At 47.1% G+C, this 67,684-nt stretch overlaps 9 protein-coding genes across 11 annotated transcripts in view; 4 read left to right on the top strand and 5 right to left on the bottom strand.

Annotated features, from left to right (window-relative positions):
* Nucleotides 1–7,482: 7,482 nt before the first annotated feature.
* On the top strand, nt 7,483–13,873 carry zswim2 (zinc finger, SWIM-type containing 2). Its single transcript, XM_064970350.1, has 9 exons — nt 7,483–8,515; nt 8,635–8,711; nt 8,793–8,833; nt 8,975–9,209; nt 9,447–9,704; nt 9,828–9,912; nt 10,012–10,103; nt 10,531–10,699; nt 12,606–13,873. Exons 1-9 carry the CDS (start codon nt 8,366–8,368, stop codon nt 13,362–13,364), a joined length of 1,866 nt encoding a protein of 621 aa, XP_064826422.1. The 5' UTR covers nt 7,483–8,365; the 3' UTR covers nt 13,365–13,873.
* LOC135542961 (uncharacterized) lies at nt 13,823–15,940 on the bottom strand. The gene is made up of 4 exons (XM_064970087.1): nt 15,604–15,940; nt 15,235–15,247; nt 14,932–15,016; nt 13,823–14,814 (listed from the first exon to the last, which is right to left on the bottom strand). Exons 1-4 carry the CDS (start codon nt 15,938–15,940, stop codon nt 14,089–14,091), a joined length of 1,161 nt encoding a protein of 386 aa, XP_064826159.1. The 3' UTR covers nt 13,823–14,088.
* A 632-nt stretch (nt 15,941–16,572) lies between these two features.
* On the top strand, nt 16,573–28,849 carry dytn (dystrotelin). Its single transcript, XM_064970352.1, has 15 exons — nt 16,573–16,750; nt 20,934–20,971; nt 21,217–21,291; nt 21,412–21,613; nt 21,698–21,783; nt 21,845–21,936; nt 22,366–22,437; nt 23,744–23,907; nt 26,323–26,430; nt 26,539–26,679; nt 26,787–26,943; nt 27,101–27,153; nt 27,229–27,370; nt 27,815–28,286; nt 28,574–28,849. The coding sequence occupies exons 2-15, from the start codon at nt 20,953–20,955 to the stop codon at nt 28,744–28,746; spliced, it is 1,956 nt and encodes a 651-aa protein (XP_064826424.1). The 5' UTR covers nt 16,573–16,750; nt 20,934–20,952; the 3' UTR covers nt 28,747–28,849.
* A 433-nt stretch (nt 28,850–29,282) lies between these two features.
* On the bottom strand, nt 29,283–34,225 carry zdbf2 (zinc finger, DBF-type containing 2). Of its 3 annotated transcripts, none has more exons than XM_064970346.1 (7): nt 33,866–34,225; nt 33,103–33,202; nt 32,941–32,991; nt 32,520–32,571; nt 32,210–32,437; nt 30,855–32,102; nt 29,283–30,739 (listed from the first exon to the last, which is right to left on the bottom strand). In XM_064970346.1, exons 3-7 carry the CDS (start codon nt 32,975–32,977, stop codon nt 29,410–29,412), a joined length of 2,895 nt encoding a protein of 964 aa, XP_064826418.1. In that variant the 5' UTR covers nt 32,978–32,991; nt 33,103–33,202; nt 33,866–34,225; the 3' UTR covers nt 29,283–29,409. The 3 variants fall into 3 exon arrangements, with proteins under 3 accessions (XP_064826418.1, XP_064826417.1, XP_064826419.1); XM_064970345.1 differs by having other exon boundaries at nt 33,103–33,205; XM_064970347.1 differs by lacking the exons at nt 32,941–32,991; nt 33,103–33,202.
* A 133-nt stretch (nt 34,226–34,358) lies between these two features.
* Nucleotides 34,359–48,861, top strand: ndufs1 (NADH:ubiquinone oxidoreductase core subunit S1). Its single transcript, XM_064970348.1, is given in 19 exon segments — nt 34,359–34,459; nt 38,696–38,772; nt 38,896–38,987; nt 39,112–39,378; nt 39,456–39,586; nt 41,019–41,204; nt 41,319–41,453; nt 41,577–41,691; nt 43,351–43,496; nt 44,896–45,024; nt 45,854–45,983; nt 46,295–46,455; nt 46,698–46,852; nt 47,008–47,183; nt 47,919–48,002; nt 48,004–48,054; nt 48,295–48,367; nt 48,497–48,540; nt 48,650–48,861. Coding segments are annotated over 18 exon segments (2,196 nt in total). The 5' UTR covers nt 34,359–34,459; nt 38,696–38,699; the 3' UTR covers nt 48,698–48,861.
* Nucleotides 34,871–37,510, bottom strand: eef1b2 (eukaryotic translation elongation factor 1 beta 2). The gene is made up of 6 exons (XM_064970351.1): nt 37,360–37,510; nt 36,642–36,764; nt 36,227–36,344; nt 35,892–35,958; nt 35,488–35,613; nt 34,871–35,117 (listed from the first exon to the last, which is right to left on the bottom strand). Exons 1-6 carry the CDS (start codon nt 37,437–37,439, stop codon nt 34,963–34,965), a joined length of 669 nt encoding a protein of 222 aa, XP_064826423.1. The 5' UTR covers nt 37,440–37,510; the 3' UTR covers nt 34,871–34,962.
* Nucleotides 48,862–53,792: 4,931 nt separating the features above from the next.
* On the bottom strand, nt 53,793–55,546 carry LOC135543006 (ADP-ribosylation factor-like protein 6-interacting protein 6). The gene is made up of 4 exons (XM_064970115.1): nt 55,113–55,546; nt 54,913–54,966; nt 54,609–54,741; nt 53,793–54,041 (listed from the first exon to the last, which is right to left on the bottom strand). Exons 1-4 carry the CDS (start codon nt 55,267–55,269, stop codon nt 53,948–53,950), a joined length of 438 nt encoding a protein of 145 aa, XP_064826187.1. The 5' UTR covers nt 55,270–55,546; the 3' UTR covers nt 53,793–53,947.
* Nucleotides 55,547–56,652: 1,106 nt separating this feature from the next.
* LOC135543005 (ropporin-1-like) lies at nt 56,653–60,366 on the bottom strand. Its single transcript, XM_064970114.1, has 6 exons — nt 60,265–60,366; nt 58,102–58,255; nt 57,680–57,797; nt 57,346–57,507; nt 57,016–57,197; nt 56,653–56,735 (listed from the first exon to the last, which is right to left on the bottom strand). Exons 2-6 carry the CDS (start codon nt 58,215–58,217, stop codon nt 56,669–56,671), a joined length of 645 nt encoding a protein of 214 aa, XP_064826186.1. The 5' UTR covers nt 58,218–58,255; nt 60,265–60,366; the 3' UTR covers nt 56,653–56,668.
* A 4,421-nt stretch (nt 60,367–64,787) lies between these two features.
* The window catches only part of LOC135542962 (kalirin-like), a 17,673-nt gene continuing 14,776 nt past the window's right edge, over nt 64,788–67,684 (top strand). Inside the window, exon 1 of the mRNA XM_064970088.1 lies at nt 64,788–65,413. Coding sequence (XP_064826160.1) covers nt 65,347–65,413 — 67 coding nt within the window. The 5' untranslated portion in view covers nt 64,788–65,346. The remainder of the gene's footprint in view (nt 65,414–67,684) is intronic.

The raw sequence follows: 67,684 nt of genomic DNA on the forward strand, positions 1-67,684 counted from the left end.
AGGAGAGCGGTGAGAGAAGAAGAACCTCCCCAGTGGGTGGCCACGGAGGAGAGAGGTGAGAGAAGAAGAACCTCCCCAGTGGCCATGGAGGAGAGCGGTGAGAGAAGAACCTCCCCAGTGGCCACGGAGGAGAGCGGTGAGAGAAGAAGAACCTCCCCAGTGGCCACGGAGGAGAGCGGTGAGAGAAGAAGAACCTCCCCAGTGACCACGGAGGAGAGCGGTGAGAGAAGAAGAACCTCCCCAGTGGCCACGGAGGAGAGCGGTGAGAGAAGAAGAACCTCCCCAGTGGCCACGGAGGAGAGCGGTGTGAGAAGAAGAACCTCCCCAGTGGGTGGCTACGGAAGGGAGCGGTGTGAGAAGAAGAACCTCCCCAGTGGACATGGAGGAGAGCGGTGTGAGAAGAAGAACCTCCCCAGTGGCCACGGAGGAGAGCGGTGTGAGAAGAAGAACCTCCCCAGTGGCCACGGAGGAGAGCGGTGAGAGAAGAAGAACCTCCCCAGTGGCCATGGAGGAGAGCGGTGTGAGAAGAAGAACCTCCCCAGTGGCCACGGAGGGAGCGGTGTGAGAAGAAGAACCTCCCCAGTGGCCACAGAGGAGAGCGGTGAGAGAAGAAGAACCTCCCAGTGGCCACGGAGGAGAGCGGTGAGAGAAGAAGAACCTCCCCAGTGAACATGGAGGAGAGCGGTGTGAGAAGAAGAACCTCCCCAGTGGGTGGCTACGGAAGGGAGCGGTGTGAGAAGAAGAACCTCCCCAGTGGCCATGGAGGAGAGCGGTGTGAGAAGAAGAACCTCCCCAGTGGACATGGATGAGAGCGGTGAGAGAAGAAGAACCTCCCCAGTGGCCCGGAGAGTGAGTGGGTGGAACCTCCCCCAGTGGCCGGAGGGGAGCGGTGTGAGAAGAAGAACCTCCCCAGTGGCCACGGAGGAGAGCGGTGAGAGAAGAAGAACCTCCCCAGTGGGTGGCTACGGAAGGGAGCGGTGTGAGAAGAAGAACCTCCCCAGTGGCTACGGAAGGGAGCGGTGTGAGAAGAAGAACCTCCCCAGTGGCCACGGAGGAGAGCGGTGTGAGAAGAAGAACCTCCCCAGTGGCCATGGAGGAGAGCGGTGAGAGAAGAAGAACCTCCCCAGTGGGTGGCTACGGAAGGGAGCGGTGTGAGAAGAAGAACCTCCCCAGTGGCCACGGAGGAGAGCGGTGAGAGAAGAAGAACCTCCCCAGTGGCCACGGAGGAGAGCGGTGAGAGAAGAAGAACCTCCCCAGTGGCCACGGAGGAGAGCGGTGTGAGAAGAAGAACCTCCCCAGTGGGTGGCTACGGAAGGGAGCGGTGAGAGAAGAAGAACCTCCCCAGTGGCCACGGAGGAGAGCGGTGAGAGAAGAAGAACCTCCCCAGTGGCCACGGAGGAGAGCGGTGAGAGAAGAAGAACCTCCCCAGTGGGTGGCTACGGAAGGGAGCGGTGTGAGAAGAAGAACCTCCCCAGTGGCCACGGAGGAGAGCGGTGAGAGAAGAAGAACCTCCCCAGTGGACATGGAGGAGAGCGGTGTGAGAAGAAGAACCTCCCCAGTGGCCACGGAGGAGAGCGGTGAGAAGAAGAACCTCCCCAGTGGACATGGAGGAGAGCGGTGTGAGAAGAAGAACCTCCCCAGTGGCCACGGAGGAGAGCGGTGAGAGAAGAAGAACCTCCCCAGTGGCCACGGAGGAGAGCGGTGAGAGAAGAAGAACCTCCCCAGTGGTGGCTACGGAGGGAGCGGTGAGAAGAAGAACCTCCCCAGTGGCCACGGAGGAGAGCGGGTGAGAAGGAGGAGCGGTGTGAGAAGAAGAACCTCCCCAGTGGCTACGGAAGGGAGCGGTGTGAGAAGAAGAACCTCCCCAGTGGCTACGGAAGGGAGCGGTGTGAGAAGAAGAACCTCCCCAGTGGCTACGGAAGGGAGCGGTGTGAGAAGAAGAACCTCCCCAGTGGCCACGGAGGAGAGCGGTGAGAGAAGAAGAACCTCCCCAGTGGCCACGGAGGAGAGCGGTGAGAGAAGAAGAACCTCCCCAGTGGGTGGCTACGGAAGGGAGCGGTGTGAGAAGAAGAACCTCCCCAGTGGCTACGGAAGGGAGCGGTGTGAGAAGAAGAACCTCCCCAGTGGCCACGGAGGAGAGCGGTGAGAGAAGAAGAACCTCCCCAGTGGCCACGGAGGAGAGCGGTGAGAGAAAAGAACCTCCCCAGTGGGTGGCTACGGAAGGGAGCGGTGAGAGAAGAAGAACCTCCCCAGTGGGTGGCTACGGAAGGGAGCGGTGTGAGAAGAAGAACCTCCCCAGTGGCCACGGAGGAGAGCGGTGAGAGAAGAAAATCCTTCCCAGCCTCCTTTGGATGTTTGGATAAAGACAGGAAGGAAAAGGAGTAGCTGGAAAAACTCAGCGAGGCTCCTCACCAAACAGCTCTGTGATGAAGGAGACCCTGGTCTGGATGCCAACGTCACCGAAAAGCCATCACAGGGTCATGTACTGTAGTACTCTAAAATCCACAGAAAGGATGGGCGGATACACCAACACACACACAGAGACACAGAGACACACACACACACACACATGCAGACACAACACAACAGACACACACACACACAGAGACACAGACACACACGTGACCACACACACACCCACGTGCACCCCCCACACACACACACGGGCCCATACACACATACACACACAGACACAACACAACAGACCACACACACACACACTATCCAGAAGATGAAGAGGAGATAGATGGACGGATTTAGCCAGGAAATGTGAAACGACTACTTCCTCTCAGTTATGAGCAAGAACAGAGCCTGTAGCTGCAGAACTGTAAACGCAAATGAACTGACTGTCCCAGTGGGTCGGAGAGGAAGGACCCTCGCTGGCTTCCTGTCACAGACCTCAGTCACAGGGGTCACAGGAGGAGCACAGCACCCCCCCATGTCCACCTGTTGTTACAGCAACACATTGGCATTGGTCTTATTTCTGAATATACTTCACAAATGTACTTGACAAAAACATTAAGATATCACGTGTGGATTTTTTCTAATTGAGACATCCATCCACAGTCTAAAAACATCAAGATATCATTTGTGTTTTCTGTTCTAAGAGAGACATCCATCCACAGTCTACAAAGCTGACGTCCATGATAAAATATGCTCCTCATGCAAGTTTATTCTGGTTACATTTTACAAACATCAGAGCCTGCTGGTACAAGAACACGAAGCTTGGAGTCCAAGGCTCATTAATCCTCCAGTGACCATTAGTCCCCCAGTGACCATTAGTTCCCCGGTGACCATTAGTCCCCAAGTGACCATTAGTTCCCCTGTCACCATTAGTCCCCCAGTGACCATTAGTTCCCCAGTGACCACGAGTCTCCAGTGACAATTAGTTCCCCAGTGACCATTAGTCCCCCAGTGACCACGAGTCTCCAGTGACCATTAGTTCCCCAGTGACCACGAGTCTCCAGTGACCATTAGTTCCCCAGTGACCACGAGGCTCCAGTGACCATTAATTATCCAGTGACCATGAGTCTCCAGTGACCATTAGTTCCCCAGTCGTAGGGCTACAGTGGAGATTAAGGTTACAGGAGGTTGGGGTTAGGTTAGGGTTACAGTAGAGGTTAAGGTTAGGTTAGGGTTACAGTAGAAGTTAAGGTTAGGTTAGGGTTACAGTAGAGGTTAAGGTTAGGTTAGGGTTACAGTGGAGGTTAGGGTTAGGTTAGGGTTACAGTGGAGGTTAGGGTTAGGTTAGGGTTACAGTAGAGGTTAGGGTTAGGTTAGGGCTATAGTGGAGATTAAGGTTACAGGAGGTTAGGGTTAGGTTAGGGTTAGGGTTAGGAATCCTGTAGAGGTTGGGGTTAGGTTAGGGTTACAGTGGAGGTTACGGTTAGGTTAGGGTTACAGTGGAGGTTAGGGTTAGGTTAGGGTTACAGTGGAGGTTAGGGTTAGGTTAGGGCTATAGGGGAGGTTAAGGTTAGGTTAGGGTTACAGTAGACGGTAGGGTTAGGTTAGGGTTAGGGTTACAGTAGAGGTTGGGGTTAGGTTAGGGTTAGGGTTACAGTAGAGGTTGGGGTTAGGTTAGGGTTAGGGTTACAGTAGAGGTTGGGGTTAGGTTAGGGTTAGGGTTACAGTAGAGGTTGGGGTTAGGTTAGGGTTAGGGTTACAGTAGACGGTAGGGTTAGGTTAGGGTTAGGGTTACAGTAGAGGTTAAGGTTAGGTTAGGGTTACAGTGGAGATTAAGGTTACAGGAGGTTAGGGTTAGGTTAGGGTTAGGGTTAGGGTTACAGTAGAGGTTGGGGTTAGGTTAGGGTTAGGGTTACAGTAGAGGTTGGGGTTAGGTTAGGGTTACAGTAGAGGTTGGGGTTAGGTTAGGGTTACAGTGGAGGTTAGGGTTAGGTTAGGGTTACAGTAGAGGTTAGAGTTAGGTTAGGGCTATAGTGGAGATTAAGGTTACAGGAGGTTAGGGTTAGGTTAGGGTTTGGGTTAGGGTTACAGTAGAGGTTGGGGTTAGGGTTACAGTGGAGGTTACGGTTAGGTTAGGGTTACAGTGGAGGTTAGGGTTAGGTTAGGGTTACAGTTGGTTAGGTTAGGGTTACAGTAGAGGTTGGGGTTAGGTTAGGGTTAGGGTTACAGTAGAGGTTTAGGTTAGGGTTAGGGTTACAGTAGACGGTAGGGTTAGGTTAGGGTTAGGGTTACAGTAGAGGTTAAGGTTAGGTTAGGTTACAGGGTTAGGTTACAGTAGAGGTTAGGTTAGGGTTAGGGTTAGGGTTACAGTAGAGGTTGGGGTTAGGTTAGGGTTAGGGTTACAGTAGAGGTTGGGGTTAGGGTTAGGGTTACAGTAGAGGTTGGGGTTAGGTTAGGGTTAGGTTAGGTTAGGTTAGGGTTACAGTAGAGGTTAAGGTTAGGTTAGGGTTACAGTGGAGATTAAGGTTACAGGAGGTTAGGTTTAGGTTAGGGTTAGGGTTAGGGTTACAGTAGAGGTTGGGGTTAGGTTAGGGTTAGGGTTACAGTAGAGGTTAGGTTAGGGTTACAGTAGAGGTTGGGGTTAGGTTAGGGTTACAGTGGAGGTTAGGGTTAGGTTAGGATTACAGTAGAGGTTGGGGTTAGGTTAGGGTTACAGTAGAGGTTGGGGTTAGGTTAGGGTTACAGTGGAGGTTAGGGTTAGGTTAGGGTTACAGTGGAGGTTAGGGTTAGGGTTAGGGTAGGGCTTTAGTGGAGGTTAGGGTTAGGTTAGGGCTATAGTGGAGGTTAGGGTTAGGTTAGGGCTATAGTGGAGGTTAAGGTTAGGTTAGGGCTATAGTGGAGGTTAGGGTTAGGTTAGGGCTATAGTGGAGGTTAAGGTTAGGTTAGGGCTATAGTGGAGGTTAGGGTTAGGTTAGGGCTATAGTGGAGTTTAAGGTTAGGTTAGGACTGCTGGTTTACATGGCCTGTGGAACCATGTAACATTCAATCCTGTTTGCTGGACACAGTCCAGGGTCTCTGGACAGATCTCTGGCTGACACTGCACTCCAGATGTACACACTGCTGTCTTCACCTAATCCCTCAGCACTGATCACACACACAAATACACACACACACACACACATACACACACACACACACACACACACACACACACACACACACACACACACACAAATAAAGTTCATGACACTGTTGTGTCAGGTTGGGTATCAAATGCTGGCCATAAAAAAAATGCGTCATGATTTTACATCATTGTGAACCTCTAGTGGTAGGCCGTGTGTGTGTGTGTGTGCGTGTTTGAACCTGATGTTGTATTCCTAATGAGATGAGTTAGTTCTCAGGTCATTATATTTCCCTCCTCGCTCTGGCCTTTCCTGTGACCCCCAGTCTCCAGCTCTGAGTGGAGGGCGTAGCAGCACTGCCATTGTGGTGAAAAAATAAACATTAGTGTCAGTGTGTGACCAACCCTCTCGTGTTTAACATATACATTGTCTCGAAGGCGTCTAGTAGACCACTTAAGATAATATATATTTCCTTTCTTTAGACAAAATGTATTTCCTTAACAGTGGGACGGCTCCTACACCATTGGATGGGGCAGGGACAGGGGCGAAACACCATGGGGTTCAGGTCAAAAGTCCCCAGATATCCTTATATGGCACATTCCTCACATGTCCTGCCTCTGTGGGATCCAATCCTGGCTTTCTCAACTATATCTCCCTCTGTCCATCTCCTCCTCACAGCAATAAAACATTTACATTACATTTATGCAATTCAGCTGGTTTTGATGGTCCTGAATGACAGCAATATATAGGCCTGTCGACTTTAAAGGGGAATATAAACACTTTAGGAAGTTTACAGTTACAGTTAGCTGGCGTTCAAAATCCTAGTGTTTCCATTCCCCTTTAAGATTACATTTCAACTTCACATTAGTGCAGAAAAGGAAGAAAGGTCACCCCAGACCACAGTATTGAGACAGTCCTCTATATAGTACCACAGTCAGACCACAGTATTGAGACAGTCCTCTATATAGTACCACAGTCAGACCACAGTATTGAGACAGTCCTCTATATAGTACCACAGTCAGACCACAGTATTGAGACAGTCCTCTATATAGTACCACAGTCAGACCACAGTATTGAGACAGTCCTCTATATAGTACCACAGTCAGACCACAGTATTGAGACAGTCCTCTATATAGTACCACAGTCAGACCACAGTATTGAGACAGTCCTCTATATAGTACCACAGTCAGACCACAGTATTGAGACAGTCCTCTATATAGTACCACAGTCAGACCACAGTATTGAGACAGTCCTCTATATAGTACCACAGTCAGACCACAGTATTGAGACAGTCCTCTATATAGTACCACAGTCAGACCACAGTATTGAGACAGTCCTCTATATATTACCACAGTCAGACCACAGTATTGAGACAGTCCTCTATATAGTACCACAGTCAGACACTGCATAGGGGCTTTTCAAAACACACAGGAAACAGGGAGAACAAGCAGAAAACACAAAAGTGATTTTAATTCCCCTCTTGCTTTTGTTGGATAGTAATATTAGTGTTCTCTGAAGTTCTCTTTTAATTCTCCTTTTGTCAAATTGAAAATAGGTCCCTCATCTAAAAATGAAAGTCTCAACAGACTGCGGGTCATAGCCGGCTCCGAGTGAAACCCAGAGAGCTCCACATTTTTTAAGACCGGTGGGAGACAAGAGGGCGACCCTGCAACATGTGCTCACTGAACTTTAGCTCCTTCTCTTCCTGTAGGATGCCCCTCACTCTGACTGAGAGAGCCACACACAATACAATGAGGGGCTGGGGAACAACAGATGCATCAGCCTTAGTGTTGGCCCAAACTCCAGAGAGGAGAGGCGTGCATGCAGCCCACTTTGGGAAGGTACAGATACATGAATCAATACCAATACTTTCTCTCTGTGTGTGTGTGTGTGTGTGTGTGTGTGTGTGTGTGTGTGTGTGTGTGTGTGTGTGTGTGTGTGTGTGTGTGTGTGTGTGTGTGCGTGCGTGCGTGCGTGCGTGCGTGCGCGCGCGTGTGCGTGCGTGTGAAAGAAAATAGAGATATGTGTCATAGTAAACAATACATAGGGGGAAACTGTTGGGAATCCATTCTGCAAACAGTCTTCAATGGAAAAGGTGTTGTGACATCAGTGGTAGATTTTACAGGACTGTAAATAATATAGCCTAACACCAGTTGGGTCTTTGGGTGACACCTGTAATTTGCTATCAGATGGTGTTGTGATTGTGTTGTCCCAGAACTCTCAAGCACATGCTGTGCATGAACACAGACTCATTCACAACACTGAAATATGATTTCCTGGGCTAAAATCTGGTTCCTAACCATCTACAGGTAAGACAACCGTCATAACATGCTAATGGTATTGTGCTTATTACCAATTGTACAGGGGCTGCAGGTAGCCTAGTGGTTAGAGCATTGGGCAAGTAAGTGAAAGGTTGCTGGATCGAATTCCCTGAGCTGACAAGGTAAAATAAATATGTCGTTCTGCCCCTGAACAAGACAGTTCACCCACTGTAGGCCGTCATTGTAAATAAGAATGTGTTATTAACTGTCTTGCCTAGTTAAATAACGTTGTTTTTTTTAAATAGCATGTAATATCGCATGAATTCACAAGGGGGCACACATGTACCAAGGCATCTTTCTGGATTACCATGACTACGGAAAACAGGTGTCTATTAGTTGTTGCTGCTTACGTCAGTTTCAGAGCGTTTAACAATAAGCTAGCTAGCTGCATAGTTAGCTACTAAAGTTTAAACCTTTGCTGATATAGCAGGGCACGCACATCGACTTAGTATGAATACATGGCTCTAGTCTCCTCTCCTCCTCAGTCCTCTTCCCTAGAAATTCTGTGAGAGTTGTGCTATGTTCAGGAAAACTGTCTGGAAGAATACCGTGAGTGATGTCGTTAGCTGGCACCAGGACGAGGCCCTGAACACGACCATGTTCATCCTGAAAGAGTATGGTCCGACCGGATTCCTACTCAAAGAGGAGGGGGAACCCAAAAACTTCAAAGTAGGCCTGCATGTGCAACATCCTAACTTGACATCATCAACATTATAGTCCTATTTACATTTTGACACCAAATACTTTCTTAATTCTTAATCAGGTAGCCTATTTTTCATATTCCACAGGTGTTCTTGGGAGACCCTCATACATGTACCTGTTCAACATTCCACAAAGAGAGAGACCTCTGCAAACACATCTGCTGGTAATAATGAAGAAAACATACCGATCACACATAAAAGATAGTACATGCTCATTCTGTGAAATAATTATACTCTCATTGTAGGGTTTTATTGCGGAAATTCCGACTGCCTAGAGAACATGAATGTAAGTTTCACTTAGGCATAACATAGGCTACAATGCATATGCCAAATTGCAATTCAAACCCTAGGCACTCTGTAGAAATGATTAGATTTTTAACAGCATATCCTTAAACTCTACTGTGCCCTCTGGTATGTACACTTGCAGATTGCTTCCAGCAGGTCCTGGTTGAAAGGCAGATCCTGGAGCTGCTACAGGGTTTACACAGGAGCAGAACCCCCCGGCCTGTACACCCACCCTGCTCTGAGGCTGACCCTAACCCCAGACCAGACCCAGCTGAGGGGGAAGGGGGGGTCAGACAGAAGGAGATCGAAGCCGAGGATGTGTGTCCCATCTGTCAAGAGGAGTTGAAGGGGAAACGTCTGCCTGTGTCTTACTGCAGGTCAGATCATCACGTGGATTGTCATGTCAATACACTTACTGGGCCAACCTTGGTATACCTATTAAATGCTTACTAGATCTTAATGATATGATGGAGAACACAAAGGAAAGTGATTTGAGGATAGGGGAAATGTGCCTGAACTGACCTACTTTTTTACTGCAACAACAGGGGAACATGTGAGTGGGAGGGAAAATGCCTTCTGCCACCAACTGTCATCCCCTATGTCCTCTCACTCAGGTTTGGCTGTGGCAACAACGTCCATATCTCCTGTATGAAGGTGTGGGCAGACCACCAGGCACGTCCGGAGGGGGAGGGGGAAGCCATGGTGAAGTGCCCGCTGTGCCGGGAGGACTTTGGGCCGGTCAAGCTGCTCCTGGAGCAGGTGAGGAATGTGGCTAAGCTCCACACAGCTGCTGAGAGAGAGAGGCCCGACAGACACCTCGGGGTGCTCTGCAACAACTGCAGGGTCTGCCCCATCACTGGCAAGTGCTTCAAGTAAGTCTTGTTGTCATAATGCCCAGTTCCAATAGACCTTGAGCTCGAATTGACGTACTTTCCCCCCATCCACTTACCTATACTGTTGTGGATCAACTATTCATGTCTATGACTTCCCTTTAGGTGCACAGTCTGCCGGTACTATCACCTTTGCGAGGACTGTATAAGAAGGTGCTGTCACCCTCAGCATCCGTTTGCCATACGTATGGTAAGCAGTCTTCAGTTAGACTCTGTGAGCATTTCTGCATATATTTGTGTCAGAAAGTAGACCTGATAAACTTATGACATCAGCTATTATGTCCATCAGAAAAGGACTGCGAAGTGGCTGTCCTTGGGTCAGCGTGTGTTCAACACACTGGGTGAACCACGTGAGATGACCACTCAGTCAGTGGGTGACAGGTGAGCACTGGAATCTCTGTGAGAACCCTGTATAAATAGATTATTATGCTCAGTGCCTGAACACCCTGAATGACATTTAGACCGTGCAAAATGTTGTCACACATACAGGCTGTTACACTTTACAACCTGCTGCAATAAGCATTGTGATTCATATTTAAGTGCAGTTAATTACATTTTTCTTTTTAATAGATGTTTTCTTGTCACATACACCAGATAGGAACAGTGAAAAGTGTTGTTTTACAGGGTCAGCCATAGTCGTACAGCACCCCTGGAGTAAATTAGGGTTAAGAGCCTTGCTCAAGGGCAGAGATTTTTTCACTGGTATTCGAACCAGCGACCTTTCGGTTACAAGCCCAACGTTCTAACCACTAAGCTTCCTGCCGTTAAAATATAGCCCATGAGTCTCTGGTTTCCTTTCCCCCTTCAGCATGATTCCTGTTGAGAGTGACCCACTGCCAGAGCACCTGGTCAGAAGCCTCCTTTCGGTCAGGGTGAGGAGAGGCTGCCCCCTGCTGGACCCTGGGCAGCAGTGTAGGATCTGCCTGAAGAGCTTCCAGCAAGGGCAGCAGGCCAGACACTTGCCCTGCCATCACAGGGTAAAGACTTAACTCAAATTATCCTGTCACCGCCAAGTAAAGAGTTAGGTAAACGGACCCTGACATGTTCTGCCACCACAAGGTTAAGAGTTAGATAAACTGCCCTGACCTGGGCCTCCCGAGTGGCGCGGTGGTCTTAAGGCACTGCATCACCCTTCTTTGGACACTGTGTTAACTAACCTCCAGACGAGCTTCAATGCCATACAACTCTCCTTCCTTGGCCTCCAACTGCTCTTAAATGCAAGTAAAACTAAATGCATGCTCTTCAACCGATGCTGCCCACACCTGCCCAACCGTCCAGCATCACCACTCTGGAAGGTTCTGACTTAGAATATGTGGACAACTACAAAAACCTAGGTGTCTGGTTAGACTGTAAACTCTCTTTCCAGACTCACATTAAGCATCTCCAATCCAAAATTAAATCTAGAATCGGCTTCCTATTTCGCAACAAAGCATCCTTCACTCATGCTGCCAAACATACCCTCGTAAAACTGACTATCCTACCGATCCTTGACTTTGGTGATGTCATTTACAAAATAGCCTCCAACACTCTACTCAGCAAATTGGATGCAGTCTATCACAGCGCCATCCGTTTTGTCACCAAAGCCCCATATACTACCCACCACTGCGACCAGTATGCTCTCGTTGGCTGGCCCTCGCTTCATATTCGTTGACAAAACCCACTGGCTCCAGGTCATCTACAAGTCTTTGCTAGGTAAAGCCCCGCCTTATCTCAGCTCACTGGTCACCATAGCAGCACCCACTCGTAGCATGCGCTCCAGCAAGTATATCTCACTGGTCACCCCCAAAGCCAATTCCTCCTTTGGCCGCCTTTCCTTCTATTTCTCTGCTGCCAATGACTGGAACGAACTGCAAAAATCACTGAAGCTAGAGACTCATATCTCCCTCACTGACTTTAAGCACCAGCTGTCAGAGCAGCTCACAGATCACTGCACCTGTACATAGCCCATCTGTAAATAGCACATCCAACTACCTCATCCCCATACTGTTATTTTTTTTTCTTTTATTTATTGCCTTACCTCCCTTATCCTACCTCATATGCACACACTGTATATAGACCTTATATATTGTATTATTGACTGCATGTTTGTTTATTCCATGTGTAACTCTGTGTTGTTGTTTGTGTTGCACTGCTTTGCTTTATCTTGGCCAGGTCACAATTGTAAATGACAACTTGTTCTCCACTAGTCTACCTGGTTAAATAAAGGTGAAATAATAAAACATTTAAAAATAGCTGTTCCACTAGAGATTCTGGGTTCGAGTCCAGGCTCTGTCGCAGCCGGCCGCGACCGGGAGACCCATGGGGCGGCGCACAATTGGCCCAGGCTCGTCCGGGTTAGGGGAGGGTTTGGCCGGCAAGGTTGTCCTTGTCCCATCTCGCACTAGCGACTCCTGTGGTGGGCCGGGCGCAGTGCACGCTGACTGACGGTGTTTCCTCTGACACATTGGTGCGATTGGCTTCCGGGTTAAGTGGGCATTGTGTCAAGAAGCAGTGTGGCTTGGTTGGGTTGTGTTTCAGAGGACGCACGACTCTCGACCTTCGCCTCTCCCGAGTTCGTGCGGGAGTTACAGCGATGAGACAAGACTGTAACTACCAATTGGATTCCACGAAATTGGGGAGAAAAAAAAGGGGGTAAAAGAAAAAAATATATATATTTTTTAAACTGCCTCTCCTGCTCTGCCACCACAAGGTAAACAGAGTAAGTCTAAAGTGGGTGATGCCCTGTCTTTAACCCTAAGGCCCCCAAAACCAAAATAGTAAAATTCCTGTTGACACTTTTTAATTCTGGACTAGTTCGAGTACGTTCTGAATGGATGTACTGTGTCCTGATATGGACGGCGAGAGCAGTAACTGAATTTGATCCACCTTTGTCCCCTACTACAGTTCCACACAGACTGTGTCGACCCGTTGCTTCGGAGATCCAACTCCTGCCCTCTGGACGGATACGTCATCTACAACCCCCTAACATGGAGCAGCGGAGGGGGGAAGGGTACACCCAAGCTGGCCTCCTCCCTTGACCATCCAAAGCTCTCAGAGCAGCACAGACTGGAGCTGTTTATCCCAGGAGTAGCTCTGCTGGACAGAGCAGCCAGAGTGGTTCCCTCCCTGAGTATGTTCAGCTCCGAGGGCTCAGCCGATGCCCTAGTACCTCTCCCTCAGGACACTATGGTCGTCGGCTTACAAGGTCTACGCATCAATACAGTGAACATTGAGAGCATGGAGGGTGGAAAAAGCAGGACAGAGAAAGATGGAAGTCCAATCAAATCAGTCATTCTCAACAAGAGCCTTTCCTCACAGCATCTAAGGACAGACGTGTCTAGAGTGAGGTTGGGACGCACCAAGTCAAGCTCCTCAACCAAGAGTTTGGCCCAAAACAATGCTACCTCAACTAACAGGCTGGGTGGGGTCTCTGGAGGGACGGGAAGGGCCCAGCCGAGTCTGTTTGTGGGTGTAAACAGGTCAGACAGGGACATTGCTGCTGCTGCTCAGACCAGAGCTGTCATCACCCTGTGGAGAGCCAGGCCCCAGTGGAAGAGGAGACCCAGGGTACCCAGACCCAGTACACGAGACAGCCAGCAAGCCACAGGCCTGAGGATGACAGGGGTACTGATCAATGCTCCACACCAGGGAGAAAAGGAGTGAGAGTTGGATTTTAGAACATATTTTGTTGTGAACAGACTACTGCTTTTGACTACATAGGTATTGAGAGTATGGTACAGTCGTACTATAGTAGTTTTTTATACAGTGCATTCAGAAAGTATTCAGACCCCTTGATTTTTTTCAACATTTTGTTATGTTACAGCCTTATTCTAAAATTTCTCAGTTGTACTAGTTAGTTAGTTTATTTCTACATGAAGGAAATGGATGACAGTTTTGTTTTATATTTGCTTGTGTGCTCAGCTCTTGGTTAGATATCTAGTGTTCACTTCACCTAAGTCTGTTTGGCTTTCATTTCCCTGTGTTTTTACAAGTGCTATTTTCATTGACACAGTTTTTCAATCTCCATTTTATTCGCTTAACAGAGCTTGTTTTAAACAAATGTCAAAATGAAATACAAATTGAGCTTTTACCTGGACATATAAAAGTACCACAGACATACTGACACATAATAAAAAGAAACGTTTTAAATTTTTTTTTTTTTTTTTATTATCAATCTATTTACATTTTCAGCTTGCCGTTTTTCATTTAAGACATATTGAAGCAGTGGCCCAGGTGATATCAAAATGACTAAAGGAACCACGCCCCTATGTCTTTATTTTAATCCCCCGTCCCCCTGGAGGCCTTTTGCCTTCTGGTAGGCCGTCATTGTAAATAAGAATTTGTTCTTAACTGACTTACCTAGTTAGATAAAGGTTAAACAAAACCATCAGTCCAGACTAAACGCGCTGTTGCGCAGTAATATTCCTCTTCTCATCCTGTGTGGTGACATCCTGACTCTTTGAGTTGTAACGGTTGACACATGACCATTGAGAACAGTAACTGTCACTGGTGGCAGTTCGACCAGCGCGTCCTCAATGTCCTTCAGAGACTCTCTGCCCTCCCACCTTCCTCGCAGAACATTTCTGATGACATGGTCCTCTACAGTGAACACCCGGCTGACCAGATCATCAGATTGTATGGAGAGCTTCCCTCTAGTTGTCCTTCCCATCAGGGATAGTATGTACGACATAGGGCAATGCTTACAAGTCACCATCTTTTCAGTGGTGTCCACGCTCTCCAGTTGGTGCGCTTCTGGGCAAGTGTACTCTTGGGACAACCAGCATCCAATGATTTTCCCCTCAAACTTCTCAGGCTGCACCATGTTGTGTGGCAGATCACATTTCCTACCACTGGCCACGTTGACGAGAGTAGATTCTGGTGTTGTGTTCAGCACGGTTTTACCCCCATACTTAGCAACAGAAACATTGGTGACCCGGTACCATTTCCCCTCTTCGACCGTGTTTTCACGACCCCACACGGTCAGGTTTGTGAGTGTTGTTGAATCATCTACAATATGACCGACTAGGTATTCCACCATGGGCATGCTTTTGTTAAATCTCATTTTACAATGGCCCTCTTTCAGTTTCTGAATCACCTCCACTGTAACGTTCACCTACAATGCAAGAAAAACACCAAAAGGAGAAATACATTACAGGGCACTGAACTAGACAAGGTTAGAGTTTAAACATACAGTACTTCATTGATAGTGAATTATTATTATTATAGCTACCTTCTGTTTTACAGCATTTTCTGTGTTTTCTTTGTCCTCTTGAAGGTCAGCTAGAGCCACATCCTTGACCCTCCCATCAAGGTCGCTGTTGAATTTGAAGGGTAAATCTTCAAGGATGGAAAATGTGGATGTGTATGTAAACATTATCTGTATATTGTTGTTTCTGCTTATGGATGGCTGGAGCACCACTTTCACCAACTTCACTGGAGTTCTGCAAAAACATGCTTTATAAAAGATTAATAACAGATATTCCTAATCACATAGCACTCAAAGCCTTTGCAGAGCCCTTCATACCCAACTTACCTGCGACTCTCTGCTGTGGCAAAGCGGTCTCCGCAGCTGTGGCTGAAAAACGATCAGATTCCTGCTCCCATCTTCTTGCTGTAAAACGGCATTGAAATATCCTGTCTTCTTCCCTTTCTTCACTGCTGAGACATTGTGGATGTAACGCAGGCCTTGATTACTTCCTGCAAATTCCCCATTATGGAGCCTATTGGAGGGACAAAATGCAGCATTTGAAAGGAAATAAATCTAGGCTATAGACATGCATAACCTAGATATTCAGAATCAGGGATACTCCGTTTGAGATTAGGAATTTTAATAGGCGCCATGTTGGCACAATAAGCTTCACAACAGTCAGCAACATTCTAGACTAGATGGGCAGGGCTGTACCTGCTCTGATGCTTGGTGGGACTGGGGGTGGGTCAGGGGCACTAGAGTCTTTGAAGGTGGTCCAGTCCAGCTCTTTGAGTCTGGGGAAGTTTGCGATGATCTCTTGCTTATGCAGGAGGGCCACAAAACCATGGCAGTACTTCTCTCCTCTCTCTCTCAGCATGTCCAGTAGCTTGATGACTGTAGTCTCTGGAGGCTGACTGGATTGCAGGTGGGAGAGGATGTTGTATTCACGCTGCTCCACTAGTTTCTTTGAATGGGCGTACTGGAGAATATTGCCGGGTTCCTCTGACAGAATCTCTATTAGGAGCGGCTTATTCTCCAGCAGAAACTCCATTCCTCTCTGGGGTGGTTGGCTGTTGTTGGCCTAAGTTGCTTTCCTCCTGGGGACTCAAGTTATGGTTGTGTTCAGCCGGACACAACGGCGTGCAACTTTTGATTGAACGGAAAACTGTGCTGTTCTCAACGGTCGGGCAACACACCGCCACAACCACCAAACAGGAGCAAAGACCCCTCAAATAACAGTTGGGGAGAAGCGTGTTGTTCAGGCACGTAGTAAAACGTTTAATGAACTGAACACAGCCCTGCTTCATTGGCTGGCAGAATCTACTTCCTATTAGCCGGAGAGGTATGGCTTGTTGTCATGGGAGAGTCTATGGGTGCTGGCCAGGTGGTCAGGTGAAATCAAACTAGCACCTGGAGAACGAGATGGAACAACAGGTTAATTACTGTGTCAAGTCAAAATATACAGTGAGTGACAGCTGTGTTTTAAGAGTGGTATCAGGCAAAAGACTGATGCATGGTTAGTGCACTACTACTGGGTTATAGCTAGGATATTAGCCTACATGATATTGCTATGATTATATTGATCTCATGTCTTGCCTCTTTAAGGTATCAAAAGGTCAAAAGTAATATCGCTCACTGGAAAGCCACGTTGACATACAAGGCGTTGTAATTAACAAAGGTAGCTGAAGGAGTCGGGTATGCCTTCCCTAATCTATAATTAATACACGGTTATTTGAGCCACAACAGACAGCGGGTGCACAAGAGCAAAGTCAAGAGTACTGACCCACACAAAACTAGCAGAAGGATGGTATCTTTAACAAGCTGATAATACCGGTTCGTTTACAACGTTTCTTTCAACAAAGTAAGTCATGATATTTTGTATATTATTAGTTATGTCACTTTTAACCCAAACTATAAGATGTTTTAGGCTGAAATGTTTGTAAACAATCTATCTATAACTTCAAAATATGTTTCAAACTATGATATTGATGTCAACTAAATATAATATTGATGTCATCCAACTTTCCCACTGACGTCAGTCCGTGCATCCATAACTACATTCATTTTAGACTTTTAGCTACACAATATTCATCCGGACACATTCCTCAACTTTATAGTAAAAGTGACAACTTTATAGTTGAGGAGGGGTGTCGCCCGTTTGGCAGAAAAACGAATTGTGCCGCGCTGCGCACAGCACCGCACAATTCAAAATATACGACCTGGAACGGCGCAGGAGCGAAGGCGCTAAAATGCTTAATCTTGCAGCAGAGACACTTTAACCATTTTACCTGGACCAGAGGAGTCATTTTTCTAAAGCATTATCCTGCACCACATACCCATTATTTTAAAACCAAACAGTTTCACAATATCTAATAAGTAATGCTAGCTAGCTAAAAGTCCTGGTAAATAACGGTAAGGAAATTGATCGTGCTATCAGGAATCCTTGGGACGTCCCTACCCCAAGTTGAAAATGGTTCAGGTAGGATTATTATAGTTCGTTAGGGTAGGAGTTAAGGTTTAACCGTAAGGAAATAGTTATGTACCGCTTCTTGTCTTTTGCTTTTTCCCGCGCTCTCACTGAACAAAGAAAAAGAAGGTTACTCTTTAGTGTTATTAGCGGCTTCAACATTTCCCGGACTGTGGGCGGGTGCAGATCGTGTTCTTCTTCTTTGGTATCATGTCGTTCGCACATTTTATTTGGTGCATGCCGCCACCTACTGTGCGCTGGTGTGTGTTATATCACGTTACATTTGTGATACAAAAATAAAAAGGGGGGACATTTTTCTAAAAATCACCACCAACCATCCCTTCGCCTATATACCAATATTTCATACAAATAAAATCTCAAAACATCTTATAACCCTTCTGCAGTAAAATCTCAAAACATCTTATAACTCTTCTGCAGTAAAATCTCGTACACCCAGGTACTTCTCGGCAGCAACCACCTACACTCATTAAAAACCCACTACCCTATTTCACTACTTTGACCCTACCTGCTCCTGCACCATGCCTGCTGCCTGGGAGGACTGGACACAATCACTCAACACGCCCTGTAACTCTTCTGAAGTCAAATCTCATATACCCAAATACTTCTCTGCAGCTGCCACCGCAACACCTATTTTCTGTGAGCCAACCTTACTGAAGCATGAATCACTCGGCCTATCCCTCGATGCTGGCACAAATCTACTACTCACTGGGATCCTCTCAGGATCCCTCACCCTTGACGCAACTCCCTCTACTTTCTTCACTGCCTCAGCATATGACACCTTCTGCACTACTCTGACTCTAGCCACCTCAACCTGCCTCTTTCGCACCGAACACTTCCGATCCCCAGGAACATGGGCACCCCTACAATTGACACAACTTTATCCACCAAAACTTCACAGTCCTCTGTCCCATGCCCTCCTGCACACTACCCATGTCTTGGAATCTCCCTCCTACACCCTGCTGTGACATGACCACAAGCGTGGCACCTGAAACACTGCAGTGGATTTGGCACAAAAGCTCTAACAGGATGAATGATGTATCCTAACATGACTTTGTCGGGTAAAGACACTGACTCAACTCAGAAGGACTGACAGTGACTCCTCTGTTTCACCAGGCTCCCCACCAGGCCTGCGTCACACCAAACGGTTCGCATCACAAACACCAGGAATCTTCAACTTCAATTGCTCCACCTCCACACTTAATGCTAAGCCAAAAATCCCTACTTTCAATGGTGCCCCGTTCCTTAGAGCAAAGCAAGAAACAGGCCTTGGCCCAAATTGCGTTCCTTCTTCAGTGGGGTAAATGTGTGTGTGATCATCAGTAGCAAATGAGTACTATCCCCTGTCCAAAAGAATGATTTATGACCTATGACTTAATGTGTACTTCACTGATTCAACTGCACCCAACTCCTTTCTCACTCACCCTGAAACCACAAATGGATCCGCCAAAAGACAAAGGTCCACTTTCTCACTCCTACTTAACCAGTTCCTTCTTTACCATGACCAACGATGCCAAGCTTAGGTTCCAAGCTTTTCACCACTCCTTCCATCTCACTTAACTCGCCCTTTTCACTTCAATTTCCCCTCCAGAACTCATTCAAATCCAACCTCTGCTTTCCTCATTCTCTTCAACATCATCTTCCTCTCTTTCCACCTCAATTCCTCCTCAGAAATCCAAGTGTCTGTGTCCCTGTCCTAATATTCCTGTTCTTGTTCCATGATTCCTCCTACGATCTCCTGCATACAGTGGGGCAAAAAAGTATTTAGTCAACCACAAATTTTGCGCATTCTCCCACTTAAAAAGATGAGAGAGGCCTGTAATTTTCATCATAGGTACACTTAAACTATGACAGACAAAATGGGCAAAGAAATCCAGAAAATCACATTGTAGGATTTTTTATGAATTTATTTGCAAATTATGGTGGAAAATAAGTATTTGGTCACCTACAAACAAGCAAGATTTCTGTCTCTCACAGACCTGTAACTTCTTCTTTAAGAGGCTCCTCTGTCCTCCACAAGTTACCTGTATTAATGACACCTGTTTGAACTTGTTATCCGTAGAAAAGACACCTGTCCACAACCTCAAACAGTCACACTCCAAACTCCACTATGGCCAAGACTGTCAAAGGACACCAGAAACAAAATTGTAGACCTGCACCAGGCTGGGAAGACTGAATCTGCAATAGGTAAGCAGCTTGGTTTGAAGAAATAAACTGTGGGAGCAATTATTAGGAAATGGAAGACATACAAGACCACTGATAATCTCCCTCGATCTGGGGCTCCACGCAAGATCTCACCCCATGGAGTCAAAATGATCACAAGAACGGTGAGCAAAAATCCCAGAACCACACGGGGGACCTAGTGAATGACCTGCAGAGAGCTGGGACCAAAGTAACAAAGCCTGTGGCTCCCCTCGTGGCCCCGCCCTGGTTAGTAACACACTACGCCGCCAGGGACTCAAATCCTGCAGTGCCAGACGTGTCCCCCTGCTTAAGCCAGTACATGTCCAGGCCCGTCTGAAGTTTGCTAGAGAGCATTTGGATGATCCAGAAGAAGATTGGGAGAATGTCATATGGTCAGATGAAACCAAAATATAACTTTTTGGTAAAAACTCAACTCGTTGTGTTTGGAGGACAAATAATGCTGAGTTGCATCCAAAGAACACCATACCTACTGTGAAGCATGGGGGTGGAAACATCATGCTTTGGGGCTGTTTTTCTGCAAAGGGACCAGGACGACTGATCCGTGTAAAGGAAAGAATGAATGGGGCCAAGTATCGTGAGATTTTGAGTGAAAACCTCCTTCCATCAGCAAGGGCATTGAAGATGAAACGTGGCTGGGTCTTTCAGCATGACAATGATCCCAAACACACCGCCCGGGCAACGAAGGAGTGGCTTCGTAATAAGCATTTCAAGGTCCTGGAGTGGCCTTGCCAGTCTCCAGATCTCAACCCCATAGAAAATCTTTGGAGGGAGTTGAAAGTCTGTGTTGCCCAGCAACAGCCCCAAAACATCACTGCTCTAGAAAAGATCTGCATGGAGGAATGGGCCAAAATACCAGCAACAGTGTGTGAAAACTTTGTGAAGACTTACAGAAAACGTTTGACCTCTGTCATTGCCAACAAAGGGTATATAACAAAGTATTGAGATAAACTTTTGTTATTGACCAAATCCTTATTTTCCACCATAATTTGCAAATAAATTCATTAAAAATCCTACAATGTGATTTTCTGGATTTTTTTTCTAATTTTGTCTGTCATAGTTGAAGTGTACCTATGATAAATTACAGGCCTCTCTCATCTTTTTAAGTGGGAGAACTTGCACAATTTGTGGCTGACTAAATACTTTTTTGCCCCACTGTACATGTCTCTCGCGCCTTCTTTCCTCTCCGATCAATTCATTCGGTTGGCTAACAACAAATCTAGTCCCAGATATTCCAATCTGACACCTTATTTGTCCAATCATGTGTCAGTCTGTATTTTATATATATTTTTTGAGTTAAGGCTTAGACCTTGTAATGTTATGTGTGTGTAAATGACCTTCATCACTCTTTACTCAGGCACAAGTGTGATACCCTCATGGATATGGATAGCATTGGTGAGTAAGTTCTATGTTAAAGCTCAGAGGGTCACGTTCAGTAAAGGGCTCTATTCTATTCTGTTTAATCTCTTCTTGTGCATTGTGCCCTCGCCCTAGTCATGTATTATGATATCTACATATATGTTCTAGTTCTGTGGTCCATGCTCTATGTTCTAGTGTTCTATTTCTATATTATGTGTTCTTCCTCATTATTCTGTATGTTACCTGTGTTCCAAACCTCATTTTGTGTGTCTTCTTTTCAGAGGGGTTGAATGAAGTGCGTCCTGCTGTGTACCGCACTGCAATGAAGCTCCGTTCCTTACAGAAACTCTGCCATAGTGAGTGTGTGTGTGTGTGTGTGTGTGTGTGTGTGTGTGTGTGTGTTTAAATGAAATGCTTTTTAGGTGTGTGTAATCTGTTATAGTGTATGTTTGTAATGCTCTGAATGTGTGTTACAGTGCATGTTGTGACACTGCGGGAGCTCATCCCAGCCCTGTGCTCTCTGGGTGGAGCCCGGGACACTGGGGCGGGGCTTAGTGAACAGGAAGTGAGACAGTGCATAAACAGAATGTTCCAAAGCGTGTCACAGGAAGTACCTGGTCAGGTGTCGGCAGAGGCGCCAGAACAGACTTGCAGACTGCTGTACAGACTGTTTGACCGGTGAGGACACACAACTGTTCAAACACACACTACTGTTCAAACACACACTTTGTCTGTAAACTAAAGGGTGTCTGTCTTTCCCAGGGGACAGACTGGCGCTGTCTGTCGCAGGTCAGTTGAAGCCGCTCTCATCTCTCTCTCAGCAGACACACTCTCAGCCAAACATAAGGGTAAGTAACACACACACACACATAATATACACTCTGTGTTCATTCCCTGTGTGTGTTGCAGCTCTGGTTCGTCTGGCAGAGAGGTGCAGTGGGAGAGAGAGCGGCACGGTGAGCAGGAGTGGTCTCAGAGTCGTACTGCAAGACCTCAGCCAGGTTAGACACACACACACACACAGACACACACACACACACACACCTGAGTACTACCGCACATGATTATCAAATCAAATTTTACTCGTCACATGCGGCGAATACAAGAGACCTTACAGTGAAATGCTTACTTACAAGCTCCTTTCCAACAATGCAGTTTCCAAAAATACAGATAAGAATGAGTAATTAAAGAGCAGCAGTAAAATAATAATAGCGAGACTATATACAGGGGGGTACCGGTACAGAGTCAATGTGCGGGGGCACCAGTTAGTTGAGGTAGTATGTACATGTAGGTAGACTTATTAAAGTGACTATGCATAGATGACAACAGAGAGTAGCAGTAGTGTAAAGAAGGGGGGGGGGGGGTACTGCCAATATTCTGGGTAGCCATTTGACCAGATGTCTAGCCTATGTGTGTGTGTGTATCTGTAGGTGCCGGCTGTAGTGCAGGAGAACCATGTGTTTGGCTCAGCTGAGACAGCTGTTCGTTCCTGCTTTAGTGGGGTAAGTGTGTGTGTGTGATCGTCAGTAGCAAATGAGTACTATCCCCTGTCCAAAAGAATGATTTATGACTTAATGTGTACTGATAAGAAACTTAGGGCGGGGTTGGGGGGGTTGGTCATACGGTTAGGGGGGAGTTGGTTATGGCCATGGGTTTAAGTCCGTCAAGATCCCTAGATCTGTAACTAAATTACTTAATAAATGACAGAAGACATTCATTATAGGTCACTACAGGTGTTAGTAGAACAAGGTCAGGGTCAGGAGAACAGGGTCAGGGTCAGGAGAACAGGGTCAGGAGAACAGGGTTAGGGTCAGGAGAACAGGGTTAGGGTCAGGAGAATAGGGTTAGGGTCAGGAGAATAGGGTTAGGGTCAGGAGAACAGGGTTAGGGTCAGGAGAACAGGGTTAGGGTCAGGAGAACAGGGTTAGGGTCAGGAGAACAGGGTTAGGGTCAGGAGAACAGGGTTAGGGTCAGGAGAACAGGGTTAGGGTCAGGAGAACAGGGTTAGGGTCAGGAGAACAGGGTTAGGGTCAGGAGAACAGGGTCAGGAGAACAGGGTTAGGGTCAGGAGAACAGGGTTAGGGTCAGGAGAACAGGGTTAGGGTCAGGAGAACAGGGTTAGGGTCAGGAGAACAGGTTAGGGTCAGGAGAACAGGGTTAGGGTAGGGTCAGGAGAACAGGGTTAGGGTCTGGAGAACAGGGTTAGGGTCAGGAGAGGGTTAGGGTCAGGGTTAGGGTCAGGAGAACAGGGTTAGGGTCAGGAGAACAGGGTTAGGGTCAGGAGAACAGGGTTAGGGTCAGGAGAACAGGGTTAGGGTCAGGAGAACAGGGTTAGGGTCAGGAGAACAGGGTTAGGGTCAGGAGAACAGGGTTAGGGTCAGGAGAACAGGGTCAGGAGAACAGGGTTAGGGTCAGGAGAACAGGGTTAGGGTCAGGAGAACAGGGTTAGGGTCAGGAGAACAGGGTTAGGGTCAGGAGAACAGGGTTAGGGTCAGGAGAACAGGGTTAGGGTCAGGAGAACAGGGTTAGGGTCAGGAGAACAGGGTTAGGGTCAGGAGAACAGGGTTAGGGTCAAGAGAACAGGGTTAGGGTCAGGAGAACAGGGTTAGGGTCAGGAGAACAGGGTTAGGGTCAGGAGAACAGGGTTAGGAGAATACATTCTTCTTTTCTTTTTCCATTATTTTTGATAGTACTCATTTACTGTAACTCATTTACTGTAATTACTGTAATCACATGTAGATGATGAGCGTTTATGTAAATAATCAGCAGTTAGATAGATGCTGAAGGTGTGTGTGTGTGTGTGTGTAGGTGCTGAGTGCGTGTGTTTGTGAGGAGCACGTCCTCTCATGGCTGCAGTGTGAGCCCTGCCTGTTGCTGTGGCTCCCCACCCTGTACCGCCTGTCAGTCAGCGAGAACGTCACACACTCCGTACGCTGCCACACCTGCAAGGCCTACCCCATCACTGGACTTAGGTGGTTGTCTGTGCCCCATATTTTGCTGCATGATGTGTGTGTGTGTCTGTGTAATGTGTGCGTGTCTGAGACTCTCTCTGTGTTGTAGGTATCGCTGTATGAAGTGTGTGTCTGAGACTCTCTCTCTGTGTTGTAGGTATCGCTGTATGAAGTGTCAGGAGAACAGGGTGTGTGTCAGGAGAACAGGGTTAGGGTCAGGAGAACAGGGTCAGGAGAACAGGGTTAGGGTCTGAGTCAGGTCTCTCTCTCTGTGTTGTAGGTATCGCAGGAGAATAGGGTTGTATGAAGTGTGTGTGTGTGTCTGAGACTAGGGTCTGTGGTGAACTGTGTTGTCAGGAGACTCGCTCTCTGTGTTGTAGGTAAGCTGTGTATAAAGTGTTGTGTGTGTGTGTGTCTGAGACTCTCTCTGTGTTGTAGGTATCGCTGTGTATAAAGTGTGTGTGTGTGTGTGTCTGAGACTCTCTCTCTGTGTTGTAGGTATCGCTGTATGAAGTGTGTGTGTCTGAGACTCTCTCTCTGTGTTGTAGGTATCTGTGTGTGTAGGTATCGCTGTATGAAGTGTGTGTGTCTCAGACTCTCTCTCTCTGTGTTGTAGGTATCGCTGTATGAAGTGTGTGTGTCTCAGACTCTCTCTCTCTCTGTGTTGTAGGTATCGCTGTATGAAGTGTGTGTGTCTGAGACTCTCTCTCTGTGTTGTAGGTATCGCTGTATGAAGTGTGTGTGTGTGTCTGAGACTCTCTCTCTGTGTTGTAGGTATCGCTGTGTATAAAGTGTGTGTGTGTGTGTGTGTCTGAGACTCTCTCTCTGTGTTGTAGGTATCGCTGTATGAAGTGTGTGTGTGTGTCTGAGACTCTCTCTCTGTGTTGTAGGTATCGCTGTGTATAAAGTGTGTGTGTGTGTGTGTGAGACTCTCTCTCTCTGTGTTGTAGGTATCGCTGTATGATCGCTGTAAGTGTGTGTGTCTCAGACTCTCTCTCTCTGTGTTGTAGGTATCGCTGTATGAAGTGTGTGTGTCTCAGACTCTCTCTCTGTGTTGTAGGTATCGCTGTATGAAGTGTGTGTGTCTGAGACTCTCTCTCTGTGTTGTAGGTATCGCTGTATGAAGTGTGTGTGTGTCTGAGACTCTCTCTCTCTGTGTTGTAGGTATCGCTGTATGAAGTGTGTGTGTGTCTGAGACTCTCTCTCTGTGTTGTAGGTATCGCTGTATGAAGTGTGTGTGTGTCTGAGACTCTCTCTCTCTGTGTTGTAGGTATCGCTGTATGAAGTGTGTGTGTCTGAGACTCTCTCTCTGTGTTGTAGGTATCGCTGTATGAAGTGTGTGTGTCTGAGACTCTCTCTCTGTGTTGTAGGTATCGCTGTATGAAGTGTGTGTGTGTGTCTGAGACTCTCTCTCTGTGTTGTAGGTATCGCTGTATGAAGTGTGTGTGTCTGAGACTCTCTCTCTGTGTTGTAGGTATCGCTGTATGAAGTGTGTGTGTCTGAGACTCTCTCTCTGTGTTGTAGGTATCGCTGTATGAACTCTCTCTCTGTGTTGTAGGTATCGCTGTATGAAGTGTGTGTGTCTGAGACTCTCTCTCTGTGTTGTAGGTATCGCTGTATGAAGTGTGTGTGTGTCTGAGACTCTCTCTCTGTGTTGTAGGTATCGCTGTATGAAGTGTGTGTGTCTGAGTCTGTGTTGAGATCGCTGTATGAAGTGTGTGTGTGTCTCTCTCTGTGTTGTAGGTATCGCTGTATGAAGTGTGTGTGTCTGAGACTCTCTCTCTGTGTTGTAGGTATCGCTGTATGAAGTGTGTGTGTCTGAGACTCTCTCTCTGTGTTGTAGGTATCGCTGTATGAAGTGTGTGTGTCTGAGACTCTCTCTCTGTGTTGTAGGTATCGCTGTATGAAGTGTGTGTGTGTCTCAGAGTGTGTGTGTCTCTCTCTCTGTGTTGTAGGTATCGCTGTATGAAGTGTGTGTGTCTGAGACTCTCTCTCTGTGTTGTAGGTATCGCTGTATGAAGTGTGTGTGTCTGAGACTCTCTCTCTGTGTTGTAGGTATCGCTGTATGAAGTGTGTGTGTGTGTCTGAGACTCTCTCTCTGTGTTGTAGGTATCGCTGTATGAAGTGTGTGTGTGTCTGAGTCTCTGTGTTGTAGGTATCGCTGTATGAACTCTCTCTCTGTGTTGTAGGTATCGCTGTATGAAGTGTGTGTGTGTTTGAGACTCTCTGTGTTGTAGGTATCGCTGTATGTGTGTGTGTCTGAGACTCTCTCTCTGTGTTGTAGGTATCGCTGTATGAAGTGTGTGTGTGTCTGAGACTCTCTCTCTGTGTTGTAGGTATCGCTGTATGAAGTGTGTGTGTCTGAGACTCTCTCTCTGTGTTGTAGGTATCGCTGTATGAAGTGTGTGTGTCTGAGACTCTCTCTCTGTGTTGTAGGTATCGCTGTATGAAGTGTGTGAACCTTCATCTGTGCCAAACCTGCTTCCTGACAGAGAGACACACAAAAAAACACAAGAGCTCCCACCCAGTGCTGGAGCACTGCACTCACTCAGGTACACACACACACACACACACACACACACACACACACACACACACACACACACACACACACACACACACACACTTGTGATTGGCGGTTGTGTTTCGTCTCCAGCCATCCTGGAAAGAATCCCTAGCCTCATTAGCATACAGCGCCCGCCACGCCTTATTACCACGGCGATACACACACAGGGAGGCAGAGAGGAGAAGGTGCCTAATCAGGGCGGAGTCACGAGGGGAGCCACAGACCAGGTAGACCAATCAGAGATGGACCTGTGTGTATACCAAAAGGGAAGAACTTTTGTTTTAGTTTAAAAAAAGAGTAATACATGTTTCCATTGTATTTTCTGTGTTTACAGCTTCACCACCCCTGACCCTTCACCTCAGTCTGCCGCTGAGGACAGAGCCCCTCCCACTAATCCTCCCCAACTGCTGGCTACACCCCCAGCTGTTCGGCCCAGGAAGGCATCTAAAGCCCTGCAAACTGAGGAAGAGCAGGAGGAAGCACAGCCACAGGTGACCTTTCACCTCTACCCCTCTCCCTTCACACCTCACCTCTCAGCCCAGTGGATTTTTAGTACGGTTCAGATTTATGCTAAATTAATCTTCAGAAGATTATTGATGCGCTCCACTAGATCCTCTATTGATTCATGTCTGTTGTTTCTGTCCCCAGAGAAGAGACTCTGTCTTCATTAAGGACATCAAGGACCTGCAGAGGGACAAACGGTGAGCCTCAATCACTGTAGCACTCTAACCTCCTAGCCTATAGTCTGGGTGATGCTCATTACACGTGTGTGTCAGGCTGCTGGAGAGGGAGCTGCAGGTGTGGAGGGTAACGGTTCAGTCAGAGCAGGGCTCGCTGGAGTACCGCTGCTCTGAGATGGAGGCCAACATGGAGACTCTGAGACAACACAACCTCAGACTGCAGGACATGATGTCACAGGTAGACACACGCACACACACACAGACTGCAGGACATGATCTCACAGGTAGACACACACACAGACTGCAGGACATGATCTCACAGGTAGACACACACAGACTGCAGGACATGATCTCACAGGTAGACACACACACAGACTGCAGGACATGATCTCACAGGTAGACACACACACAGACTGCAGGACATGATCTCACAGGTAGACACACACACAGACTGCAGGACATGATCTCACAGGTAGACACACACACACAAACTCAGGTTGCAGGATATGCTCACAGGTAGACTGCAGGACATGATCTCACACACACACACACACACACACACACACACACACACACACACACACACACACACACACACACACACACACACACACACACACACACAGACCTCAGACTACAGGCCTGACTCGCTGTGCTAAAATGTCCCTCTTCCTTTCAACAGGCTCTTAGCATGTCAGGGACACATGCTGACATCATGCCTCATGCTAATGTCATCCCACATGCTAAATACAGGCCAGAGAGAGACATAGCCTGTCCTGTAGAGTCCCAGAGCTCTGCATCTTCTTCTGGATCCAGAGAAAGAGAAGAGGAGGAGGAGGAGGAGGAGAGGGAAGAGGAGGATGAACGTTGCACAGCAAAGATGCAGAGGAATGAGATGAAGACAGAAGAACAGAGAGGTGATGATGATGAAGAGGAGGAGCAGACTGAGACTGACTCAGTCACAGAGACTCATACTCCCACAATTACCTCTAACCCACAGCCCTGTGATGGGCAGGTCACTGGGCCAATGAAAGACCAGAGTGTCTCTGAAGAGGAGTATTCTGGGATGTGTAGTTTAGCGGAGGAGGAGCGACTGTGTGAGCTGGTGCAACGACTAATAAGTGAGCTGTCGCTACACACTTACACACATACAGGTGAGTTTACGGATGAGCTCTCTCTAGTTCTACACACTTACACACATACAGGTGAGTTTACGGATGAGCTCTCTCTAGTTCTACACACTTACACACATACAGGTGAGTTTACGGATGAGCTCTCTCTAGTTCTACACACTTACACACATACAGGTGAGTTTACGGATGAGCTCTCTCTAGTTCTACACACTTACACACATACAGGTGAGTTTATGGATGAGCTCTCTCTAGTTCTGCCCACTACTACACTTGTGTGTGTGTATTAAGGTATGAGTATGTTTCTCCAGACTGCAGACGGGAGTTGCTGGAGGCTGCAGAGGAAGTGGGGGACTCGGTGTGTCATCTCGTCTATGCAGTGAACACACACTCCGTCCCCAACACACACACTTCATGCCCCATCCTCCTACACAACCACAGGCCAGTATGTATCCAGAAGGCTTCTCTAGACTTTGACGCCTGATGATGTGAGTTATTGTGTACTTTCCTGATATTTGTATGTAGCACAGTTGTACTGAAATGATTCTGCTCTTTCATTAGAGAAACCTATGACAAAATGTTTTAATTCATGTACATTATTTATTAAATAAACAAGCTTTTGACAAAGTCCTTATAAAACGTAAAAAAATATCCTGATTGTAAAAAATAAAACTGAGAGCACAACAACCACCATGTCAAAACAGACAGCTTGACAAACATCCTGCTAACTATTCTGCTGCTGGTTTCTCTGCAAAACATGACCGTATGAGAGAAGGATGGGAAGCAGAGAGAGGAAGAGGCAATCTCTCCTCCACTGCTCTACATTCTCTCTCACGCCGTCTCTTCAGAGAGACAGGGTACATCTCAATAGATGCTCCTCGTCTCCTCTCCTTCATCTGCACCGAGAGCAGGACAGGAGAAAGCAATGTGGAAACAGTCAACGTTTCAGGTAGAATTGTAATGAAGTGGAGCAGACAAAGCTCTTATCATGTGAAGTAGTAACATTTGTATCTGCTACATTATGAACATTCACCCTGCTAAACACGCCCATTTTATTTCATGTCAGTGTATCTGGAGGAAAGGAGACAAGGAAAGGAAGCCCCTGTAGACTGTTGAGATGCATCCTGTCATCTCCTCACGCTCCTCCTCAGTGTTCGGGTGGGCAGTGGAGCAGGGGTGTGTCGGGGGACGACCGGCGGCTTGGTGTTCTGATGGCCTGTTTCAGAGGGGTCGAAGTGACCCCCCTGGCTGGGCTTTTGGGCCTTGGGAGTTTCTTACTCTCTGCGATCCGTCGCGAGAACCCTTTCCTGGACCCGACTGTGGGAGAGAGGTCCTGGGGTGGTGGGGGTTTAGGTGGAGGGCTGATTTGAGGTGGTCGCCCCCTTTTTGAGCTGCGTCTTGCTGGTTGCCGTTCTCCCCTACCCCCTCTTGTCCAAGGCCTGTACGGAGGAGAGTGGTCTTTCTCAGGGGTTAGAGGTCGGTCCGTCTTTAACTTCCGTTCTGCTCCTCTCCGCCTCCGCTGCCGGGTCACTTCTGGGTTAGAGTTCGTGTCGGGAGAGAGCGTGCTCAGTAGAAATCGGCTGCTATTGGACAGAGAGGAGCGGCTGAAGGGCGTAGTCACAGATGACCCTGCCTCCGATGAACCCTGACCTTCAGCTGCAAATGACCCCCCTGCCTCTAAGAGTGACCCCGATGCCACACTGTCCCCGCTACGACCCCTCCTCCTACCCCCCGACCCGTCTCTCCCTCCCTCTCCCCCCTGTCTCTCTGTATTGATGTCTGGACTCAGGCTCCTGAACAGTTGTCTGACCACGTGGGACTGGGGGGGTCTGGGGAGGCCAGAGGAGGAGGGGGTGAGATTCAAGCCCTTGGGAGGGGTCTTCAGAATGCGGTGTGTGGCAGGGTCATAGTACCTCAGAGGAACCCTTTTGTATTTGACCTTGGCCCCCACGTCGCCTTCACACCCGTCACATGACCTTTTCCTGCCGCGGTTGCCCCTGGCGATAGGTCTGAGGCGGGGCTTGGGGTCAAAGGGAGGGGTTTCGGGGGAGGAGAGGACATAGATCAGGGTGGTTTTGGGCTGCAGGGGGGTCATGATGCGGGAGTAGGAGACAGGCAGGCGGAGAGAGCACAGCCTTGTCTTCATCATTGGGGTCTTCTCCTGGTCAACGCCGGGGTCCTGACAGGGCAGCGTTAGGATGTCCGGGGATGTGCCCGTCTGGTCCAGCGTTCTCTGTCGGATGGTGGGGATGATGGCTGCTGTAGTCTGTGTCCCGTGACTCACTTTGACCACCTGACACCTGGACGCCAGGCGATAACTCCTACTAACTTTCCTCCGCCTAAACACCTCCCTCCCCCTCCTGTGGCATTCTGGGTCGTCATCTTCATTGTCATGGTCACCAAGCGGAACCCACCCCCCGTCTTCCAACCCCTCCTTCTGGCCACGCTCCATATCTCTGCTGCTCCGCTTCCCATGCCTGTGAATGACATCAGAAATATGAACATGAGGAGAGAGAATAGTAGCCGTTTGGTGGATTTCAATTATGTAGAAATGCTCCTGATGAGGCAGGTCCAAACCTGGTCTGTGCGTACCTGGTGAGGGATTCGCTTGTGAAGTAGCAGATGAACCTTCCTTGTCGGAACTCTCGGACCATGTTCTCCACCTTCTGCTCGTCCTCCAGCAGCACCTGGGTCCACGTCTTCCCCAGGAAGGACACAGGGATGTGGGGGAGTGCAGGGAGAATCTCCTCCACTGTTCGTTCCATTTCTCCCTCTGTCTCCCCCATCCCTGCCTCCCCCGCCGTCCTAGTCTCAGGGTTGAGGGCAGAATCCAGCTGGCTGGTGTACACCTGGTCCTCCATGTTCACCTGTACCTCCATGAGACAGGCCAGGGCCCTGCCTTCCCGCTCCCCTCCACCCTGCCTTAAGCCCACTACCACAGGGATGTCCTTCCTCCGCTCCTGCCCCCTCCCAATAGCCACCTGCACAGGGGTATCCCAGTCCTCATCCGATCCCGAACCCACTCCCAGTGAGCCAGGGAGGCTAAGGTGGAAGCTGTCCGTATCCCCCCTTGCCTCTCCTCTCTCCCCCCCTGTCCATATGTTGTGGTCCCTCTGGTGGTGTTGTGTGGGACTGCGGCCGTAGCAGTGTCTCTGGATCACCTCCTCTATCGTGTCCCCCTCAGGGTCGGAGTGGTCACTGGAGAACGCCTGCTCCTTCTGGGTCTCCCTCCGCCTCCATGGGGGCACCCCTGCCCACGCGGCCCAGCCAGTGTTTACCGTCCGGGGCTTGGGGTCTGTGGTCCAGTCCCTCGGCCTGTAGGGAGGCTGGTTCTCTGGTGTTTCCTGGGTTATCTGGTCCGTTGGGGTAGCACACAACTGTGGAGAAGCAGGGGAGCAGGGAGGATGGATGGAGGAAGAGGAGTTGCTCCCTCTCTCTCTCCGCCGGTTGGTCTTCCTGTGTGCTTTCCGGTGGAGCGGAGGAGGGGTTTGCTTCTGGCTACAAGGTCTCGTGGGGTGTGTTGGTAAGTGGTCCGGGGAAGGTGGGTGTGAGTGAGTCCCTTCCTCAGAACTTGGTCTTATATCCCTGTCTGGAGCAGTTGGGGTTAACCTCTCTGACCCCACATTTCCCCCTCTACCTTCTTCTGGTTGGCTGGTCCTTGTTTCCGAGGCAACATCCGCTTCCTGTACGTAAACGAGCTGACAGGAAGAGTCGTCAGAGCTGGGCATGTGCTCTCGGGTTCCGAACGACGCCCTGTCATCGTTGCTGGCGCAGAGATCCAATAGCTCCTCCCTGGGAACCAGCGGGCTGCTCAGAGATGGCAGGTCAGCGTGGGTGGGGCTTAAGACACACAGAAAGGTAAATCAGAGGAAGGAGACTAGGGCTGACAGAAATAATACTGACAGGGATAGATATTAACAGATTAACAGATTGTGTGTGTGTGTTACCGAGGGTCGTTGTAGAGGTGCGGGTGATGCTGGATTACGTCAGATAAGAATCTCTCCATCAGGCTTCCAGAGGGGACGTAGGTGCGAGTGCTATGAACCACCTCCCTGTGTCTGGGGCTTAGGATGTGCTGCTCCACGTTGTTGTAGAGTATCTGGCAGCAGCTGCAGTAGCCCTGTCTGGGGGGAGGAACTCTGGACGGCCCGGGCTGCTCCTCCTCCCTCTCCCCCCTTGAGAAGACGCAGAACACAGACATGTAACACAACACAACTGATGTGGACACAACCAAAACACGACAAATAACTGACTCACCTGCTAACAGTGTCCATCTCCTTCTGTGGATCTGTATGACCCTGCTCTGCATCTGTCAGACAAACAGACAGAACATAACTTCGTGTATCAGAGATAAGGGACGTTCACTCCAAAGCTAGCTTGAAATATCGCCAATGCTGTGCTATCGAATTGGATCATTTTCTATACGTTGTAAAGCAGGCGGTCGGTCACGTGTTTTAGTGAGTTAGAGGACCCTGGCTCAAACCCAGTCAGAGGCAAGTTCATAGAGGCAGCGCTATATGCTACGCTAGCACACTGACGCCGTTTACGCTCAGACAATGCAAACTTATATCCACGCTCACAAGCATTTCACTACACCCACAATAACATCTGCTAAACACGTATATTTTACAAATAAAATGTCATTTGAGTTGGCTAGTAGTACTTTCTGTCCTCTTACTTTGAGCAGAGGGGGCAGACTGCTCGTCAGCAGGCATTTGGTGTTCTACATCTGAAAATACACACAAAGAGGATGCTAAAATATAACAGTGTATCCTGTACATAAAAGTTGTGCGGCTTGTTATGAAATAAATCATATCCAAAACACCAGAAACCAACTCACTCGCTGGGGGAAGAGTCAGGGAAGCTTCAGTCTCAGACTGGCCAATCACATTATGTCAGATCAGTCTCCCATCTCCAAGGGCAACCTGATTCTGGACCAACTACTGAAGTAGTGACACATGACAATTAAAAGATGCGGCATTTCAGAAGTTATTTGCTTTTCCAGCATTGCCATAAGGATACAACAAAAGTTATCTGGCTAGTTTACAATTCCAATGTTATTGCTTAGGCCTACTGAGATCTGTATCTTGCATTTATGCTATTTATTCCACGCGCGCGGGGTTCCATTGGAAATCTGCAGATCGCGCGAGTGAATCGGCTAGACAGCAAGCTCCGCCGTGATTGGTTGGGACGAGGACACGCTGGGCACAGGAAGCCAATTTGGCCTTCTGCTCTGTCCTCGATTAGCTTTCTCAAAATAAATCACAATTTCGCTGCTACAGCAAGGAGCTAGCTGGATGACTGCAATCTGCAGCACTGCTGATATGCATAATTAATGAACACAACATAGCTTTAGGTATCTAGCAAGTAACGAAGTTAGAAAACAGCTGGGAAATAGCTGATTTTGTTATGCTAGCAGTAGTAGCAGCCTCACTGATGTTAGCTAGTAGTAGCAGCCTCACTGACGTTAGCTAGCCATGCTTGCACGGTGAGATTCCGGGACTAAAAACACGCTAGAAAAATATAATACAGCAGAGACCCGCTGTAAATTTTAACGAGTTTAATTTCCATATCCACACAAACATTCCTTCCCGCCTTTTCACCTGTTGTGGTATTCCATTCGGCATCCGTATTTTGCTCTTCGCGGAGAAGTGACGTTACCCGGCTTGGCGGACACGAACTCCTACCGGTACCAGAGATTACGGAAGAGGAAGCAAGACATCCATCTCGCAAATATTTGCTGGGTCATATAACGTTAGTCAATGAACTAAGCCGACCAGACATGTCGCATTTCTCTATAGGAGGCACCCCCTTAATTGCGAAGTATTTTGCAACACCCCGGAATTGTGGCCATTTTTCTTCAATGTAAACTGCTTGAGCTAGAGATCTTTATTCAGCCATTTACACTGAGTCTCGCCTACCTCGGGTCCCAGGTGACCTTTGCGTGAAACGACAAGTCTCCAAAGGGTCAATTCAATTTAAGGGTAAATCCTATTTTTGAAATTCATCTGAGCTCTGCCCTTCATCTTTATGTTCAAACAGTTCAGAATGACAGCTGCCATAACTTTTTGGGGATCCGACCAAATGCACATAAGACCTTGTAAATCAATCACTTGCCCAAAACGAGTTGAACTCAGGGTCGTCCAGGCATCCTTATGGGAAGAAATGACAAACGTCTTTGAATAGCCGAATATAAGGTAAGTCTCAGATTTTATACTTTTGTCTGAGATGGCAGTCAGTTAACTTGACCTTTATGAAGACTGCTCATGACATGTTGACTGATGATACCTAGAACACAAGACCTAAGCCTGTGTTTACTTGAGTGTTTCACCCAAAAACAGAAAATACTCTGGAAATCTTCTATTGAGCACCAAACCATTTCTATGTGTCCTTTAAGTTGTTACATTACCATAAAGAGCTGAAAATAAAATACATTTTCAGCAGTTTACAAAATACAATGAACCTCTACACAACCCATTTTAGCAACCAGGAAATGGCAGTGATTTCAGCACCTTCAGGACCCTCAGAGAATGCAATTCACCAGCTGAGTTTAGCCCAAACAGCCAAGTCTCTACTCAAAAGCTACATAAACCAGGCAGAACCACTCGTCAGAATATTTAACACAAACATTTTCCATCTGAAGTGCTTTTTATTACAGCCCCAACGTGCTCAGTGTCTTTGTTGGTAAGTGTTTTGAGTTTTAGATCTTGTTGAAGGCAGCCACATCCATAGACTGGACGTAGTCCTCAAAGGCTGTAATCTGTTCCTCCAGCTGGTCTGTTCCCACCTTGTCGTCCTCTACCACACACCCGATCTGCAGCTTCTTGATGCCATAGCCCACTGGTACCAGCTTGGCTGAAGGGGGAGAAGGGAACAGATGTCAACAAGTTTTGTTGGAGACATTCAAACAAGAGCAGAGCCCATGACAGACTGAGCAAGATCTACAGAAAAGTGTTTGAGACCAAGCATCCCTGCCTTCCGTGGAGTGCAGACAGACCAGGACAGTAGGAAACACATTTCTGTGTGCAGGAGGGGGCAGCACTGAACCAGCTGCATTGTAACTTAACCTGCAGCAGTCAATAGTAGCACTGGTAACTGTTGCACTGTCCTCAGGTTGTTCCCAGTGAATGGCTGGAATGAAACCATAGCAGTTCCATTCCAGCCTTTACCATGCGCTGTCATCCTTTCACCAGCCACCACTGTAGTGCACTCTTCCTACACTTACATTGTCCCCAAAGCAGGCCGTCCATTGAGATGCTGCGAACACACTCCTCCAGCTTGGCCATGTCCGTCTCATCATCCCACGGTTTCACATCAAGCAGGATCGATGACTTGGCGATGAGTGTGGGCTCTGTGGTGGCAAGATGTGCACAGAAAGAACAGACATACTTACTGTCAACCCCTCAAAACAACCAAGCAAACAATGACCTTATATTGTCTGGCAGTACTCAGATTATAAAAAGGTGTCCATCACAAATCAGCCGAAAGATGGTGTTAGAATCATCATAGAATAGCCAGCTTTGTGCATGTGGGCAATGTTCCGTCCTTCACCGTGTCGCAGGACATGCACATGTGACTCTCCTAGTCTACATTACACAAGGCGTGCAATGTTAGCTGTGCATGACGTACTCTTTGACTTCTTGGCGGCGTAAGCTGCGATTCTCTCCTCCTTCAGCCTTTCTGCCTCTGCGTCCTCCTGCAGGGGTGAGAGAGCAAAGGTTAGTGGGGTCAACTATGCTTGAGATGGATTTCCAACAGCCAACCGTGTTAAATTCTACAAATACATTGCCTGCCCCCCCCCTTCATTTTTTGTATGTCAGCTCGCTGAAGACTCCATATAAGACAGTCATTGCCGTAGAACATTTGGGGCCAACATGGATAGCTCTGCGTCTGCCATTTCAGATCATCTGAAACAGCTCACCCGCTGAGGATTAATAAAGTTGAATTCAACAGGAAGGAGTCACCTCGTCGTCAGAGCCAAACAGGTCCATGTCATCGTCGTCATCCTTTGAGTCTGCAGCTGTGTTGTCCTCCACCCCGGAAGGACCATACTGGCCCAGGGGCTTCTTTACTCCTGGCAGACTGCAGTGAGGGGAGGGAGAAGAGAAGGGGAAGACAGAAGTAGGTCAGGAAGGGCAGGGAAGAACAGTGAGTAGAGAAAGGGTGAAGAGGGCGGGGAGGTCAGAAAGGGCAAGTTAAACAGATGTCCCAATTAGTGTATACACCAATCTTATTTTCATCTATGATCCAGATTCATCAGTACTAAAAGTTTGTGCATCAGGCAATCAGGCGAAAGATGGTGTGAAATCATCATGCAAATCCTAGATCAGTAGCAAAGGGTAACTAGTAATTAACTGGCAATTATAGTGCACAACTCACCTGCCCTTCTGGTTCTGGAATGACTTGATGTGGTTGTACCAGCGAAGAGCATGGCACTGGACTGTTGAGGGGGCGGAGGGGATTGCATCGAACACAGCCACGTCGGCCTGGGAGGGCACCCACCTGCACAGGGAGGAAAGTTAGAAGTCAGCATAGAATGAGGACAATTGGATCCTAGATCTGTGCCTAAGGCACATTGCAGATATAAAAGTAATGTAGCGCAGATTCCCGTGATTTCACTTCATACTTTAACCGTCACAAGTTGCAGAATACTAGTTGAGCATTCTGGACCTTCCAATTAAACCAAATTACGCCTCCCCCTCAGTACCCGAGCCTCACTAAATTTCACTCACTGTAGTTGAGCTACCTAACCATTTTAGTTAAATATTCGACTTCCCCTCCAATCTAGCACCTTCACGTGCAGCCGTCCACGTCCTTCAAACTAAGTTATCAGTTAACCTCACGGAAGAGCATGTAACACCATTACCTACTATGGGTGTCCACAAAAGCTAGCCTCTGGTTTGACGTCTACTTTAGGACGACACGAGTAAAATAACTGAATTCAAAAGCATATCCGTAAAATAATTTGCACGAAGTTCAGATCGCTACGGTTAGCGAGAAGGTCGCTAACATAGCGAACTTGCCAACTGCGACGCCATTGTCGGTTGGCTGGCTAGCTTGGTCGATACAACAAAAATGGGTACAAAAGCCTACCAACCCCTCGATGTAGCTCTTGTCGGCTAAAAAGTCGTTGAGGACCTTGATGCCGCCAGGGGTTTTCAGGTCGCCAAAGCCCATTGTTCAAGATGCTTCTGAGACGAGACAATACGTGCAGTGCAGGAAGAGCGAAGGAACGAGGAAGGAACACGAGGAGGATTTTATACCAGTGACGGCGACCCGTGCGACTCCACCTCCTTGTTCTCTCATTTGAATGTTATTTTCTTCCATTCTAAAAATAATGTTACTTTCACCAAACTGCAGCTATAAAATTAGAGATTCTATTATTATTTTGATCGTTTCACGTTTATACAGAAGTCTCGCAAAATTAAGCATATAATCAGCATGCATCACTCTCGTAACAATACTGTTATAATACGATGCAAATAAAAAATCTGGCTTGCTAATGTATTTCAATATATATATATCTATTAAACATCAAAGTGGTTATTTAAACAGTAAAAGCACACAAATCACGAACATTTAGGAAAGCATTTCAACCGGAAGTACTAACGTTTTACGGGGTGAAAGGGCATATTATAACTCGACAACGTTAAATATCTTTATGGTTATAATAGTTTTGAACATATGAATATGTTTTATTATTATGTAAATACATGTAACTTAATTTTAAATTAAGAAGTATGGGCAAAATTAGCTATTTCTTCCTTTAATATATCGTGGTGAATCGTTCATTTTCGTTGTTGTGACGGAGATTCGCAGTAGGATTGCTAGCTAGTACATACATAAATCGCTGTTCTGGTCAAGAAGGCCAAATAGCGACAAGGTAAGAATAAAATACCAATATTTCATTCCTATGTGACCATGGCGATTGTATAGTTTACAATCTTTGGATTTAGTAACTGCCAGCCGCTGAAAAATCTGTGCGATGTCCGGTGTCCTTGACTTGTAGTTAGCTAACATTGAACGCTTTAACTTGCTAACCTAGAAAGCATTCAACACCAACTCGAGTGGGGGGAAAACGTCAACAGCTGTACCAGGGCTAACATCAGAGATAGGGGAGACCGTTAGATGTAACTTAACTGACGTGGACATGGATTCACTCTTATGTTGACTGTGTGTGTGACAACTTCTAGCAAGGCTGTCCGATTTTGTTGTAACATCTTGAGTTTACAACTCGTTACGCATTTGCCACTTGCCATAGATCACTGGTAGTGGTGCACATATATGATCATAATTAATCAAACTAATGTAATTTGTTATGACATATGTAACCCATACAGTGAATTACTCTTATATAAGATAGCTAGAAGTATTAGCTATAGCCACAGTAGCCAGTTAGAGATGTTTGACTTCTGCGCTCTCTCTCTTTCTAGCGTCATGTTGCGTTTGCCATCCGTTAGCCGCGCGCTAGCAGGGGCAGCCAAGGGCAGCCTGGCCCCCTCCAACAATGGTAAAGATCGTGTGTGCACCCTCAATCTACTTGGATAAATTCATGTGTTTTGAAGAGAACACTCACAATTTCTCTCTAGGGTTTCTGGTTGCTTTGAAGTGTAATCTCTATCTGTGTTTGCAGTGCGTACCTCAGCGAGAGCTGCCAGTAACATGGTGGAGGTGTTTGTTGATGGGAAACCAGTGGAGGTGCTGCCTGGAACCACCGTGCTGCAGGTAACCTTTGAACTTTGACCTCACCCTGACCCCAATCACCCTGTAGGGTTAAATTCTAGGCCTGGTGACTAATTGGGGTTGTGTGTTTTATCGTGACTGACTCATTGTATCTGTGTGTGTTTAGGCCTGTGAGAAGATGGGGGTGCAGATTCCTCGGTTCTGCTACCACGAGCGCCTGTCCGTGGCTGGGAACTGCAGAATGTGTCTGGTGGAGATTGAGAAAGCCCCAAAGCTGGCGGCCGCGTGCGCCATGCCAGTGATGAAAGGCTGGAACATCCTGACCAACTCAGAGAAGACCCGCAAGGCCAGAGAGGGAGTGATGGAGTTCCTGCTGGCTAACCACCCTCTGGACTGCCCCATCTGTGACCAGGGAGGAGAGTGTGACCTTCAGGTAAAAACACACTCTGGATGTGTAAATGGACACACACACACTGACTGTTGTGTTTTTGGGTTTGGTTTGTGTCTCAGGACCAGTCCATGCAGTTTGGTTCAGACCGCAGTCGTTTCTCTGAGGACAAGCGGGCTGTGGAGGATAAGAACATTGGACCACTCATCAAAACAATCATGACCCGCTGCATCCAGTGCACACGCTGCATCCGGTGAGTACTCTACTCAGTATGTCCCTCTCAGCCACTGTACTAGTCTTTCTCCTCCTTGTTTGTCCTTCTCAGCCACCGTACTCCTCACTCTCTCTCTCCCTTCGCTTGGTTAAAAAAAATCTCTCTCTATATGTATATATATACTTTTGAATATATATATATATATTCAAAAGTTTGGGGTCACTTAGAAATGTCCTTGTTTTTGAAAGAAAAGCCTTTTTTTTTTGTCCATTAAAATAACATAATATTGATAGTGTAGACATTGTTAATGTTGTAAATGACTGTTGTAGCTGGAAACGGCTGATTTTCTTTTTTTTTAATGGAATATCTACATAGGCGTACAGAGGCCCATTATCAGCAACCATCACTCCTGTGTTCCAATGGCACGTTGTGTTAGCTAATCCATTTTTAGAATTTTAAAGGCTAATTGATCATTAGAAAACCCTTTTGCAATTATGTTAGCACAGCTGAAAACTGTTGTGCTTATTAAAGAAGCAATACAACTGGCCTTCTTTAGACTAGTTGAGTATCTGGAGCATCACATTTGTGGGTTCGATTACAGGCCAATTTCTAGCATGGAATAGCCTTAATTTCTCAGAACAAGAATAGACTGCCGAGTTTCAGAAGTTCCTTGTTTCTTGCCATTTTGAGCCTGTAATCGAGCCCACAAATGCTGATGCTCCAGATACTCAACTAGTCTAAAGATGGCCAGTTTTATTGCTTCTTTAATCAGAACAAGTTTTCAGCTGTGCTAACATAATTGCAAAAGCGTTTTCTAATGATCAATTAGCCTTTTAAAATGATAAACTTGGATTAGCTAACAGAATGTGCCATTGGAACACAGGAGTGATGGTTGCTGATAATGGGCATCTGTACACCTATGTAGATATTTAATTTAAAAAATCTGCCGTTTCCAGCTACAATAGTCAATTACAAGATTAACAACGTCTGATCAATTTGATGTTATTTTAATGGACCATTTTTATTAAATTTTTCCAAAACAAGGACATTTCTAAGTGACCCCAAACTTTAGAACAGTAGTGTATATTTAACTTTTATTTAACTAGGGAAGTCAATTAAGAAAAAAAATCTTATTTACAATGACGGCCTATCCCGGCCATACCAGGACGACGCTGGGCCGGGTGTGATACAGCCTGGATTTGAACCAGGGACTATAGTGACGCCTCTTGCACTGAGATGCAGTGTCTTAGACCGCTGTGCCACTCGGGAGCCCCAGTATGTCCTTGTCATCCAATGTATTCCTCTCTCTCTCTGCTCTGAGTGTCCTTCTCAGCCACCATACTCCTATCTCCACTCTGTATACATTCTAATGCTAGGCCTTTGTGCCCAAATGCCAGTTTTGCCTGTGAGATTGCAGGCCATGGGGTGGTATTGACCAGTTGATCTGATTGTTTTTTTCTCCCTGTGCCAGTTTTGCCAGTGAGATTGCAGGTGTAGAGGACCTGGGTACCACAGGCAGAGGGAACAACATGCAGGTGGGAACGTACGTGGAGAAGATGTTCATGTCCGAGATGTCAGGAAACGTCATCGACATCTGTCCCGTAGGAGCCCTCACTTCCAAACCATACGCCTTCACCTCAAGACCCTGGGAGACCAGGTAAGTGTGTTTGTAAAAAGGACGATGGAACTACACTCTAGATCTAGTATATAGACATGATAAAGGTGTAGGCAGTACCATTGTTGGGTGTGTAACCTTGCTGTGTGTTTGCAGGAAGACTGAGTCTATAGATGTGTTGGATGCAGTAGGCAGTAACATCATTGTGAGTACGCGTGGTGGAGAGGTGATGAGGGTTCTGCCCCGCCTGAACGAAGACATCAACGAGGAGTGGATCTCAGACAAGACCAGGTGAGACATAGAACTTACCCACACCTGGCCCTAACCACGCCCCTTACCTGTCTATCACCCTGCAAACAGCTGGGACTCCAATCAGTATATATAATGTGTGTGTGTGTGTGTGTGTGTGTGTAGGTTTGCGTATGACGGTCTGAAGCGCCAGAGGCTGACCCAGCCTATGGTGAAGGACGCGTCAGGACAGCTGGTCCCCACATCCTGGGAAGACGTACTCACACGCGTGGCCGGAGCAGTAAGTCTCTGTGTAGTGTCTGTCACTGATGTCACTCAACAGACATGTTGGACACTGTCGGCAATGACATTGTTTTCTGTCTGTCTGAAGATCTGTTTTCTGTCTGTGTCTCATCTTTATGTCTGTATAAAAAGTTAGTATATACAGTGCATTCCGAAAGTATTCAGACCCCTTGACTTTCCCCACATTTTGTTACGTTACAGCCTTATTCTAAAGGGGATTAAATCATTTTTTCCCCCTCAATCTACACACAATACCCCATAATGTCAAAGCAAAAAACGTTTTTTTAGAAATGTTTGCAAATGTATTAAAAATTAACATATCACATTTACATAGGTATTCAGACCCTTTACTCAGTACATTGTTGAAACACCTTTGGAAGCGATTACAGCCTTGAGTCTTCTTGGGTATGACGCTACAAGCTTAGCACACCTGTATTTGGGGAGTTTTCCCCTTCTCTGCAGATACTCTCAAGCTCTGTCAGGTTGGAAGGGGAGCGTCACTGCACAGCTATTTTCAGGTCTCTTCAGAGATGTTTGATCTGGTTCAAGTCCAGGCTCTGGCTGGGCCACTCAATGACATGAGACTTGTCCCGAAGCCACTCCTGCGTTGTCTTGGCTGTGTGCTTAGGGTTGTTGTCCTGTTGGGAGGTGAACCTTCGCCCCAGTCTGAGAACCTGCTCCAGAGTGCTCAGGACTTCATCAAAGATCTCTCAGTACTTTGCTCCGTTCATCTCCATCCAGGCCAAAGTGTTCAATTGTGGTTTCATCAGACCTGAGAATCTTGTTTCTCATGGTCTGAGAGTCATTTAGGTGCCTTTTGACAAACTCCAAGCAGGCTGTCATGTGCCATTTACTGAGGAGTGGCTTCCGTCTGGTCACTCTACCATAAAGTCCTGATTGGTGGAGTGCTGCAGAGATGGTTGTCCTTCTGGATGTTTCTCCCATCTCCACAGAGGAACTCTGGAGCTCTGTCAGAGTGACCATCGGGTTCTTTGCCACCTCCCTGACTAAGGCCCTTCTCCCCCGATTGCTCAGTTTGGCCGGGCGGCCAGATCTAGGAGGAGTATTAGTGGTTCTAAACTTCCTCCCTTTAATAATGACGAAGGCCACTGTGTTCTTGGGGAACTTCAATGCTGCAGATTTTTTTTGTTGGTACCCTTCCCCAGATCTGTGCCTCGACACAATCCTGTCTCGGAGCCCTTTGGACAATTCCTTCAACCACATGGCTTGATTTTTGCTCTGACATGCACTGTCAACTGTGGGACCTTATACAGACAGGTGTGTGCCTTTCCAAGTCATGTCCAATCAATTGAATTGACCACAGGTGGACTCCAAGTTGTACAAACATCTTAAGGATGATCAATGGAAACAGGATGCACCTGAGCTCAATTTTGAGTCTCATAGCAAAGGTTCTGAATACTTATGTAAATATTGTATTTCTGTTTTGGAAAATAAATTTGATAACATTTCTATAAACCTGTTTTCGCTTTGTCATTGTGGGGAATTGTGATGTCAATATGGGCATTGTGTGTAGCTTGAGGAAATACATTAATTTAATCCATTTTAAAATGAGTCTGTAACGTAACAAAATGAAGGGGTCTGAATACTTTCCTGAATGCACTGTATGTATGTTTAGGTATCGTGTGTGTGTGTATAGTTGCAGGGAGCCCAGGGCAGTGACGTGGCAGCCATAGCTGGAGGCATGGTGGATGCAGAGGCTCTGGTGTCTCTGAAGGACCTGCTCAACAGACTGAACAGTGACAACCTCTGTACCGAGGAGGTCTTCCCTGATGCTGGGGCTGGGTGGTCAGGGTGGAGGTCTTCCCTGATGTCAGGGTTCCCTGATGCTGGGGCTGGGTGTGTCAGGGTGGAGGTCTTCCCTGATGCTGGGGCTGGGTGAGTCAGGGTGGGGGTCTTCCCTGATGCTGGGGCTGGGTGAGTCAGGGTGGAGGTCTTCCTTGATGCTGGGGCTGGGTGAGTCAGGGTGGGGGTCTTCCCTGATGCTGGGGCTGGGTGGGGGTCTTCCCTGATGCTGGGGCAGGGTGGGGGTCTTCTGGGTGAGTCAGGGTGGGGTCTTCCCTGATGCTGGGGCCTGGGGTCTTCCCTGATGCTGGGAGCAGGGTGGGGGTCTTCCCTGAGTCAGGGTCTGGGTGAGTCAGGGGGGGTCTTCCCTGATGCTGGGGCTGGGTGAGTCAGGGTGGGGGTCTTCCCTGATGCTGGGGCTGGGTGAGTCAGGGTGGGGGTCTTCCCTGATGCTGGGGCTGGGTGAGTCAGGGTGGGGTCTTCCTGATGCTGGGGCTGGGTGAGTCAGGGTGGGGTCTTCCCTGATGCTGGGGCTGGGTGAGTCAGGGTGGGGTCTTCCCTGATGCTGGGGCTGGTGAGTCAGGGTGGGGTCTTCCCTGATGCTGGGGCTGGGTGAGTCAGGGTGGGGTCTTCCCTGATGCTGGGGCTGGGTGAGTCAGGGTGGGGGTCTTCCCTGATGCTGGGGCTGGGTGAGTCAGGGTGGGGTCTTCCCTGATGCTGGGGCTGGGTGAGTCAGGGTGGGGGTCTTCCCTGATGCTGGGGCTGGTGAGTCAGGGTGGGGGTCTTCCCTGATGCTGGGACTGGGTGAGTCAGAGTGGGGTCTTCCCTGATGCTGGGGCTGGGTGAGTCAGGGTGGGGGTCTTCCCTGATGCTGGGGCTGGGTGAGTCAGGGTGGGGTCTTCCCTGATGCTGGGGCTGGGTGAGTCAGGGTGGGGTCTTCCCTGATGCTGGGACTGGGTGAGTCAGGGTGGGGGTTTTCCCTGCCGCTGGGGCAGGGTGAGTCAGGGTGGGGGTCTTCCCTGGGGCTGGGTGAGTCGGGGTGGGGGTCTTCCCTGGGGCTGGGTGAGTCGGGGTGGGGGTCTTCCCTGATGCTGGGGCTGGGTGAGTCAGGGTGGGGGTCTTCCCTGATGCTGGGACTGGGTGAGTCAGGGTGGGGGTTTTCCCTGATGCTGGGGCTGGGAGGTAGGAAAGGGTGGGGGAGCGTGCTGAGTCAGTGGGGAGGGAGGGGAAGAATAAGGGTGTGGGAGTAAGGGGTGAGTAGTGGGGAAGGAGTTAGTAGGAGTGAGTGTTGTGTCATGGTTAGATTATGGTTGGTTATGGTATATTAATAATAGTTTGTATTATGGTAAGTAAAAGGTTGGCTCATGATTAGTAAAAGGTTGTATTGTGGTTTGTGTAGCTCTGACCTGCGTTCCAACTACCTGCTGAACTCTGGGATCAGTGGCATTGAGGAAGCTGACCTGCTGTTACTTATAGGAACCAACCCTCGTTACGAGGCCCCACTCTTCAATGCACGCGTCCGCAAGAGGTACACACATGCTGGGGCACAACTGATGCTGGGGCTGGGATGACAGGGTGGGGGTGACCCTGACTGGGGCTGGGTGAGTCACCCTGACTGGGGCTGGGTGAGTCAGGGTGGGGGTCTTCACTGATGCACACACACACCTAAACTCACTCACTCTCTCACACACACACCTAAACACACACACCTAAACACACACACACACACACCTAAACACACACACTCACACACACCTAAACTCACTCATTCACACACCAACCCTCGCTATAAGACCCCACTCTTCAATGCACGTGTCCACAAGGGGTACACACACACCTAAACATGGGCTACACTCACACACACACACACACACCTAAACTCACTCATTCACACACACAAACACATCTAAACTCACACACACACACACCAACCCTTGCTACGAGACCCCACTCTTCAATGCACGTGTCCACAAGGGGTACACACACACCTAAACATGGGCTACACACACACACACACCTAAACTCACTCATTCACACACACACAAACACATCTAAACTCACACACACACACACACACCAACCCTTGCTACGAGACCCCACTCTTCAATGCACGCGTCCACAAGGGGTACACACACACCTAAACATGGGCTACTCACACACACACACACACACATCTAAACTCACTCACACACACACCAATCCTTGCTGTGAGGTCCCGCTTTCTTCAACAGATGTATCCAAAAGTGCTACCTGCACAAATACACACACACATTAATTGATGTCTGCAGCTCACACACACACACACACACCAACTTGCAGTAGGAAGCCTCCCTCATCATCTCCCCCTCCCCTCTCAGCTGGTTGCATAATGAGTTGAAGGTTTCTGTGGTGGGGAGCAGTGTGGATCTGAGTTACACTTACGACCACCTGGGAGAGTCCACTCAGGTGCTGCAGGACATCGCTAACGGAACACACCCCTTCTGCCAGGTAACCACGGCCACCACAGACCGGGAAGGGATTGGCAGGGGAGGGTGGGGGAGGCAGTCGGCAAGAGCGGGGGTTGTATTGTTGTTGATAGAAATGTTGTAACAAACATTGTTACAGATAGGAATGACTTGAATAGACCTGACATGATTGGTCATTCTGCATGACAGAGAAGCACGTCTGTTCTAGAATCTAGCCAATGTATTTCCACCTGCCTTCCATAATGGTGTGTACTACTGGACGTGATCCAGCTCTGTTTGTGGTTAGGCACTGCCCTAACCTTTCCCCGGTCCCTCTCTCTCTCTCCCCGCCAGGTGCTCGCGCAGGCCAAGCAGCCGGTAGTGGTGGTGGGCAGTGCCTCTCTTCAGAGGGACGATGGAGGAGCCATCTTGAGCTCTGTGCAAACCATCGCCCAGAATGCCCGGGCCAGCAGCGGAGTGGAGGAGGGCTGGAAGGTCCTCAACGTGCTGCACAGGTTAGCATGCTAAAGCTATCACTGGGCTAACTTCTAGTTGCATTTAGCATCCAGCTATTATTAGCATTTAGTAAATAGCTAATATTAGCATTTAGCATCTAGCTTTTACTAGCATTTAGCATACAGCTAACAACTTAGTCTATCCCTACTAGCATCCAATCATCAAATAAAGGTGAAATAAATAAAAAATGTAATCTTGTGTGTGTCTACTAGCGTCCAATCATATTTTTGTCTATCTGCAGGGTAGCCAGTCAGGTGGCAGCCCTGGACCTGGGCTACAAGGCGGGGGTGGAGTCTATCCGTAAAGCCCCGCCCAAGGTTCTGTTCCTGCTAGGAGCTGACAGAGAATGTATCACCAGACAAGACCTGCCTAAAGACTGCATGATCATTTACCAGGGTACACACCTATCTATCTGTACACACACACACACACACACACACAGGACAGCATGTTCATTTATCAGGGTAGAACACCCAGTGCACTTCCCATGATACACACAATTGTCATGCTATATACAGCATATGTATGGTACATGTGTGTATCGTTGCCAGGTCACCATGGAGATGTGGGCGCCACCATGGCTGATGTCATCCTGCCCGGCGCGGCGTACACTGAGAAGAATGGAACATATGTCAACACGGAGGGGAGGAGTCAACAGACACGCGTGGCCGTCACTGCGCCCGGCATGGCCAGGGAGGACTGGAAGATCATCAGAGCCATCTCCGAGGTACACACACACACACATATACCGTATACATTTCTTGAAGACGCTGTGTGTGTGGTTGTATATGTAACTGTGTGTGTGGGTGTATATGTAACTGTGTGTGTGGGTGTATATGTAACTGTGGGTGTATATGTAACTGTGTGTGTGGGTGTATATGTAACTGTGTGTGTGGGTGTATATGTAACTGTGTGTGTGTGGGTGTATATGTAACTGTGTGTGTGGGTGTATATGTAACTGTGTGTGTGGGTGTATATGTAACTGTGGGTGTATATGTAACTGTGGGTGTATATGTAACTGTGTGTGTGGGTGTATATGTAACTGTGTGTGTGTGGGTGTATATGTAACTGTGTGTGTGGGTGTATATGTAACTGTGGGTGTATATGTAACTGTGTGGGTGTATATGTAACTGTGTGTGTGTGTGGGTGTATATGTAACTGTGTGTGTGGGTGTATATGTAACTGTGGGTGTATATGTAACTGTGTGTGTGGGTGTATATGTAACTGTGTGTGGGTGTATATGTAACTGTGGGTGTATATGTAACTGTGTGTGGTGTATATGTAACTGTGTGGGTGTATATGTAACTGTGTGTATATGTGTGTGTGGGTGTATATGTAACTGTGTGTGTGGGTGTATATGTAACTGTGTGTGTGTGGGTGTATATGTAAGTGTGTGGGTGTATATGTAACTGTGGGTGTATATGTAACTGTGTGGGTGTATATGTAACTGTGTGTGTTGCAGCTGGCTGGGCTGACTCTGCCCTATGACTCTGTGGATGAGGTGAGGGGTCGGCTGGTGTGGGTTTCTCCTAACCTGGTCCGTTATATGTAACGTTGAGGAAGCCAACTACTTTAAACAGGCCAACCAGCTCTCACAGGTAACCCTTAACCTTTTGCCCCTAACCTCAAACTCTCACAGGTCAGAACATAACCTTGAACATTCCACCCTTAACTGACTTTTCTTTACGATCAGCTGTTATGAAATCATAAATGGAGACTGTGGTCTTTGACACTGAAATTGAGAGCATACTCAACTGTCCTTTATTTCTCTGTGTCTGTCTGTCTGTGTCTGTCTGTCTGTCTGTCTGTCTGTCTGTATCTGTCTGTGTCTGTATCAGGCTGTGAATCAGACTCTTCTAGCAGATCCTCTGGTCTCTCCTCAGCTGACCGCTAAAGACTTCTATATGACAGGTATGTATAATGTATCATAACACAGCTGTGAATGTGTTGTCAGACTGATGAGGGTGGAATGCACATGGATAACTGGTGGGATCCTGTAACGTGTGTGTGTGGGTGTAACATTCTCTATCTCTCCCATAGATCCCATTAGCAGAGCGTCTCAGACCATGGCCAAGTGTGTGAAGGCCGTCACAGTAAGGGTGTATATGTAACTGTGGGTGTATATGTAACATTCTCTATCTCTCCCATAGATCCCATTAGCAGAGTGTTCAGACCATGGCCAAGTGTGTGAAGGCCGTCACAGAGGGAGCTGATGCAGTCGATGAACCATCCATCTGCTGAACTCATACGCACACACTCAGACAGCCAAAACACACACACACAGTGATGACCGTCTCCTATATTTAAGTTGTTTTTTGCTGTAAAGATGTTCGAGGAAAGAGGCTTTGTTAAAGAAAGCTGAAAATGAAACTGTACTCTGATTATGAATAAAATCCTATCCTGTAGCACTCTGTCCTTGTGTTATTACCCTCATGAGGTCATCTCCAACACCACTGTTTGTCCTTTGTTCCTCACACATTATAACAGTTTTCTGTCTTGTTTCTACTTTGTGGAGTTGAAGACGTTATAGCCAACACAGAGTGACGTCAGCAGAGATGTTCTGTTCTAAACCTGTCAGACATCAATTTCATTCAGACTCCTGTCTTGAACTTCCCTAAGATGTATTTCAGGGTGTGGAGAGCTAATGGCAGGACAGGTCAAATGTTCTTCTGTAGTGCCAGATGTGTGGGGAACGGTATCGTAGGGGCCTGCACTGCTGTTATGTCCCTCTCCCCAGGGGTGGTAATAGATGGGGCTGGCGAGAGGAGTCTGTTCACGTGGTGCAGATTGTGATTTGTGTGCTGGGGCTCGCTGTGCTGTTCAGTGTGTTCTGCCAGGGCTATGACCTCATCACAAGGACCGAGAGCGTGGTCACCTTGCTGACCTCCAAAGATGCCATGGTGGAGGTGTACTACAGTAGTGCTGGACCCAACAGAGTGGAGAGAGTAGGAGACAGAGATAAGCTGTGGAGGAGAGAGATAAGCTGTGGAGGAGAGAGAAGAGTAGATAAGGGTGGAGGAGAGAAGGAGACAGGTCAAATGCTTGTGGAGGAGAGATGTGTGGGAGAAGCTGTGGAGGAGAGAGGAGAGATAAGCTGTGGAGGGGAGAAGTAAGAGATGGGGCTGTGGAGAGAGAGTAGGTGCAGATTGTGGAGGAGAGAGCTGGGAGCTCGCTGTGCTGAGTGAGTTCTGAGAGGATGACCTCAGACAAGCTGTGGAGAGAGAAGGAGAGAGAAGCTGTGAAGGAGAGAGACCTCCAAAGATAAGCATGGTGGGAGAGTGAGAGATAGTGCTGGAGAAGCTGTGGAGAGAGTAGGAGAGAGAGATAAGCTGTGGAGGAGAGAGGAGACAGAGAGATATGTTGTGGAGGAGAGAGGAGACAGAGATAAGCTGTGGAGGAAAGAGAATACAGAGAGATATGTTGTGGAGGAGAGAGAAGGAGACTGAGATAAGCTGTGGAGGAGAGAGAAGGAGCAGAGATAAGCTGTGGAGGAAAAGGGATAGAGAGATATGTTGTGGAGGAGAGAGAAGGAGACAGAGAAGCTGTGGAGGAGAGAGAGAAGGAGACAGAGAAGCTGTGGAGGAGAGAGTAGGAGACAGATAAGCTGTGGAGGAGAGAGAAGGAGACAGAGAAGCTGTGGAGGAGAGAGAAGGAGACAGAGAAGCTGTGGAGGAGAGAGAAGGAGACAGAGATAAGCTGTGGAGGAGAGAGAAGGAGACAGAGAAGCTGTGGAGGAGAGAGAAGGAGACAGATAAGCCGTGGAGGAGAGAGAAGGAGGCATAGATAAGCTGTGGAGGAGAGAGTAGGAGACAGAGAAATAAATTGTGGAGGAGAGAGTGGGAGATGGAGAGAGAAGCTGTGGAGGAGATAGTAGGAGACAAAGAGATCATTTGTGTAGGACTGCGTGGGAGACAGAGAAGCTGTGGAGGAGAGCATGGGGTGTCTGGATGGGGACTGACGGAGATTCAGAGGTGTGCTAGAAGAGCTCTGGACCCAAAAGAGTGGGAAAGAGAGTGGAGCATCTTTGGTCATGGACTGACTGAGCTCAAACTGCCTACACTACCAATGTAGATTAAAACTATATTCTGGGATATATGGACTGTTGCATTTGCACTATGGACTATTTCTGGACGGTACTATATCCATTACACTTGTCGTGTCTTTGGCTATGCCGGATTCAGTGATATGACATGCTATTCTATAAAATAATTTATCCGTAATTAATATCACCTGATTGAGCTAATCATGTAAATGTAATTAACTAGAGAGTCGGGGCACCACAAAATAATATTTATAGAGCTGTTATCTTCTGAATAAACTCTTAAAGACCTAGTAATATTTTACATCAATAGCAGTCAATATTAATCGCCATCTTAATTCAGTCTCATCTGAAAGCTGTAGATTCTTGGTTATCTGCACGAACCCTGGCTCACAAGTTGAATCAGCAATACAAAATTGGGTTTAATTGTTTATTTACTAAATACCTAACTAATCACACAGAATTGCACATACACATAATTAAATCATAACTTGATTACAAATGACGTCATAAAGGAAAACGTCCCTAGCGGGCGGAACAGATATGACAGCTTGTTACACAAAAAAAGGGCTGGGTTTGAGTGAAAGAGCGGGAAGACTGAGGAACAAAGGGCGAAGCTGTGCTATTGTAAATACAGTATCTTATGCATTCTAAATTACCGCCCGAAAAGGAAAATGCAATAAATATTTACTCTGAGCTGCGCTTCGGTAGGTTGGTGGTACATGGAAGGCCGTGTTGCCCAACCGAGTCCTTTGTCCTTTGAAGAATGTCTCCGCTGGTAAATTGAATACGTTGTAGTAACGTCATTGTTTGGTAGATGGGATACTCTGTCTGTTCCTTCCTAACCCTCGTTTGCAGCGGCTGTTGCTAACTCAACGGCTAGGTTGAGGTATCACTTCTGTAGTGATTAAGAGTAGTGAATAAGAGTTCAAAGTTCATACCATTCACAACCAAAGCTCACACGGATGTTGGCTTCGTTCTGTAGTTATTATCTGGACCATTCTGACATCGGACCGTCGTCCTCACATCTTTTCGGAACAGGAGGTTATATTGTAGTCAAGGCTTTATATAGGAAGGGAGAGGAGGGCGTGTTTGAAAAGTTTTATAGCCCATGTCCCTTCACAGGGGCAGGCCACTGATTGAGCAGGGCCCTAACCTTATGAAAACCCAAATCTCACATTTTAGAAGATAAAATCACATTTCATCCCATCACAAATAATTTCATATTCAAACATTTAAATTGAACAACAATTCCATGTGAATCCGATAACTCTGATGCGTAGACTTTCCACTGTAGAGTTTATGTCATCTTATCATTGATGAGAATGTCTCAGATGACAACCGAACTGACATCATATACATTAAGTACCACTGCATATGTTCAATTGGTCGGATTACCAGAATATAGTTAATTTCCCCACCTTCTGATGTTCCCAGAATCTCTATGTTAACCAAGGGTTTTGCAAATGTAACATCAGTAGGGTAGAGAGAGAGGAAAACGTGGGGAAGAGGTATTTATGACTGTCATAAAACTACCCCCAGGCCAACGTCATGACACACTGTATTACTGTCTGCCTGTATTGTATTGTACTGTATTGTACTGTTGGTTGTGTTTATTATTAGTTTATGTTAATCCTGCCAGCAACAACAGCCCCTCTGGGATGAATAAAGTTAACGGAATTGAATCACAGCACCTTCGTTCATTTCCTACCTTACGTGTGTATCCAGGAGTTGTTCCCTATGTGTGTGTCCAGGAGTTGTTCCCTATGTGTGTATCCAGGAGTTGTTCCCTATGTGTGTGTCCAGGAGTTGTTCCCTATGTGTGTGTCCAGGAGTTGTTCCCTATGTGTGTGTCCAGGAGTTGTTCCCTATGTGTGTGTCCAGGAGTTGTTCCCTATGTGTGTGTCCAGGAGTTGTTTCCTAGTTGTGTGTGTCCAGGAGTTGTTCCAGGAGTTGTTTCCTATGTGTGTGTCCAGGAGTTGTTCCCTATGTGTGTGTCCAGGAGTTGTTCCCTATGTGTGTGTCCAGGAGTTGCTGGCATGTTGTGAGGAGGATAAAGGTGAGATCAAGGAAGGAATGGACATCGTGCTGAGGGCCTGTGTGTGTGTGTGTGTGTGTGTGTGTGTGTGTGTGTGTGTGTGTGTGTGTGTGTGTGTGTGTGTGTGTGTGTGTGTGTGTGTGTGTGTGTGTGTGTGTGTGTGTGTGTGTGTGTGTGTGTGTGTGTGTGTGTGTGTGTGTGTGACATTTCAGATAGGAGAAAAGATACAGAAGGCAGGTGAGAGCTTCTTTACTTTTCAGTAGTACAGACATCAGTGTGGGAAGGAGAGGCAGTGAAAGCATAATTCAGTGGTTCAGTGAGAATAACTGTCAAATGCACAGATACACTGCATGGAACATACCTCTACAGGTTATATATTAGACTAACAATAAACTATAGATTTAGAATGTGTGAGCCTCATTTAATATTTTAAATGTTCTCTTTATAGCACTAATTTGGCACAAAAACTTCTTTAGGCTAGATATATCACAATATACAGTACATTAAAAAAGGCATCCTGACTTTGTAGAAACCTGGGACTCAACACTTCATCAGCCTGGGACTTGGCCAAGAAGAGGACAGCATGGAGAACCAAATGACAAGGAGCTAGTGAGTGAGATGCTGACTTTAGTACTGGACACATTGTCTCATAGTATCACATCATGTTCTACTGCTTCTCTTGATATGTACACATACACATGGGAAAGATTGTGGGTAAAGTCAGGTAGAACAAGGGGTTCTGGGTAAGGTCAGAGGGTTGTGGGTAAGGTCAGGTAGAACAGGGGGTTGTGGGTAAGGTCAGGTAGAACAGGGGGTTGTGGGTAAGGTCAGGTAGAACAGGGGGTTGTGGGTAAGGTCAGGTAGAACAAGGGGTTGTGAGTAAGGTCAGGTAGAACGGGGTTGTGAGTAAGGTCAGGTAGAACAGGGGGTTGTGAGTAAGATCAGGTAGAACAGGGGGTTGTGGGTTGTGGGTAAGATCAGGTAGAGCAGGGGGTTGTGGGTAAGGTCAGGTAGAACAGGGGGTTGTGAGTAAGGTCAGGTAGAACAGGGGGTTGTGGGTAAGGTCAGGTAGAACAGGGGGTTGTGAGTAAGGTCAGGTAGAACGGGGTTGTGGGTAAGGTCAGGTAGAACAGGGGGTTGTGGGTAAGGTCAGGTAGAACAGGGGGTTGTGGGTAAGGTCAGGTAGAACAGGGGGTTGTGGGTAATGTCAGGTAGAACAGGGGTTGGGGTTGTGGGTAAGGTCAGGTAGAACAGGGGTTGTGGGTAAGGTCAGGTAGAACAGGGGGTTGTGGGTAAGGTCAGGTAGAACAGGGGGTTGTGGGTAAGGTCAGGTAGAACAGGGGGTTGTGGGTAAGGTCAGGTAGAACAGGGGGTTGTGGGTAAGGTCAGGTAGAACAGGGGGTTGTGGGTAAGGTCAGGTAAGGCTCCAGATGATGGTGATCGCCGCTACAATGCCATTTAGGACCGCCACACTGTAGCTCATGTGGAAGGAGTGACCTGTCACCTGCCTGAGACACACACACACACAATTAGACATCAAGGGTGGCAACACATATCGACAGCTTGAGACTGTAGGGTTCTATCTGGAAAAAGATGATTCTGAGATAATTGGCTTTAAAGTTCTGGACCCTCATTTGTTTAAAAGATATCAGCAATTTTGAACTGAGGTATTTAGACTACTGTATATGTAGAGAACATTGAACAGAACAAGGCTGTTTCAATAACTACATGTTGACTAAAATACAGATAGCTTGGGACTATAATGTTCTCTCTATATGGCATCATTCTCTTTACACACGTGTGTGTCCTGCTATCTGGGCTTGGGAGACAGCAGGCAGCGATGGAACAAGAGGAGTTAGGAAAAGGACAAGAGAATTAGGCTAAGGCCAGTGGAAGAGTTAGGGAATGTAGGTTAGTCAGTGGAGGCTTCTGAGGGGAGGACGGCTCATAATAATGGCTGGAATAGAGTCAGTGGAATGGTATCAACTACATGGTAACCACATGTTTGATATGCCTGATATCATTCCATTGACTCTTTTCCAGCCATTATTATGAGCCGTGTGTGTGTGTGTTACCTGAGGTGGCCAGGGGACAGGGGCGTTGGGAGGAACGTGCCGGGCTCAAAAGAGTCAAAGTAGGTGATGGTCCATGTGAAGCTACAGCAGCAGAACCCTGCTAGCACCGACATGACCAGAACACTCCAGAACCCTACAGAGAGGGGGAGGAGAGAGAGACAGAGGGAGAGAGAGAAGGGGGGGTAAAGGGGGAGAGAGAGGGGTGGGGGGCGGAGGGGAGGGAGAGAGAGAGGAACATGTTTTGTTAATTTTCTATTCTGGAGGCTTTGTGTGTATGAACTTTTGTGAACAGACCTGTACTTGCCTAGGAGTCTAACCTCTGAGCCATCCTCTCCAATCACTCTCTCATTCTGCATCTCTGAAACAAACACACAACAAACAGTATACAGAAGTGACAAGATACATAACAATTAACAGAAAGCAATATCATTCAGCTCCTGTCCAAGAGGGTCTTCATCCGCGCATGCGCGACTAAAATTCTGTAACTCTTGACAGACGATGTACCTTTCAAGATGAGGTAAACAAAGGCGCAGAATACTGCAACGACCGACATCACCATTGCACAGCAGAGCATGGAGAAAATCCTTGCGGTCCACAGTCTTCGGTTGTCCCAAAAACTCTGGTCCGGTTTGACCGGACGCTGCCGGTGTTGTATGTCCATCTTGGTAAAAGTCAAGTAACACAACTCAAAAACGTCTAACTAGTTGTCAAAGCAAGCACACGCTAGATATCAACGTAGCGAAGTTAGTTTCCTCTCCCAAACTGCCTTCCTTCAATTAGTGACACGCACGTTGTTAAAATATAATTAGGATGTATTTTAATAGTATCATTGCCCTATGTAAATAATGTCATGTAAAGTTATTTCAACAAGTTCCTTTTCCTAACTTTCTAAACTTCTGACAATGCTTTCAAAACATAGCTCCTTCCTCTTCCGTATCCGAAAACTAAACCCGCCCTAAAAACGTAAATCCAACCGAATAGCATAACTTTTCCTGACGCAACCAACGAACATCTTGTCTATTGGTTTGAACACGTCTATCATCTTCTTTTCTCACCAGTGTTCAGTAGGGCACACCTTATGTATACTTGACCTAGAGGGATGTTCAGCAGAGCACAGTGTAGCTAAACAATTTGCAACATCATTATCAAACAATGTATCACACATTGAAAGAAAGTGTACCAAAACACGCTTCAGCCCAGCTTGAACAAAATGCACTCAGGTGCTCAACTGAGGGACATTCCTTACCCCAAGACACTTCAACGGGTGATTATCCACTAAAATAAAGAGAAATGATTATTCTGTATATATCCCATACATTAGGCCAAATATATCTGTAGCACAACAGTCCAGACCAGATTTTTTTAAAATTACATCCACCTACCTGGTCAGACATGAAAACGTTTGAGAACACCTGTTGCCTATTTTATCAACAGTAAACCAGTTATCTTAACTCTGTCTATATGTTTTCATTTTTTTTAAATGACGTGCAACTCTGTCTGTTTCCTTGAATCCTCCCATCTCTGCAATAATACAAATCTTACACAATGTATTAATCTGACAAATACGACAGTGACCAATCTCTCAGGATTTGGCTTGGACTAGAGATAGTTAGAGAACACAACATTGTATGTGTCCCATTATAGTGTTGCCTATGCTAAACCGGGCTTTTGGGAGCTAGAGTCCTCTATTAATCTCTATGTTTGACTTTTACTATGTGTTTCTGGCCTGTTGTGGCAGCCTCAATCAGTGATGACTTCATGATTGACTTTTCACTTAATGTACTACACAAACACTGTCCTCTGATATTGATGGAGGATATACACAAACACTGTCCTCTGATATTGATGGAGGATATACACAAACACTGTCCTCTGATATTGATGGAGGATATACACAAACACTGTCCTCTGATATTGATGGAGGATATACACAAACACTGTCCTCTGATATTGATGGAGGATATACACAAACACTGTCCTCTGATATTGATGCAATAACAGCGTTTTTCTTCGGAACCATCTTTATTAGAACAAAGTTCTAAAGGGGAAAGAGGGTGAGTTTATCCCAAACGCACTTTACGACTGTTGACGAAGTCCGACACCTTCACCATCCCATCACGCGCCTTCCTGAGAGACAGACAGACAGACAGTCAGAGATACACACATTTTGTGCAAAGTCAATTTTGTTTCTCACACCTGTGTCTCCTGGTACTTGAGAACTTTTGTTTTCACTGTGTAGCTGCTGTGTTGTTGTGTAGTTGTGTCTCTGTGTAGTTGTTGTGTCTCTGTTAGGTTGTTGTGTAGTTGTTTTGCAGCTGTGTAGTTTTTTTGTTGCTGTGTTGTTGTGTAGTTGTATAGCTGTGTAGCTGTGTTGTTTTTTGTGTAGTTGTGTAACTTTTCAACTCACGCCTGAGCCTCCAAGTAGGTAATGGTTCGGTCTATCTGGGCCTGGGACACCTCTTTGTCCACCGCTGCCAGGTAGAAGTAAAGGAAGCGGAAGGTCTCGAAGGGGACGCAGGCGTCTGGGGGCTTACACGAGCTGTCTGAGTTCAGGATGTACAGCGCGTGGGTCATGGCGTTCTTAATCGTCTGCCAGAGAGAAGTCAGAGGTCACCAAGATAACGGGCCCAAAGGTCATTTGATAATGTCTGTATGTTATTAAGTGTGTGTGTGTGTGTGTGTGTGCAACATGCATGCATGAGTGTGTGCTTGCATGCGTGCACAACATCATATGTACCCCTCCCAGATAGCTGCAGCACAGGGCGAAGAATTTTATCCAGTCGAGTTGGTCTCCGAAGCAGCCCACTGTCATGATGTGTCTGAGAAGGTCGTCAGCCAATCCTAACGATAGCCACATCTTGCTCACCTCCTTCTTACTGACTGTGCCATTCTTATGTAGCTGGGAAGGGGAAGGGGGGGGGGGGGGGGGGGAGAAGGGGGTAGGGAGACGGGAGACGGGGACACAGAGAGAAAGAGTTCACATTTATGTGTGTGTGTGTGTGTGTGTGCACATGCGTGAGTCATGCATGTGTGTGTCTAGCTGTGGTGTGTTTGTGTGTGTGGCCCCATACCTTTTCGTGCATTGTGGTGAGTACCTCAGGTGTGAGGTCCATGGTGTTGGGGGTTACCACTTTGTCTGGTGTCCTGTTCACAGGTAACGTCTTCCCCTGGACCAGAGCACTGAAGTACCTGTAGCAGACATGCATACCAGCACAATACTGGGTTTAATACAGCAGAGCAGGAATCCTGGTCTTGGAGGCCTGTAGTGAATGTATGCAGGCATATATTCCACACAGTTCAGCTACAACTGACCTTAGATCAGTGGACTTTGTCCCCTATGGGCCCTGGTCAAAAGTAGTGCACTATGTAATGAATAGGGTTCCATTTGGGAAGCAGACGAGGTCAAGGGCCAACTTTCATCCTTCTCCTCTCAGAAGCTACAATACCAAACTGACCTTGCATCAGTGGCTAGGCATAACTTCAAGCTACTCACAGTGTGGCCCATTCCAGCAGGTCTTCAGGTTGTGTCCGGATGGCGTCCTTGGTGAACTGCTTCAGAATGCCGGGGAGCTCTGGAGGGATGACCACTGTTTTACCTGTGTGAGACATTCTAAACCCAGAATGGGAACCAGTGGCAGCAAAAACACCTGTATGGTGAAAAGAAAATGGTATTTTAACCTCATTCTTGCAATATCTGCCTGACTCTAAAATAAAAATGTTATAGGCCCAATGCAGTCATTTTTAAGTCAATATCAAATAAATTATTGTTAACAATGAAGTACTGTACTTTAATAGATTTATATTAAAATCAGCCATAGGGTTTTTATTTATTTTAAATATTTTCTACATGTAGAATAATAGTGAAAACATAAAAACGATGAAATAACACATATGGAATCGTATAGTAAGCAAAAAACTGTAAAACAAATCAAAATGTATTTTATATTTGAGAATCTTCAAATAGCCACCCTTTGCCTTGACAGCTTTGCACATTATTGGCATTCTCTCAGCCAGTTTCACCTGTAATGCTTTTCCAACAGTCTTGAAGGAGTTCACACATATGCTGAGCACTTGTTGGCTGCTTTTCCTTCACTCAGCGGTCCAACTCATCCCAAACCATCTCAATTTGGTCGGGGGATTGTGGAGGCCAGGTCATCTGATGCAGCACTCCATCTCTCTCCTTCTTGGTAAAATAGCCCTTACACAGCCTGGAGGTGTGTTGTGTCATTGTCCTGTTGATAAACAAATGATAGTCCCACTAAGCCCAAACCAGATGGGATGGCGTATCGCTGCAGAATGCTGTGGTAGCCATGCTGGTTAAGTGTGTCACCACCAAAGCACCCTCACACTATAACACCTCCTCCTCCATGCTTTACGGTGGGAAATACACATGCAGAGATCATCCGCTCACCCACACAGTGTCTCACAAAGACACGGCGGTTGGAACCAAAAATCTCCAATTTGGACACCAGACCAAAGGACAAATTTCCACTGGTCTAATGTGCATTGCTCGTGTTTCTTGGCCCAAGCAAGTCTCTTATTATTGGTGTCCTTTACTAGTGGTTTCTTTGCAGCAGTCTCCTGTGAACAGTTGATGTTGAGATGTGTCTGTTACTTGAACACTGTGAAGCATTTATTAGGACAGCAATTTCTGAGACTGGTAACTCTAACAAACTCTGCAGCAGAGGTAACTCTGGGTCTTCCATTCCTGTGGCGGTCCTCGTGAAAGCCAATTTCATCATAGCGCTTGATGGTTTTTGCGATTGCACTTGAAGAAACTTTAAAAGTTCTTGAAATGTTCTGTATTGTCTGACCTACATGTCTTAAACAATGATGGACTATCGTTTCTCTTTGCTTATTTGAACTGTTCTTGCCATAATATGGACTTGGTATTTTACCAAATAGGGCTATCTTCTGTATACCACCCCTACCATGTCACAACACAACTGGTTGGCTCAAATGCATTAAGAAGGAAAGAAATTCCACAAATTAACTTTAAGAAGGCACACCTGTTAATTGAAATGCATTCCAGGTGACAACCTCATGAAGCTGGTTGAGAGAATGCCAAGAGTGTGCAAAGCTGTAATCAGGGAAAAGGGAGGCTATTTGAAGAATCTCAAATATAAAATATATTTTGATTTGTTAAATACTTTTTTGGTTACTACATGATTCCATATGTGTTATTTCATAGTTTTGATGTCTTCACTATTATTCTACAACGTAGAAAATGTTAAGAATAAAGAAAAACCCTTGAATGAGGAGGTGTTCTAAAAGTTTTGACTGGTAGTGTAGCTTTTTACCAAAAAAAAAACATTTTAAAAGCAAGAATTTAGCTCGGAATGTCTGAGTGGGGAGGGTAACGCTGAATAGTGAGGTTTGGAACTCCCGCATGATGATGTCAACATGGAAAAAAACTATGCAAACCACCTGATTAGAAGGTCCTATGTAGATTGTATATTTAATAAGCAACTATCAGGAAATAACACCGATACAAAAAAGCTCACTTTTACAGTGTTAGTTTCATCAGCTGTTGTACATTATTATATAAAATACAGGAAAACTGAATTTGGACTGCACTGGGCCTTGGCAGCCCTATAGCCCACTAATAACTGTGGATTCATTTATGAAAACCATGTAAATCAATTAAATAATTAACCTGTAAAAGACGGTGCAGTTCTCTGCGCTTGATCAGACGACGTAAACGCTGTGAAAGCGGGAAGAACAGTAGCAGGTGATGCGCCGGTTATTTTGTATCAGTTTGTGATTCCCGCGTAACAGACGGCAATTGTGACGTCACAGTGTGTGAGTCCTGGGTGTGTGTGAAATGAAAAATAACTAATGTTCGCACGGGGGCGACATTTCCTCGTGTTTTATCATTTGCAGCTCTCGACAGACATTTCTGGGACATTTTCGCAGTAGAATAGTAGTTGATCTATACGAGACGATAGTTTACCTTGAGTCATTCTACCTATAATCGAATAGTAGGGCTATATAACTTTCCTAAGATAAATTAGTTCAACTAAAAGTGATATCCGACATGCCAACATTCCCTTTAACCTTTTATCTTTTATATTTGACAGACATGAATCATCATGTACATCCATATTATAAAGCAGTGATAGATTTAATTAAAAAAGCTAAATGTAGAAGGGAAGGGAGAGATAGATGGGGCACGTGTGTGCGCCTGCTTGCTTGCATTTGTGTGAGTCACAGGGGGTTGGTGGCACCTTAGATGGGGAGGAAGGGCTTGTGGTAATGGCTGGAGTTGAGTCAGTGGCGATTTTAGCATGTAAATCATGGTGGGGCAAAATCCCCAAACCAATTTTAGATGCATACCAGCAAAGCCACTACACAACACTAAACAATATATTAATTGCACAATAACGGTGACAAACAGAGCCCACAAACTGTTAGGGCCTACATAAAGCTGTCCCGACACGGAGCTTTGTTTTCAGCACCATGGAGTGAATCCTTACCCCGCTGCACCTGGCTATCAGTGGAGCCTTGTCTGGCAGCGAAATAGTTCATTCAGCCCCATTTACTGCCTTTTATCAAACATAGCTGTTTGCTGACTTGCTTAATCAAATGTGGTTTCCACTGACAACAGAAATGTAAAAACTATGGCATAAGGGAACGACAAACGGATAAGAGGCAATCCCTAATTTCGATTAAGACATTAATGAACGAGCTAGGACGGACGTAGTCAATATAACTATTTGTTCAACACTTTTGAAATGTACAGCGGCAGAATTCAGAACATAGGCCGTTCTTACAGTATTCTCCCTGTACACCAAGTCAGAACCAAAAGATAAATAAATGGGGCATATAAGCAGCAAATGAAAGCTCTTGCAATATTCAATAATTACATTTCTCTAAAACAGGCTATAGTCTACATGTGCAACACGAAGTCAGAACAGTAGGCAAAGTTATGAGGGGGAAAGGGACCAAATCATTAGGGTGAGACACATGGGCTACTAACAGCTTACGACACAACACACACTTAGTATTACTTTCATAGCTACAGGACACATATCTCCCTGGCATATTACATCATTTATGCAGCAGCATACAGGACATTTTGGGACTCACCTTTTGTGCTTTGCCCACTTGAACAGGAAGGTGGTGCGGCGGTCCCTCTTGAGGGCAAATTTTGTCAACAAAAAAGGTTGAATCATGACGACGTCAGTGATCTTCATGTCGAAGCTGTCACACCCTGATCTGTTTCACCTGTCTTGTGCTTGTCTCCACCCCCCTCCAGGTGTCGCCCATCTTCCCCATTATCCCCTGTGTATTTATACCTGTGTTTTCTGTTTGTCTGTTGCCAGTTCGCCTTGTCCCATCAAGCCTACCAGCGGTTTTCCCCTACCGCTGTTTTTCTCTCTTGTCCCTGTTTTCTAGTTTTCCCGGTTTTGACCATTCTACCGGCCCTGAACCTGCCTGCCGTTCTGTACCTTGTGACTCTGCTCTGAATTACTGACCTCTGTCTGCCCTGAGCCTGCCTGCCGTTCTGTACCTTGTAACTCTGCTCTGAATTACTGACCTTTGTCTGCCCTGAGCCTGCCTGCCGTTCTGTACCTTGTGACTCTGCTCTGGATTACTGACCTCTGTCTGCCCTAAGCTTGCCTGCCGTTCTGTACCTTGTAACTCTGCTCTGAATTACTGACCTCTGTCTGCCCTGAGCCTGCCTGCCGTTCTGTACCTTGTGACTCTGCTCTGAATTACTGACCTCTGTCTGCCCTGAGCCTGCCTGCCGTTCTGTACCTTGTGACTCTGCTCTGGATTACTGACCTCTGTCTGCCCTGAGCCTGCCTGCCGTTCTGTACCTTGTGACTCTGCTCTGGATTACTGACCTCTGTCTGCCCTGAGCCTGCCTGCCGTTCTGTACCTTGTGACTCTGTTCTGGATTACTGACCTCTGCCTGCCCTGAGCCTGCCTGCCGTTCTGTACCTTGTGACTCTGCTCTGGATTACTGACCTCTGCCTGCCCTGAGCCTGCCTGCCGTTCTGTACCTTGTGACTCTGCTCTGGATTACTGACCTCTGCCTGCCCTGAGCCTGCCTGCCGTTCTGTACCTTGTGACTCTGCTCTGGATTACTGACCTCTGTCTGCCCTGAGCCTGCCTGCCGTTCTGTACCTTGTGACTCTGCTCTGGATTACTGACCTCTGCCTGCCCTGAGCCTGCCTGCCGTTCTGTACCTTTTGGACTCTGCTCTGGATTACTGACCTCTGCCTGCCCTGAGCCTGCCTGCCGTTCTGTACCTTGTGACTCTGCTCTGGATTACTCACCTCTGCCTGCCCTGAGCCTGCCTGCCTTTCTGTACCTTGTGACTCTGCTCTGGATTACTGACCTCTGTCTGCCCTGAGCCTGCCTGCCGTTCTGTACCTTTTGGACTCTGCTCTGGATTACTGACCTCTGTCTGCCCTGAGCCTGCCTGCCGTTCTGTACCTTTTGGACTCTGCTCTGGATTACTGACCTCTGCCTGCCCTGAGCCTGCCTGCCGTTCTGTACCTTTTGGACTCTGCTCTGGATTACTGACCTCTGCCTGCCCTGAGCCTGCCTGCTGTTCTGTACCTTGTGACTCTGCTCTGGATTACTGACCTCTGTCTGTCCTTGACTTGTCGTTTGCCTGCCCCGTTTTTGTAATAAAGTTTTGTTACTTGAACTGTCTGCATCTCGGTCTGATCTAGAAAGAGGCCGGAGTTCCCGACTTGGAATTCCGAGTTGGATGACCGTTCAAAACGTATTTTCCCTGTCGGAGCTCGTTTTTTCCAAGTTCCCAGTTGTCTTGAACTCACTGAAGTCTGAGATTTCCCAGTTCCAAATTTCCAGTTGTTTTGAACATGGCTTAAGTCATGCTGGATTGACAGCATGACCAATGTATTCAACCTTTTCTGGCCCAAGGCATGAGAATGTTTATCCATTTAAGCTTGGAAAAGAGACCCTTAAACCCAAACTTGGACCACACTCTCACTCCACTGAATAGCAGGCTAGTGATTGCTTTGCAACACTTACAGTTAGCCACTGATTCGTTCCCAACCACTCATTGTTGAATTGGCTGATGAGCACCGATACATTTTATCTATCATTTCTCTTCATATGACAAGGATGGAAAAGGATTTGCCAGGCGATTGTCGACTTGATTCATGATGATGACTGCTTGTCCAGCTTGCTAGCTAAGATTTTGAAAGTATGTTGACATGATCAGTCAAATCAAATCTACGATAGATATAACGTGATTTGATGTCATTTTATCTGTGGCCGGTAACCTTGAACCTTCTTGGATGGGCACTTCTAATGTAAATCTATGGCAGCACCCACGGGGCTTGAATTTTCGACCTCTCCCCATAGATTTTGCAGTGACGTTGTCCCCATGAGTGAACAGTAGAACACTGAGCCAATCACGGCGCAACTACAGAACATTACCAACCCCTACACGCCATGTTTTCGTTGGCTGCCCCACCACAACAGAAAGCACTGAGCTCGACTGAAACACCTGCATTTTGAGCTGCTTTACTCAAGAAAGCAAAAAATAGACCATGTTGGTATGCGGCTCTATAAAGTTTTTAAAGCGTCTTTTAGCTAAACAGGTGGGGCTCTTTCCCACCTGCCCTGAAGGACCGGTTGCCACTGAGTGGTATGTTATCAAATACATCAAACACGTGGTTTCCATGGTTTCCAGGTGTTTGATGCCATTCCATTAGCTCCATGCCAGCCATTATTGTAAGCCGTCCTCCCCTCAGCAGCCTCCAATGGTGTGTGTGTGTGTGTGTGCGTGTGTTTGTGTGTGGAGATGAGAGCGAGGTTTGGTCTGTTGTTGCGAGGCGATAACAGTAGGTTACACAACCACAGCGGGCGACACATTGATGCTGCGGGTGTCACGGTTAATTGAGTGATGTCACCGAGAACGGTGTTTTTTTCTAAATAGGCGGTTACTGATTTTATAAATAAGAGGAGGCGGGCTGGTGATGCAATAACCAAAGGGTAGCTCCTCCAGGCTATGCGATCAGCATCAAATATAGGCAGCTTGACCCCATTAAGATAGCCCCCTCTTCTCTAATCTGGGAAGAACAAAGCAAACCATGATGTTGCCATCGTCCTTGCTGTGTGAAGACTGGTGGATGAATGACGGCATAGATCGAGCGCATTGATTTTATAGTGCCTGCCAGGGAATAAGGGAAAGTCCCTCCTACAGTCAGCGCACAGCGATGATGTTCTTCTTGAATCACTTCAGGCAACGTATGTAGTCTATACTACGGGCCTGCCTCGCCTCCGGTTGCACGCGCCGTGCATGGACAGGCTCGGGACTATCGGTGCTCATGCAGTCAGCTGAGCCCGAGCCATCTGCACCGGGTGCGTTTCGGTATAACGCTATTGTTAGATTGGTCGGTAGTTCGGTTGTAGTTGGCTTGTAATGGAGCATGCTGCACGAGCTTTCGCCTCGGTTTTCGGTAGGCCTACTAGTCAACTACTGAACAAAAGCGCGCAAGGCGATACGGTGGGATATGATGTGATGTGATGCCGCGCAGGATCACGGTGACAGTAGCGGAGGAACGGGAATGCGCGCGACTACGGACGAGAATCGCTGCGAGGATACAGAAGAGAACATGGGGACGGGGCCGCGCGATGACTGACTGACTTTCTCCCGGTAACGACCATCTGCATACCGAGGGGTTCAAAAAAGGGGAAAAAAAGAACCGACCAGCCTCTCGTTGAAGGCGTGGAGGATCTATCGGAGAGGATGAATCCCGGGGACCCTGCCCAAACCGGACCCGGTGAAGCCGGTCAGGACGGGTTGGCCAAAGCAGGTGGGCAGGCTGGGTGTTAACGGCATCCCGTGCCGAGATCGATAATGGGTGAAAAGTCTAAACCGGAGGGATTGGTCACAGCTGCCTGGCCCCGGGTATGGGTGGATGTAGCCTATCGTTACCGTGCAGGAATGTGCCTGTCCGTTACCGTGAGAAATAGCATTGGCAGAGCTGTATATTCAGCCCATTATAGAATTAGACTATTTCACCGCAGCGTGCATGGTCAGGGAGGACGAAGCATATACGTTGAGTTTTTGTGTCAGTTTGTGTGATTGAGGATCCATCATGATCACTTGCTTTGGCGATGTAAACATGTTTCCCATGCAAATAAAGCCTATTTAATTTAATTGAGGGAGAGAGAGACAGAGAGAGAGAGAGACAGAGAGAGAGGGAGTACAGTAGCAGCATTGCCTATATATGTTCTATGTAGCTTGCAGCATTTGATCCGCGGTGTTATAAAACGATATCAATACAGACACACCCACATAATCTATGTGAACGTTTATTTGACCGTATTCTGTCTCGTGTTGATCTTTATACAATCCACAAACGGCCGAGCACAGGCCCGAGGCTTTTCGCCGTGATGTTAAATCGTCAGCACTTCCATTCATCCTCTGTGTGTGTAGTAAGCATGTACAGCTGCTATAGGCCACTGTATCGGAGCAAACATGTTACCGCAGCTGTGTGTGGAGTAAGACACTAGCTACCGTTTACACATACACACACACACACACACACACACACACACACACACACACACACACACACACACACACACACACACACACACACACACACATGATGATTATGCATGGCTATCAGACATGAAATAAGGTGTGTGTTTGTGTGTGCGCTCTCTCTTGTGAACATGGATGGCAGAGGTCCCAACTGGTCCACAGGGCTGCATCTAGTCTAAACACGGGTCCTCTCCTAGTTTCCTCCCCTTTATCTACACTGATCTGAAGACACTGGACAACACACTGTGGTGGATGCCTCATCCCCTTGATTGGCCAAAAGGAGAGGACTACAGCCTAGTGAGGAATATAAGGGCTATGTCTCAATACTCTTAAATTGTTTTCTTTTCATGCCTCTTTTCGTCCATGATATCTTCTCCTTCATCAGCTATGACCTGAAAAACACAGGATGGGTGAAAGCAACATTGTTTCACGTCAGATGGAGGAAAAGAGATATTGAGAGGAAAAGGACTTAAGACTATTGAGATGCATCCCAGTAGGCTGTCTCATCCTAAGGGCTGGTAAGACATGGAGAGAAGGGAGGGAGAGGTTGTCACAGCGCGCCTGTGATCTGCTTCCCGGCTGCTCCTCACAACGATCAGTGAAGGGTTCCTCTTAATTTCTCTTCATTCCTCCTCTTCCTCTCAACGCTTCTCCCCCTTTCCCTCCCCTCCTCTCTCCCCCTCTTCCTCCTAAGGTTATCATTGGTCCCTGTGCTGGGAATATTCAAACACAGCGGTGTGTTAATGCCCTGTTTATGCTCAGGATTAGGTGTCTCTCCCACTGAGATGGATAAACCTGCCTCAGTACAGACAGACACACACACACACACACACGCACGCACACACACAGCACACACACACACACACACACACACACACACACACACACACACACACACACACACACACACACACACACACACACACACACACACACACACACACACACACACACACACACACACACACACACACACACACACACACACACACACACACACTCACTACATCAATAGACCGGCACAGAGGGGCCTACTCACCTTGGATACCAAGACTGAATCCCAAATGGCACCCTATTACCTTTTATAGTGCACTGCCTTTGACCAGGGCCTATAGGGCTCTCATCAAAAGTAGTGCACTATATAGGAATAGGGTGCCATTTGGGATGTAGTCCCAAAGATTTGTTGGTGCACACTCCCCTTGCTCAGTCCTCTGTGCCTTTAGCATGCTAATGTTATAACCATGCTGGTGATATGTAATTCATGGTGAATGAGTGCCATTATGGCCCATTCCTAGATGACTGACACACACACACACACACACACAGTATATATACTGTATATTACATGACCAAAAGTATGTGGACACCTGCTCGTCGAACATCTCATTCTAAAATCATGGGCATTAATATGGAGTTGGCCCCCCTTTTACTGCTATAATAGCCTCCACTCTTCTGGGAAGGCTTTCCACTGTGTTAGAACACTGCTACTGGGACTTGCTTCCATTCAGCCACAAGAGCATTATTGAGGTCGGAC

Source organism: Oncorhynchus masou, chromosome 7 (genome assembly GCF_036934945.1).
Source record: "Oncorhynchus masou masou isolate Uvic2021 chromosome 7, UVic_Omas_1.1, whole genome shotgun sequence".
Lineage (NCBI taxonomy): Eukaryota > Metazoa > Chordata > Actinopteri > Salmoniformes > Salmonidae > Oncorhynchus > Oncorhynchus masou.

What these genes read in the sequence shown, in the direction of transcription:
- zdbf2 (XM_064970346.1), bottom strand. Translation starts at nt 32,977, where the DNA reads ATGCCTGCTGACGAGCAGTCTGCCCCCTCTGCTCAAA. An exon ending in CACCTCTACAACGACCCTCG is followed by an intron (nt 32,103 to 32,209) that starts GTAACACACACA and finishes GTGTGTCTTAAG; the next exon opens with CCCCACCCACGCTGACCTGC. An exon ending in ACAAGCGAATCCCTCACCAG is followed by an intron (nt 30,740 to 30,854) that starts GTACGCACAGAC and finishes TGTCATTCACAG; the next exon opens with GCATGGGAAGCGGAGCAGCA.
- LOC135543005 (XM_064970114.1), bottom strand. Translation starts at nt 58,217, where the DNA reads ATGTCTCACACAGGTAAAACAGTGGTCATCCCTCCAGAGCTCCCCGGC. An exon ending in CTGCTGGAATGGGCCACACT is followed by an intron (nt 57,798 to 58,101) that starts GTGAGTAGCTTG and finishes TGTCTGCTACAG; the next exon opens with GTACTTCAGTGCTCTGGTCC. An exon ending in TCACCACAATGCACGAAAAG is followed by an intron (nt 57,508 to 57,679) that starts GTATGGGGCCAC and finishes TCCCCTTCCCAG; the next exon opens with CTACATAAGAATGGCACAGT.
- LOC135543006 (XM_064970115.1), bottom strand. Translation starts at nt 55,269, where the DNA reads ATGGACATACAACACCGGCAGCGTCCGGTCAAACCGGACCAGAGTTTT. An exon ending in CTCAGAGGTTAGACTCCTAG is followed by an intron (nt 54,742 to 54,912) that starts GCAAGTACAGGT and finishes CCCTCTCTGTAG; the next exon opens with GGTTCTGGAGTGTTCTGGTC. An exon ending in CTGTCCCCTGGCCACCTCAG is followed by an intron (nt 54,042 to 54,608) that starts GTAACACACACA and finishes TGTGTGTCTCAG; the next exon opens with GCAGGTGACAGGTCACTCCT.
- zswim2 (XM_064970350.1), top strand. Translation starts at nt 8,366, where the DNA reads ATGTTCAGGAAAACTGTCTGGAAGAATACCGTGAGTGATGTCGTTAGC. An exon ending in CTGCCTGTGTCTTACTGCAG is followed by an intron (nt 9,210 to 9,446) that starts GTCAGATCATCA and finishes CCTCTCACTCAG; the next exon opens with GTTTGGCTGTGGCAACAACG. An exon ending in ACTTGCCCTGCCATCACAGG is followed by an intron (nt 10,700 to 12,605) that starts GTAAAGACTTAA and finishes CCCCTACTACAG; the next exon opens with TTCCACACAGACTGTGTCGA.
- eef1b2 (XM_064970351.1), bottom strand. Translation starts at nt 37,439, where the DNA reads ATGGGCTTTGGCGACCTGAAAACCCCTGGCGGCATCAAGGTCCTCAAC. An exon ending in TGTTTGGCTCTGACGACGAG is followed by an intron (nt 35,959 to 36,226) that starts GTGACTCCTTCC and finishes TCACCCCTGCAG; the next exon opens with GAGGACGCAGAGGCAGAAAG. An exon ending in CGCCGCCAAGAAGTCAAAGA is followed by an intron (nt 35,614 to 35,891) that starts GTACGTCATGCA and finishes TTGCCACCACAG; the next exon opens with AGCCCACACTCATCGCCAAG.
- dytn (XM_064970352.1), top strand. An exon ending in AGGAGGAAGCACAGCCACAG is followed by an intron (nt 26,944 to 27,100) that starts GTGACCTTTCAC and finishes TTCTGTCCCCAG; the next exon opens with AGAAGAGACTCTGTCTTCAT. An exon ending in GACCTGCAGAGGGACAAACG is followed by an intron (nt 27,154 to 27,228) that starts GTGAGCCTCAAT and finishes CGTGTGTGTCAG; the next exon opens with GCTGCTGGAGAGGGAGCTGC.
- LOC135542961 (XM_064970087.1), bottom strand. Translation starts at nt 15,940, where the DNA reads ATGGAGTTTCTGCTGGAGAATAAGCCGCTCCTAATAGAGATTCTGTCA. An exon ending in AAAATGCTGTAAAACAGAAG is followed by an intron (nt 14,815 to 14,931) that starts GTAGCTATAATA and finishes CTTGCATTGTAG; the next exon opens with GTGAACGTTACAGTGGAGGT.